At 34.0% G+C, this 72,089-nt stretch overlaps 2 protein-coding genes and 1 long non-coding RNA gene across 5 annotated transcripts; 1 reads left to right on the top strand and 2 right to left on the bottom strand.

Moving 5' to 3' along the window:
* Nucleotides 1–21,148: 21,148 nt before the first annotated feature.
* LOC120076642 lies at nucleotides 21,149–24,367 on the bottom strand. Of its 2 annotated transcripts, XR_005481592.1 has the most exons (6): nucleotides 24,306–24,367; nucleotides 23,355–23,425; nucleotides 22,441–23,271; nucleotides 21,711–22,090; nucleotides 21,484–21,647; nucleotides 21,149–21,274 (listed from the first exon to the last, which is right to left on the bottom strand). It is a non-coding gene; the product is annotated as an uncharacterized LOC120076642 (long non-coding RNA). The 2 variants fall into 2 exon arrangements; XR_005481593.1 differs by lacking the exon at nucleotides 21,711–22,090.
* A 13,289-nt stretch (nucleotides 24,368–37,656) lies between these two features.
* LOC120075848 (endoplasmic reticulum-Golgi intermediate compartment protein 3-like) lies at nucleotides 37,657–47,090 on the top strand. Of its 2 annotated transcripts, XR_005481438.1 has the most exons (14): nucleotides 37,657–38,207; nucleotides 38,716–38,789; nucleotides 38,897–38,980; nucleotides 39,105–39,185; nucleotides 42,741–42,821; nucleotides 43,356–43,448; nucleotides 44,303–44,482; nucleotides 44,595–44,662; nucleotides 44,770–44,821; nucleotides 44,960–45,013; nucleotides 45,121–45,213; nucleotides 45,296–45,362; nucleotides 45,677–45,861; nucleotides 46,870–47,090. XR_005481438.1 is itself a non-coding variant. In XM_039029553.1 (13 exons), exons 1-13 carry the CDS (start codon nucleotides 38,066–38,068, stop codon nucleotides 45,766–45,768), a joined length of 1,161 nt encoding a protein of 386 aa, XP_038885481.1. In that variant the 5' UTR covers nucleotides 37,657–38,065; the 3' UTR covers nucleotides 45,769–46,309. The 2 variants fall into 2 exon arrangements, 1 of the variants encoding a protein (XP_038885481.1); XM_039029553.1 differs by lacking the exon at nucleotides 46,870–47,090 and having other exon boundaries at nucleotides 45,677–46,309.
* Nucleotides 47,091–49,744: 2,654 nt separating this feature from the next.
* On the bottom strand, nucleotides 49,745–51,647 carry LOC120075636 (ethylene-responsive transcription factor RAP2-4-like). The gene is made up of 2 exons (XM_039029214.1): nucleotides 51,384–51,647; nucleotides 49,745–51,259 (listed from the first exon to the last, which is right to left on the bottom strand). The coding sequence occupies exon 2, from the start codon at nucleotides 51,120–51,122 to the stop codon at nucleotides 50,055–50,057; it is 1,068 nt and encodes a 355-aa protein (XP_038885142.1). The 5' UTR covers nucleotides 51,123–51,259; nucleotides 51,384–51,647; the 3' UTR covers nucleotides 49,745–50,054.
* Nucleotides 51,648–72,089: the final 20,442 nt, after the last annotated feature.

Raw genomic sequence — 72,089 nt, 5'->3', positions numbered from 1 at the left:
AAAAAGAAATTTGTATCAAATAATACAAAAAGGAAAAATAACTTATCCTATATTCCACGTTTAGAATATTTGCAATTTAGCAAATTTCGACGGGTCAAAGTTTTTTGAAAATTCTAAAATTTCCCTCTCTTTCCCTTTATCATATAACTTTCTTTCCGTTTATCATATTTCTTTTTTCAGAAAAGCTTCAGGCGCGTATTCGTTTCAGAGGGAGGAAGAAGAACGAAATCCAAATTTGAAGCTCTCCGATTCAATCTTTTGAATTTAATTCGTATGTTCGTTTTCAACCTCTCTTTCCCTTTATCATATTTCTTTTTTCAGAGGGAGGCGCGTATTCGTTTCAGGAAGTTAAGCTTATTCGTTTCAGAGGGAGGAAGAAGAAAGAAATCCAAATTTGAAGCTCTTTGATTCAATTCGTGTGTTCGTTTTCGTTTTCCTTCTTGCATATTCGACCATGAGTTATTGTACTTGAGTGTTCTTTTTTTCGATAAACTTAATTAAATAATCTTTTTTTTTTTTTTTTTTTGCATTCTTCTCTCTTTTCTTTAATTGTTTTGAGGTATGCCTTCTTAAACATATCTATTTTGATCATTTGATTTCTTCTGCAATTGAAACACTATGAACCTAGGGTAAGCTACTGTCATTAATTGGAAGATAGCAGTTAGCTATCAGTGATAGTCACTATCACTGATAGAATATATGTGACTGTTATCATGTTTTATGTGTTTATTGGTTCTTATTGATATCATAGACATGTCTAGTTATAGACTGGTATCAGTGATAGTGATAGATTTATATTTGCTTTTGATAGATATTAGAACCTATTGATATTGTTATTTAAGAGTTTTTGTTCGCAGGAATTTTAAAACATGGTTATTTCAATAGTTGTTTTTCATAGTGGAATATGGAATGAAAAACATTATTATGTGAACTACAAATCTACTAGAGTTTTAGTAGACGATATAATGGTTTTTAAAGATTTTGTGGGTTTAATAGTGAAGGAGATTTGTTTGGTTGTGTCTACTTTTTCTATAGAATTTTCAGCTTTATTAGATTTTGTTATGAATGAGGTTCAAATTCGTGAAGATAAGGATATAGCTTGGTTTTTGGCTTTGGTTAAGGAACACAATACACAACATCCTTTAGTTACTCATGTCAGTATTGTAAATGAGATGTAAGTCTCTAATATCAACGACGTTATATACAGAGTCTAGTCATCTCGTGGTCCAGGTCTTATACAAACTCTTTGTATAGAACACCCTCGCTCGCACGTCTCTACATGAATGGTCAAGATCTACCATCTATAGTAGTTTACAACACTTGCAAACCTCTACAAAGCGGACAGTATCCGTAGTGACACCAGAATCAGGTATCCCACCTTAATCCTTATACTATAGACCTATTTAGGTTATCACTTAAGGCATGATCCACTTGTATATCACATATACATGTTTAAGTTCACATAAGATAACCAATGAGCTTTGTTTATTGGATATAAGTAAATGTCAGAATTAAATAACACTTATTTTATTCATTAAACAATGTGTATCTTTACAAAACAACGAGACTTTAGGAGAATTAGGACACCAATCCCAACAATCTCCCACTTGTCCTAATGACTCAGGAGACCCTAATATAATCTCCCACTTGCCCTACACAAGATGTCGCATGTCCCGCGACCCAGACTCTCCAGGTGACCCTCGAACACTTTAGCCATGAGGGCCTTTCTAAAGGGATCAACAACGTTGTGCTCCCATGTGATCTTCATGACTATCACATCATCGCGAAGCACAATCTCCGGTAATAATTTTTAAGATGACTTTGCGGTAACCAATAAATCAAAGAATTGTTGGGTTGTTGTTTGCAGTGTAAAAAGTATGCGGCGAATTTGAGAAAAGATCGATTATGCGGCAGATACACTGAGTATGCAGAGGAACAGGTTGAGAAGGTCTTTAGCTAGCGTTTCCCGAGAATGCGTTCAAACTATGCGATCATGCTACACTCATGCAACAACAAATCATTTTCCAATGCAAATGCGGTAACTCCTAATTCTAAGACACATGCGATGAATGGGATAATGTCCATAGAGCTTATTCCTAAGTCTCTACTTCTTGCCTATACGATGATGCAAGATACACACAAAGACAAGGTGACCGCATACAATCATAACCTATCTCTAGGATGCATGCGATGCTTTAATAGCAAACAGTGCTTATTCCTAATCTTCTATCTCTTGATTATGCGTTTCTAATCCGACTCTCCCGAACCTAGATTCGAACCTGACTTTTTCAAGCCTAGATTCTATCCTTAGACTACCCTCCCGAGTATCTCTAATGGAGGAATGACGCATACATAATATAAGATAATCGCATAGACTGAAAATCCGCAGTTATGCTAGCCAAGTGTTTCTCAACCCATTCGACAGATTTAGCTACTCATGCGTAATAAACAGAGAGTGAACAGATGTAAAGAAGTAAATTCCATTTCTATAGATAAGTTCAAAGTACAAAATGACAATGGAAGATAAAGATAGAGAGCCTGGTAGCAATTCCTTGCTTCCCAAGGCTTTTATACTGTTATTCTGCTCAAAAGATGTTTCTGCTTCCGCAGGAGTTGGCCCTCTCTTTGATCTTGACGCTTCCGACACTCTTCCAAGTTCACCGGAATGATCTCTCGGTACAATCTCACTTCCCTCACTTCCGCCTTCTAAATAAAAGAAAAACTAAGAAAAAGGCTAATTATAACTAAGGGGAAAATTCTCTAACTATCGAACTCTTTCACTGAAGGTGGCCTCTGGTATTTATAGAGCTTCGGGGTGAAAGACTTCTTCTCTCTTATGATTACACTGATGGGATGGCATTAATTCTTTGTCTGATGCACCAAATATTTGTCACCGAAAAGTTGAGTGTACTTGCTATAGTAGATTGTTAACGACTTGTCAATTTAATTCGGAATCAACTGTCATCAGATTTTTGTCCCATCGTGATTTACTATGCTTTTCATCCAGATGCACCCACCAAGTTACGCCGACTCTATGCGGCAACCTTCTTGAGTAGATATTTGCGAGCGCAAATGACCACATAGTCTTGCAGTAATGTAATGTTTTGATGTGCTCGACCATTGATTTCTTTGGATCGCATTTTCCACCTTGCGTCAACGCATATTCTAACCAAAAATACATAAGTTAACTGTTTTAATGTGATGGACGCATGCGACCGCAATATTGTGAACTTAACGCTTTTAGACGTAATCTTGTATATTTTTATCAACGCAAACCTGCATTGTTTATTAACTTAGCACTGTAATAACGTGCATTTCTGCACGTTATCAATGTGCTTACCACGACAATGACTCCGAGGCTCCTTCAAATTTGTCACAGCCCTGTTGTTATCACAATACTGTGTGATCAGCAAATCCATGTTTGGAACAACTTCCAAATCTGATAAGAACTTCCTCGCCAAACAGACTCCTTAACTGCTTCACAAGCTGCTACATATTCAGCTTCCATAATAGAGTCCGTGATGCATCCTTCCTTGATGCTTCGCCAGACTACAACCCCTCCATTCAGAGTAAACACTGACCCCGATGTCGATTTGCGAGAATCTCAATCGGTCTGAAAGCCAGAGTCCGTGTATCCTGTAAGGATCATATCCTTATCTCCATACACGAGCATGTAGTCCCTCGTTCTTCGAAGATACTTGAGGATCGTCTTGACCGCCATCCAGTGATCAAATTCTGGATTAGACTGATATCGACTGACAATCCCTACTACATGGCAAATGTCGGGTCGAGTACACAACATTGCATACATCAAGCTTTCTACAGTAGAAGCATAGGGAATCCATCTCATCTCCTCAACTTCTTGGGGTGTCTTAAGACATTGATCCTTAGACAGAATGATTCCATGCCTGAAGGGTAACAAACCCCTCTTGGAATCCTGCATCATATACCTGATCAACATTTGATCAATGTACGATGCCTGAGACAGGGCCAACCATTTGTTCTTGCGATCCCAAAAGATCTAGATCCCGAGAACATACTGTGTCTCACCCAAATCTTTCATTTGGAACTGGCAGCTAGCCAACTTTTAATGTTAGTCAGATACCCTACATCATTCCCAATGAGTAGGATATCATCTACATACAGTATCAGGAAAGCTATTGAGCTGTTGATGATCTTCTTATAAACATAAGGCTCATCAACGTTCTGGTCAAAGCCAAATGACTTGACAGAAGTGTCAAATCTGATGTTCAAGATCTAGATGCTTGTTTCAATCCATAAATGGACCGATTAAGCTTTGCAAACTCTTTGCTCTTGATCTGGAACTACGAACCCCTTTGATTGAGTCATATAGATGGTCTCCTCAAGATTCCCATTCAGAAAGGCAGTTTTGACGTCCATTTGCCATATTTCATAATCATAAAATGTGGCTATGGACAGGAGAATCCTGATAGACTTTAGCATGACAACAGGTGAGAAAGTTTCCTCATAGTCAATTCCCTCAACCTGGGTATAACCCTTTGCCACAAGTCTAGCCTTAAAGGCTTGCACCTTTCCATCTACACCTCTCTATCGCTTATAGATCCACTTACACCCAATAGGTCTTACCCCATCAGGTAGATCAACAAGCTCCCAGATGTTATTGAAGTACATAGAATCCATTCCCTGATTCATGGCTTTAACCCATTCATCGTTATCAACATCCTCCATTGCTTTTTTAAAAGACAACGGATCCTCGACCCCATCATTTGTAATGATGTTTTGGGCTTCAGTAAAACCCATGTAGCGATTCAGTGGGTTCATAACCCTCCTACTACATCGAGGCAGTCTCAACTCTTGAGCTAGTTGCCTAGACGTTCCGACCTCAACAACTCTTGTTGATCTGTCGGCCTGTTCAACAACTCTTATTGAACCTTCAACAGTCTCAGTCTCACTTGAGATCTCACGTAAAACGAGCTTACTTCGTGTCTTATGATCCCTCATGTGATCTGCTTTCAAGAAGATAGCATTTGTGGAAACAAACACTTTGTTCTCACTCGGATCATAGAAGTATCCTCCTCTCATTTCCTTGGGGTAGCAAACAAAAAGGCAAACCTTTGAACGTGGTTCCAACTTCTTTGGGTTAGTCGCTAGCACATATGCTGTACAGTCCCAAATCCTAAAGTGGCGTAAACTACCTTTACGGCCTCTCCATAACTCAAAAGGTGTTTCAAAAACACTTTTCGAGGGAACATTGTTCAGGATATAACATGCAGTCTGCACTACATAACCCCAAAACGAGTCTGGAAGATGAGCATAACTCATCACGAACCATGTCGGACAAGGTTCTATTTCTCCTTTCTAATACACCATTCTGCTGAGGTGTACTAGGGACCGAGAGTTGGGACGCAATCTCATGCTCTATCAAATAGTTCTGGAATTGGAGTTCCATAAACTCTCCACCACGATCAAATCGTAGTGTTTTTATCTTCTTACCTAACAAGTTTTCAACTTCAGCCTTATACTCCTTGAACTTGTCAAGGGCTTCAGACTTGTTGCATTAGGAAGAGATACCCAACCTTGAATAATCATCTATGAAAGAGATGCTCTAATATTCATCAAACCACAGAGGTCTGAATGTACAAGCTCTAAGATTTTCTTGGCTCTGTAACCTTTTCCAGTAAAAGGTCATTTGGTCATCTTGCCTTCAAGGCATGATTCACATATTGGCAAAGAGTTTTCTTCTAAACTCTTTAAAAGTCCAACATTGAATAATCCTATTAAGGTTGATGTGACCTAACCTTAAATGCCAAAATGGTCGTTTTCCTTTGGAGAAACCTTTGGTCTTTTAGTTGTTGTTGTCGTACTGAACATTTAAGTGTTAAACAAGGCTTTTATGACTAACGGCCTTAGTACATATAAGTTATTTTCCATTAAACCATAATCAATCTCTATTCCATTCTTGAAAATAAACATTTTATTCTCAGAAAAGGAGACGGTGTAGCCTTGTTCAATTAGCAAGAAATCGAGATTAAGTTTCTCTTAATATGAGGAACTACAAAAACATTATCCAGTAACAGATAATGTTTCTTGTCAACAAATAACTTCAGCCTGCCTAAAGCAATAGCTGAAACAACCTCACCAGTACCGACTCGAAGAGTCATCTCTCTCTGTGGCAACATTTGCCAGGAACTAAATCCTTTGTAAGAGGAACTGACATGATTGGTAGCACCTGAATCGAGGATCTAGGCAGAATCATCATTCTCTACCAGACATGTCTCCAAGACCTATAAAGCAAATACCCGTTGTAAAACAAAACAATATCCAATAAGGTTTTACCAAAACTAATATGAACCCCGCATGACATCTAGTTTTACAATGACGCTTCAAAGGTTTAGGACAAAAGCCGTCGAAGGGAGGTCAATTATCCCTTATCTGAATTGAGAAGTTCTCAACCAGTCATTAATACCAAAACAACTCTTGCTCCTATAACGACTAGTCATCATTGATCTGGCCAAGAGATCATTAACTTACTTAACAATCTCCCGTAAGTGTGACCCGCCATTTTAAGCCCTAGAGGTCCACCCCAAAAGGCCAATCCGAAGGGGAAAAATACGATTGGGCAAAACCTAAAGCGACCCTATCCATTTCTGGAGTTCATCTTGATATTGACCAACTACACAAAACCCAGCCGAAGGGGGACGCTCCAAAGGCGACACGAGGGAGTACAGAATGATCTCACGGTATAAACCAATGATAAAGATCATAGGATGTGTTGACACACACCCTTCACCCACTTACTATAAACACTCTCTCCGTTCACCTTAATATTGACTCATGCAAACACCATCTGAAGAGGGATGCTCCCAGGGCACCACGAGGCCAAGCATGAATCTCACGATGTGAACATACAGAGAGCAACGTGAGTGGAATCATAGACAGATCAGATACGCCTCTTCTTCCCACTGAGAATTTTATAACCTAGGGTTTAACTTACTTAGAAAAAACACAGCTAAGGATTTTTTAAGTGACTTTTAGGTTTTTCCAAGAGTAACTTTTATCTTGGATAGTGAAACAACTTTTGATCATCATCTATTAAACTCTTTAACAGAGTCTTTGATCAAAACGTCGCATGCTTGTTGAAAATCTATCTAATTCACATTTCCAGGTAGGTTCCCAGGTAGGGGTGTTACGTTTCCGTCAACTTAAGAATCCCAGCCTAGCCAGAACTCGCCTTAGACAAAAGGTCCCTTATGGATAGGTTTACAACAAATTTAATCTTTTATTCCAACCAATTTAATCCTATTAAACCGATTTTAAAAGATTAATCTAGGTTACTAAACTCTTTAGAACGACTTGAAGTTAGGTCTATCTCAATAGAATTTTAAAACCCTTTTAAAAAGTTTAGTTAACCCTAAGTCCGCATGCAACTCTGAATTATTGATTTTAGGTCTAATTTCCTTTATAACACTTATAAACGAAAATAACCACAATGCTAAGCTAACACATGCAAGACATTCATAACGCTTATAAATAGCCTAAGTGTCATGCTCAATGCATTCTCCATTCATTGCTACTTCTTTTATATCACACTTATACAAAACGGCAATGAAACAAGCAAAACATGCTTCTATTCACCCTTAGACTATAACGCTTATAATAAAAGGATGGTGCATGATAATGCTCACTACATGCAAAATATAACTCTTATATTTCATGATGCATGTGCATGCTTTCAAATAATTTCTTCATGCAATATTATAACATTTATAATACATGATAAATGAATAATTGCACAACCTAAGATGGGGTTTAACTATATGACAAACACATTGGCAAAGTACCATACATCACATGTATAAACAACCAATGTTGATCAACGGGTAAAATTGCCCTAAAATAAAGCCAACTATTACAAAGACAAGGAGTCTCCAGTTCAAACAGGCGAACCGGGTCTTGAATCGCTCGGGTAAAGCATCGCTTCTCCAACCATCGTGTACTAAGCACCTCACGATCGTCTACACGATAAAACAAACACTTCGTTCTATCGCTTACTAGCGCTCTCAAAGCTAAACGATCGTTTAGCATTTACTATACGATCGTATAGAAAAAATCTAAATGATCGTTTAGTTAATACTACACGATCATGTACCTTTACTAAGAAATGAAGCCTGAAGTACACGATCGCTTACCGCGCTCTGCATAATGCCCGCCTTCTGCGATCGTTTAAACGACTACGATGCCGCAAAGCACCATTGCCTAAGCAATCGCTTAACTAGTGTCTCTATATCGTATACGCGCGATCGCATAGATAGTAACTAAGTGATGAAGCTTGCTAACTACACGATCTTCTAGCGCGTGCCTTCAACTAAACGACGAGCATCGCATGCTCCCTCTATGATCGTCTCCAGCGCCTACGGGATCGGGCAACCAACACTACGCAATATGGTAAACGATTTATCCCATCGCTTAGAATTAGCTAAACGATCATTTGGAAAATACTATACGATCGTCTAGAAAAATCTAAACGATCATTTAGTTAAATCCCAACGATCGTTTACCTGAAGCTACATGATTTAACCAACGCTTGGTCTTCTTCTTCGTTGAGAACCGCATCGCCAAGCACTGAAGCTTCAGCACGAATGACTCGACGAACTCAAACTCTTTGAATTACATACTCGATTTCGATGTTAATTACGCCCAAAAACATACAAGGGCCCTTACAAATTAACACTTTGTAATACCGAAAGCTTTAACAAAAGATAATTTAAACCCGAAACATTCATCAATTCAACCACAAATGCAGAAAACGATTAATCACAAATGCAGAAACCCATCGAGGCTGTAAAATGAATTCAATTCAGAGTTGTAATTTGGAATATCAGAGAACCTGGCTCTGATACCAATTGAAGGGAATCAGACTCGAGATTTCCATGAGCAGCAGAATTAAGATCATTCCAAATTACAATCATGAATGAATAATACTACAGTCGTACAGAAACATGCGGTTATATAATTAATATAGAAATTACAGCATGAAAACTCAAATGAACAAAGAGAAAACTCTACGAATATTTGAAGATGTGTCTCCATGCTCCTTTGCGCATGACCGTTTGAACAACAACAACCTCTGTCTCTTATACACATCTAGATGTGTATAAGAGACAGTCTCCATGCTCTTTGCTCACGAATGCTCGAACACAGCAACCTCGAACACTCGATCCACATGATCACAACACAGCATGAACACTTTGCGCTTGTCCTCAACGATCGCCTCGGCCACGAACTCCTCAGCAACACGAACGGCCTCCACAGAACCTTGACGGTGTCGAGTTGAGTATGACACCACCAAAAAGGCTACCTTGATATTCTCGATGTGAAAATCGAGAGGATGGGCTCTATTCGGACTTGGTATGAGGCAGACGAAAGAGGGAACACCGATCGTGTACACGACTAAGCAAGTGGGAGATAGCAGAGACCTATCGTATAGGTCGATGCCCAATCGTTTAGCTAAAGCTATGCGATCATCTAGCAAAAGCTATGCGATCGTTTAGCTCATCGACCAATGATTTAAACAATGTTTGTCCTCAAGCATAAGCTAAAGATTTCCTTTAGTAAGTCGATCGCAATGTTCTTTCTCTTGATTTCTCAAGGATACTTCATTCAACTCCTATACACCAAAATTTCCTTAAGTCTTATTCAAGTCTCCTCAAAAAATATTTCTAAGACCTAGGGACCGTAAGTTTATCTTTCAAAAGAACTTTACTAAATTTCGGAACATTGTATGATTTATTTTAAAAAGAAAGCTTTTCCACCGGGGTGTCAATTTATTTTTATCCTTGTATATTTCTTGATATTATTATTTTTTTCTGACCTTGCGCTCATCCCAGTGCCTTGCCTTCGTTTTGGCTTACCCTCACGTGTGTCATGCGGATATCCAACCACGAGCAATGCGCTCTTTCTCAGACTAAACTCATACCTATTTGGCAGCGGAGTTGCGGTCATTTATTTATGCGTTGATCCTGGCGACTTACCTTTGTTTTGGCTTGCCTCCACGTGTGTCATGCGAACATCCAACTACGGGTAAGTGCCCTTCACAACTTAACTCTTATCAACATGGGTTTCCCCATTGTGTTGACGGTGGAGTTGTTATTCTCAAAATTTTCCTCCTTTTTTTTTCAAAATAGCAAGGTCGAAAATAAATACCTTTAAAATGTGGCAATGTCCCCATTGCTAAAAGATTGAAAGAAGTCAGGCGATGTTCTGAGAAAGCTTTGTAAAGAGAGTTTGAAAGAAAGCTAGCAGACCCCTAACTTCTAAAAATATTTCATGAGGTGACTATCTTAAGATTAAGTTGTAGTATATACGAAAGAAATAGAAGCACATTTTTCATCATTGAAATCATAAAAAGGAAAAGAGATAGTATGCGATAACTTACTAAATTTATCAATATTAAATGATTGTGGTAATAAAAAAGGATGCGATGATAAAACTTTAAAACTAAAATGCGATGCGGTAGTGCAAAATTTGAAATAAAGTGAAGGAAGAATACAACCCCCAAATTTGCGTTGTCACCCGCATTATGTATTAATGTATCCTTCTTTGCGGCGATCTATCTTCTTTGGATTGCAGTGACGGAATGAGATAAGTTGCTTCTTCATGTAATACCTCTGCAATCCAGCGCCTCAATCGTTGCAAGAAAAACAGAGAGAGGGTCAAATAAGATTAAACAAAACAAATGCCATTTTTTTTTTAGAATAAGAAAGGTGTTGGTAACAAAAAGGTAATTGCGATAATAAATAATGAGATGATAAAAGTTCATGAAGTATTGATGTAGGAAAAGGATATTCAAAAGGATTGCGTCCCTGATGAGGCTGAGTCATATCGTAACTCAGGGACCTGTCTCTTATACACATCTAGATGTGTATAAGAGACAGCGATAATAGATAATAACGAGTAAGATAAAAGTTCATGAAGTAATGATGTAGGAAAAGGATATTCAAAAGGATTGCGTCCCTGATGACGTTGAGTTATGTAGTAACTCAGGGACTGCTTATTCTCGAGCTGGTCTTTTCATGTCCACGATGGCTTCTCCCTCTTTTCTTTGTCCTCTGGGATTTTGACTGTCTTAATCTGAAGCTTTTCCCCATGAATGTTCATTACGATTTCCCCCTTAAGCACATCAATTTGAGCGTGACCGGTCGAAAGGAAAGGTCGTCCCAATATGATGGGCACATCTTCGTTCGCTTTGTAATCCAAAATAAGGAAGTCTGCCGGCAAAAGGAATTTATCAATTGAGATTGTCGCATTTTTCAACTCTCCTTCAGGATGTATTCGGGATCTATCCACAAGCAGGAGAGTCTCTATCGTGGGCGTGAGTGTGCCAATACTCAATCGTTGGAAGATTGATAATGGCATTATGTTTATGCTTGTCCCAAGATCGCATATCGCTTGGCCACTATAGACCCCTCCAATGGAGGATGGTATCGTAAAGATTCCTGGGTCGCCATTTTTGGTGGGATCATAACATTTTGGGTTGCAGCCATTGTTGCGATCTTCTTTCGTAGTCATGTTGTTGCTTAGCAAGAAGACTGCTAAGCATTGTTCCTTCCTGATACCCCCAACATTGCAAGGGAGCTCAGTTGAGCTCGGCAACGCTCTTTGCAGTCTATTTTTTAACTCGCTACAATTTGTCCTAATTGAATTTCTAGATTTCAAATGGATGTTGCTTGATTCTGAAGCACTGATTAATTTTTCTCAATGTACTGCTTCAACAAGCTCTTTAAGGATGAATATTGCGGTGTTTGCGAGCTGTTAGCTTGACCATGTGTTGGACCGTTGTTTTGCGGGAAAAATCCGAGTGGCCCTCCTTTTTACACCACTGGTTGGAAGCTTTGTTGTTGATTTTTCCACCCAAAATTTGGGTGGTTTTTCCACCCGAGGTTATATGTATCAGAATAGGGATTATTCTTTATGAAGCATACTAACTGTGGGTTTGCTGGGCATTCTTTCATCGAATGAGCATCTTCACAAATGACACAACTTGCGATTGTTTGTGCAATTGCGTTGACCTGCCCTTTCTTCGTTCCTATGTTATTAATTGCGATGCCTTGTATCAAACTCATCATCGCAGTCATTTGAGTTTGCGTCATTATCTTTAATTCTTAATCTTTAATCTTTTTCTCGTCAATCCTCGTGATTTTTTAAAATGCGATCAAGTATAATTTTTGCCTTCTTATATATTTTATCAAGCAGACCACATGCGGCTGCCGCATTGGCAACGGTCTACGAAGAGGGATTCAGTCCTTGGTAAAAGATCTCCATCTACAGGCAATCTGGTAAGCCATTATGTGGACAGACTCTTACCAGCCGCTTGAACCTTGTCCAGGCATCACTGAGTGATTCGTCATCTTCTTGTTCAAAATTTGTTATTAACTTCCTTCTCCTAGCATTCTCGATTGGTGGGAAATACTTCTTCATAAACTTTTCCACCACATGTTTCTACGAAGTTATCTCCCCCCATTCAAGAGAATATGCCCATTTTCTTGCCTGATCACACAAGGAGAATGGGAACAGAGTGAGTCAAACTTCCTCGGTTGAGATATTCGGGAACACAAAAGTGTTGTAGATTTCTATGAAGCTCTGGAGGTGGGCATCTGGGTCTTCGTCACGCCTCCTTCCAAACTGCCCAGCAGCCTGGATCATCTGAAACATTATGAGCTTCATTTCAAACCTCGATCCATCTAACGCTGGCCTCATGATTTCTGGAGAGAAATCATAGAGGTTGGGCGACGTATAGTCCCGAATGGGTCTATTGCGGTCATTCGCCAGAAGGATGGGATTGCCCATTATATTGCTCGCATTTGTGACCCTTGCTTCTAGTTGTTCCACCATTCTTGGTGTTCTCTCTTGTTGTTGGCAGTTGTCTCTTAGTCTGCGTCGAAATGTTCCCTCAATCTCCGGGTCGTAATTCATCAGAGATTAAGAGTCTGCAAAGAAATCAGAAAAATTACCATTAGCAAACTATTTTGCCGAAGTCCCCGGCAACGGCGCCAAAAACTTGATGCGTTATTTTATGATGTAGAATTGTGGATGAAATACGATGATGAAAATACATTGAGCACTCAAGTTTTCTCAGCGGAATCTAAGTGTAAACCCCACTGAGCTTTCTGGTAAGTTCAGGGTCGAACTCAGAGACTTGGGAAAATAGGTTGCGGTAGTAATTTTTAGGAAAGCCTTGCGGTAACCGGTAACTCAAATAGTTTTTAGTTTTGTTTGTTGTGGTAATGAAAATAAACAAATGCAGCGAAATTTGAAAAGGGTTGATAAACGGAAGATACGATGAGTATGCGGTGAATGGGTTGAGAAAAGTTTCGGCTAACACTTCCTAGGATGCGTTCATACTATACGATCATGCAACATGCATACAACAGTAAACCACCTCTCGGTGCGAATGCCACGGCTTCTAAGGCTAGAACGCATGTGATATATACAATAAGCCTATAGGACCTACACATAAGCCTCTATTCTTATTTATGCATTGACAAAATGACACATACACAAATAAGGCGACCACATGATATCATTCCTATCTCTAGGATGCATGCGATGTAGGTTGGCAAACAGAACATATCTCTAAGTCCCTATCTCTTGTTTATGTATTTCTAATCTTGCTCTCTCGAGTCTAATTCTAATATAGCTCTTTCAAGTCTTAGGTTCTTTCTTTAGACTCTCTCTCGAGTAGCTCTAAAAGGATGTTGGGCACAACATAACACAAGATAATCGCAAACAATGAACATCCTAGGTCATGTTAGCTTAGTTCTTCTCAACCTATTCGACAAGTTTAGCTATTCATGCGTGCTAAGAGAGTAAATAAATGTAGAATAAGAACTTTCATTGTATAAATATAAAGATGAAGTACAAAATAACAATGCAAGAATAGAATAAAGAGCTTGGTAGCAATCTCTTGTTGCCAAGCTTTTACACTGTCTTTCTACTCGTGTTCAAAAGATAATCTCGCTCTAGCGAGAGTCATCCTGCTCTCTGATTTTACGCCTCTGGGTTCTCTTTCGAGTTGCCCTAAGCGATCTTCCAGTGCCTCTACTCTTCCCTTACTCTACCTGAAAAATAAAAGAAAACTATGAACACGGATAAAGCTCCTAAATCAGTGAACAGGTGAATTCGTTAACTGGTGGAACCTTCGAACTGGTGAACCCCTTTTCTAAAGGACGCATCTGGTATTTATGGAGCTTCAAGGTGAAGGCGGCTTCTCTCTTATGATTGCACAGATGGGATGGCTTTAATTCCCTGACTGATGTGCCGAATATTTATCACAGAAAAGTTAAATGTACTTGTTATCGTTAGCGGCTTTCAGTTTAATTCAGATTCGACCGTCATCAGTTTTCTGTCCTATCGTGATTAATTATGACTTTCACCCAGATGCGCCCACTAACTTACGCCGAATCTATGCGGCAGTTCTTCTTGAGCAGATGTTTGCGAATACAAATCACCGCAAAGCCTTGCGGTAATGCTGCGCTTGACCAATGATTTCCTATGATCGCTCTTTCCGCCTTGCGTCAATGCATATTTTGCATAAAGATACAAAAATCAACTGTTTCTATGCGATGAACGCACACGACCGCAATGTTGTAAACTTAATGCTTTTGGACGTAATTTAACATATTTTATCAGCGCAAGCAACCATTGTTTAAGAACTTTGCACTACAATGACGTGCATTTCTGCCCGTTATCAGTCACCTACAAACACTACACGATCATTTACTTCAGGCAAGCTATCACTTAGTAAATACTACATGATCGTTTAGCTCGCCCAAGCTGTCGTTTAGTAAATCTATATTTACTTGACAACTCCCTGAGATTTCTTTTTTTTTTTCCGAGAGAAATCTCAAAAAACTTTTATGAAAAACTTTTTAACAGTTATTAAAATTAGGAAAACCATTTTCCTTTTATCTCACGGTTACCATGAAAATCCAATAACCACCCACTCAATTGGTTATTAAAGAAAAAGAATTAATTATCCAATAATTAATATTATTATAAATATAAATGATAATCAACTTATCATACTATTAATAACTATAGTTTTAATATTTTATCTCATGAAAATATATAAACCATGGTTCTTTTTCTATTCCATGGCACTTAATTCATTTACATCAATCCTCCACTAGATGTATCTCATACATCATACCGATTATATCATATATAATCAAAATACCTCTTGTTAATTTGAACATTTCAAATCAACATCAAGAACTGATCCTCAACTGAATCCATTGAGCTACCAAGGGGACCTCATGGACCTGTAGCTCGAAGCTCCAACGATACGTGAATAACTAACTAAACTCTTTAGTCATGGGATCCACTATCCATTAACTGCCAGGCACTCCACTAAAGACCGATAGCTGAACTCTCCTTACCACAGATATATTATGTGTCCATTGATAACTTGTAGAAATACAAGTTATTTATACTGTTTTATTTTGATATTACGGATAAAAGAAAGAAAAGTTGCGTCGATAGTATGAAAATTGGCTAAGAAATGCAAAAATTATAAAATGTCGTAAATACACCCACTAACACCATTGCGATGGTAGAATAGAATGTTTCAGTTTCTATTTGCAAGAAATCAATCACCGCATGCATTTATAGCTCGAAGACAAGATAAACAACGCATTTACGTCGCATTGCACCCATCAATCAAGAACGAAAATATGATTAACGCAGTGATGGCGCATGCGACAATCGATCAAGAGCTTTAGCGATCAATGCAATTTCAACCGCATGTGATAATCAAAACAAAACGGCATGCGACGATAGATCGAAGATGTGAAGAGCAACGCATTTACGGAAGATTCTGACAAGTGTACAGCTTTCAGGTGTGCATTTATGACAGATTGATTGCGTAACAGAAGAAATTTTCCATTCCGTCATTTCAGGAACTACCATAACTATACAGTGGGGACCACAAATTCAAAGAGCCAAGGCCTCGCCTATAAATAGCTTCTTCAAATTTGCTGAAAGAGATACAGATACTGGTACATCCATGTATACATAGAGACGTGCATATACTGGTTCTGAGAGAGAAGCTGGTCTAAAGCGACTATCCAGAGTAAATCCGGGTGAACTATGAGACAAGGTCGAGAGGTGAGTCTCCGAGCAGAGAATTCTTCCAATTCCTGTAGCTGCAAAGGTTAATTCTATCGAGAAAGCAAGCCTGAGAGGGAAGCTTTCCTCTCCACCACTTCCACACGCTGGCAAGCACAATCTCCGATCAGGATCTGTGTCAAGATGTTGACACTCTTTCCATATTTGTTTCTAATCTCTATTTCATCTTCTCTAATCTCTCATTCATAACATGTATCAAATACTTAAATTTAGAATTAAATGTTATGATCGTCACCATTGTCATCTCTCTGTCTCTTTCCATACATCCATAATCCATTTTCTCCATGAAGTGTTCTTAGTCCCCTGAGTAAATAGCAAAAATTAAGTGAATGAGTTAATTTGTGTTATTACCAATCAGCAATGCGACAACCCTTCACAGATCGCTCGTAAGTACATCTGGGCCAATAACCGTTATGCCCCTGTAGTTACATCTATCTCCCATTGATCCCTCTAATGAACATAAGTGATAATCCTACAATGTCTGAGTCTTCTCTTCCAAAGAGAAGTTGTGGCCGCTATGTTCAAACCACGAAATCAGCCCTTAAGGGAGCAATCTCTCTACTTATCCCTGCTTCAGGAAAGGAGTGAATTCCATCGTGTGGATTGAGTTCCCAGCTCCCATATCAGACAAGTCCCCAAAGAGGTAGGAATGTTGAGTTTGCAATCTGGCCACTCTCATCTATACTAATCAAAGAACCACCCTCAAAGGTAGGAGTTCCCAAAATATTCAGGATTCAGGTCGTGTCACCTATGGTCATTTAGATGAGATATAAGTCTCTAGTATCAACAACATTATATACAGAGTCTAGTCATCTCGTGGTTCAGGTTTTATACAAACTCTTTGTGTAGGACACCCCGCTCGCACGTCTCTACATGAATGGTCAGTATCTACCATCTGTAGTAGTTTACAGTACTTGCAAACCTCTAAAAGAAGGTCGTATCCATAGTGTCACCAGGATCAGGTATCCCACCTTGATCCTTATACTACAAACCTATTTAGGTTACCACTTAAGGCATGATCCACTTGTATATCACATATACATGCTTAAGTTCACATAAGATAACCAAGGAGCTTTGTTTATTGGATATGAGTAAATGCCAGAATTAAATAACACTTATTTTATTCATTAAACAATGTGTATCTTTACAAAACAACGAGACTCTGGGAGAATTAGGACACCAATCCCAATAAGTAGTTCATGTTTGAAAGTGTCTTTTAATGTTGTTTCTATTGGAGCTGAGAATTATTTATCTGTTGTTCCTTCTTCTAAATCTATGATTGATGATGACGATTTTCCAAGTGATTATGGATTACATATTGCTCGTGATTTGAAAGAAAAGGATGTGTTTGCTAGTAAAGAGATTTTATCAAATTGTTTTTACTTAATAGCAGTTAAGAAGAATTCTGAATTTAAGACTGTAACGTCAAATTTAAGAGAAATTATGTTTTGTTGTGTTCAAGATGGTTGTCAATGGTATGTGAGGGCATCTCGTTACAAGCGTAGTGTTTTGTGGATGCTTAGGAAGTTTATTGATATTCATGATTGTTCTATAAAAAGTATTCAAACTTTTCATAGGCAAGCTTCCCCGTCCTTAATAGCTGAATGTTTGAGAAATGATTTTAGATTTAGTTTTTCTCATACCTCAACTCCTAGAGATATTGTAAATAAAGTCCCTAAGGAATTTGGAGTAACTATTAGCTATTATAAAACATGGAGGGCAACAGATCAAATAATGAAGTCTTTGAAAGGCAAAGCACGTGGATCATATGCTTTGATTCCAAAGTTTTTGATGAAGTTAGAAGAAAAGAATCCAAATTTATTGTCTTGTTTCCGACTTATTATATGATCTATCAATGATAGCTTCTATCACTGATTGGAGTCTATCAATGATAGCTTCCATCACTGATAACATGAAAATAATGGAAGCTATTGGTGATAGACTCCAACCAATGATAGAAGCTATCATTGATAGGCATCAATCAATTATATACCTTTTGTAATTTGGCTTAATTGTTTACTTTCTTATTTTAGGTACATTCACTGCCTATGATGCTGACATAAATTTCCATTTTAAGTATTGTTATATGGCTATTAGAGCATCAATTGAGGGTTGGAAGCATTGTAGGCCTAATATATCGGTTGATGGCATGTTCTTGAAATGTAAATATGTTGGGACTCTTTTGACAGTTTCAACAATTGGCAGTAACAATAAGATTTTTCCTCTTACTTTTAGTATTGTTGACTCTGAAAATGATGCATCCTGGAGATGGTTTTTTTAGAATCTAAAGAAAAGTTTTGGTGAACGAGAAGGATTCGTCATTGTTTCTTATCGGCATTTTAGCATTCCAAAAGGTATTATGAATGTTTTTTCAAATGTTGAGTATTGTGTTTGTCTATGACACCTTTTGAAAATATGAAATTGACTTATAAGGGTTCTTTAATTGATGACGTATACTATAGTTGTGCAAAAGCTTATATAATTGATAAGTTCGAGTTTTATATGAAATGGATGGAATCAATATATCCTATTATTCGGTAATACCTCAGTAAAGTTGGTTTTGAGAATTGGGCACATGCACATTCTAGGAGAAGAAGGTATAATATGATGACTACTAACATTTCAGAGTGCTTGAATAATATTTTGCAAGAGCCTAGGGAGTTTCCTATTACATCATTACTTGATTATATTAGAGAAATACTTCAAAATTGATTTTATAAAAAAGGTCAATCAGCATTATCCATGAAGACCGTTTTGACTAGTTGGGCAGAGTCTAAGTTGCAAGAGCAACATAGTCAGTCAAGAAGCTTCAAGGTATAAATACCTTAACTATTAGAAGATATCATTAATAACATATTATCAGTGATAACTTCTGTCATTGATAACATGTTATCAGTGATAGGATAACACGTTATCACTGATATTTTTTGTTTTCACTGATAGCTTGAAAATATTTAATCAGATAGGGATAGTATCACTTATATTTTCATTTATATTTTAGTTTTCATTGACATTTCATTAGTTCACCTTGTCGATTACATTTCATTAACTATTTTATTTTTCAGGTTGATCCTATTAACAATAAAGAATTTAAAGTAATTGATGGAGACATCACTTTTTGGTAAATTTGGTCTCTAAATCGTGCAGTAGTCGTGTTTAGGATTTGGTAGAGATTCCATGTGCTCATGCTTGTGCTGTTATTCGTGGGCTAAATTTAGATATATATGTTTTTGTGTCGGACTATTATTTTTCCACTACACTGTTATAAACCTATAAAGGATCATCTTATCCTATTGGAAGTCATTCTGATTGGAGATCTATTGATGTTGGTGTGAATGTATTACCTTCAATAGTTAAACGTCCGGCTAGATGACCACGTAAACAAAGAATATTATCAATTGGTGAAAAGAAAAAGAGCTCGAAGCGCAGTTGATATCATCATCGTGGCCATAATTGTAGGACATGCAAATTACTACCAGGGGTTTAATGAAGAAGCTTGTTTTGTAATTGATGTTTGTCATCAATTTATCAATGATATTGAGACAACTGATGTTTTTCACCAATTTATCCATTAGATTGTAGTTGTTTCTTGTCGTCATCAATTTATCCATTAGATAGTGAGACAACTTGTTATTGATGTTTACCATAAATATATCAGAGATCTTATTGCTAATGTTTTGTCAGTGAAACACACTTTGTTGTTGATATATCTATTCTTTAGTCAATATGATGCTTTTGTTTATGAAGCTTTCATTTTGCTTTAGCCATAGGAAAGAAAGAAATAATAAAGCTATCTGTAATAGCTTCTATCATTGATATCAAGCTATCAGTGATAGTTTCTATCACTGATAATTTGTTATTAGTGATACCATCTATTACTGATCTCCATTTTTTTAAGCTATCAATCATAACTATTCTAATCTCAAATTTTCTAAGCTTTTAGGAATGTAGGTCATGACTATTATCATAGAGCTAAGTTCATTTTTGGTGAAGAAAATTAATTAAAATATAGTAACCAAGATGAATCAAATTTAGAGATTTTTAAAAAAATAAGGCACCTAATTCTATGCTCTCCTTCCTTTACACCCAATTTTTTGGTAGCTTGTGTTCTCCTTTTTTTTGCTTTCCACTTCACCAGATTTCTTACCTCAAAGATTCGTTCTTGTTCTCTTACGTCAAAGATTCATTCTTGTTCGCCTCTTTGGAATCCTATCATTCGTGATTGGAACAACTCGCAAAGACTGAGTAGGAAGTGTAATTAATACAATGAATTCAAAAGCACCAAACTTCTTTTGTTGAGTGTTCCTCTATTGTATTTGCTTGCAACGTTATAACTATTTTATTTAGTATTTACATTATTTCAACAAAAGTAACTTAGATAAGTATTTTTGCAGAAAATCCATCAATGATAGATTCTATCACTGATAGCATGTCTATTACTGATACCATACTATCAGTGATAGAAGTTGTGTAGCTGTATTTAAAGTTTTGAACAACCTAACAACCTGTTGAAGAATACTGAAATAAATTGAAAGTTGCAACTATATCAATCACATTTCTAAAAGATTCATATTGATTATGAAATCATTTTCAATCTAATTTCCAATCTAACTATCATTGATCATGTAAAATTAAAATCTAATTTCCAAAAGCATAACAATCACTGTCAAACAGAAGTCTATCTATTGTAAAAAAAAAAATTAAAAAAAAAAAACAACAACAATAACCATCATTGTCAAACAAAAGTCTATCTATTGTCAATAAACAAGTCTATCTATTGTCAAAGAAACAAGAATCAGAGTTATGATATTTTGAGATCAAAACTTGGAGCATCATCCTTCCACCCTGGAGAATGCCTTGTAGTTTTGCTTTGAGATACCTTGGGAGATACGTTTGGAGAGACCTTCTTTTTGTCTTGTTTTTTTTTTTTTTTTTTTTTAAAATCAAAGAGTCTGTCGTAGTTTTCCTTATTTTTTTTTTGTTTTTTTTTTTGGGTTTTTTTTCGTTCTCCAAAATTTTCTTGGTTGGTTTTGCTTGTCTTTTTGGTCTCTTATCAATAACAAGCTCCTCATATTTTCAACCGCAGCCTTTGGTCTATATATATAACCTGAAATCATGGAATCAAATATAATATGACATCTGTCAATATGCTATCAGTATCAGTAAAGTAAATAAAGCTTCCCAATATTTTTACTATCACTGATAATAATTATCAATGATATTATGTTATCATTGATAGTTTGTTATCAGTGATTTCAGATATCACTGATAGGAGGCTAATCCTATACTCAATAACATCAATCAATTAATACTTACATTCTTTTTGGTCATATCTTCTTTATCTACATTCTCTTCCTTTTCTTCTTGATCTTCCTCTTGATCTTCGAGATCTTTCTATTCATCTTGCAATTGTTTTTGCTAGTCATTCTCTTGAACACCTTTTTTCGAGCCTCATTGTCCTTAGCAGTTTCAGCTTCAGCCTGCATGCATATATCATTTATGTTATTGTACTTCTTTATAGAAAAAAAAATCACAAATTTTACCTCTAAAACTTCCAAACTTGCATCTAAAAGCTCTAAACTAGATGATGGTGCTTTGTTCTTTTCAAGCGATTCTTGATATTGCTTTTCGTCATCTTCTTCTTTTTGTGGAAGTTTATCACTGATAGCTTCTTTTATGTGTTCCTATGTCAAGAATCTCCTTGTGCTTTTCATGGATGTCCTTCTTGATGTCTTCTTTTCCTTTTTTTAATTCTTCAATTTCTTCTTGTAATGATGCAATTTTTCATGGATGTCCTTCTTGATGTCTTCTTGTCATTTTTTTAATTATTCAATTCCTTCTTGTAATGATACAATTTTTCTCCCAGTTGACATTTGTTTTCCTTCTTTTTCTTTTTCCTTTTCAATATCCATCTCCCTTGTTTCTAGCTTTGCAAAATAGCCATAATAGTTTGATTATAATTCTTGTTTAGTTGGAACCAATGAAGCAACGGTAAACTAAAAGTTTAATAAAGATGTTAGTGATACAACATATTTATAGAAATAATCATTGATTTCAAGCTATCACTAATTGCTTCTATCTATGATAACATGCTATCAATGATAGAAGATATCACAATAGTTCAAAATGAATGATAGAAGCTATCACTGATAACTTAAAATCAGTGGTATCTTCTATGTCATAGAAGCTGATGTTTCAGTGATAGTTTCTATCATTTGATAACATGCTAATAATATATATAAATAAAGGAAGTAAGAGTGATAAAAGACTTACACCAATGCCTTTGAAAATATTGCTATTGATGTGTTGCCAATCATTAGGTTCTTGAGATTCCCATTGAGTAAGTCTAGGTCCATCACTTTTTATTCTTCGTGCAAACCCAATAGTGGGGTTGGATAATCTTGGTATAATTTCAAAAGTCCAATATACCAAAGCCTTGAAAATCCTTGGAGGAAAATGGAAGATGGCTTATTAATGACAGATTTTTTTAAAAACTCTATAGTTAGTTCAAAGGAAACCCATGGATAAGATTTAAACTTTTCTTCATCATCCAACATTTTTAAATACTTCCAACTTACTTTGTTATGTCCTTGTGTAGGAATTAGAAAGCTTTCTACAAAATACAAGTGTGCAAGTTTGACCTTTTATATCAATGGGTATATTGGCATCATAACTTAATAAATTAAAAGTAGGTTGGAGCTTTCTCCTCATAATTTCGTATTTTTCTTGAAAAAGAAGTTTCTAATTGTGTTATCCATCGATTCTTTTTCACTATACATACCATCTACAGGGTAATCATCACAATTTAAACCTATTACTAAATAAAAATCCTTGAGGCCGAATTTTGAAATATGTCCTTCTAAATTAAAGACCAAGATATTTTGTTTCGTAGTCATGCATTGCCTTCTAATTAGATGTGATATGAGATGGATGGGTACCCTTTTCATTTTCATATCTAAGAAGTGCCCAAAAGGACCTTCCTTAAATTGTTGGAGTGATGGCTCATCTAATTTTCCTGTGTTAGATAAGACTTCTAAAGTTATGAAGGAGCTGCCTTTCAATGGGTTTGTCCATTCACTTTCTGGAACAATTAATACATTTTTCCTGTATATATAACAACAACATAAATATAAGAAAAAACAACCACAAATGTATATAAATTTATATAATATCATTAGATTGTGAACCTTGAGCTTTTTATGCTTTTTTCCAGATGTTGATCCTTCTAATGATTTTCTCTTTCCTTTCTCCATTGATCCTAAAAACAAACATATGGAAACATTATATTCATATCATTGATAGTAGCCCATTAGATATATCACTTAAAGATGCTATTAGTTACATCCTCCTAATGTTATATTTTTAGTGATACTATCAGTGATAGATACTATTAGTGATAGCAATAAATTAGTATCACTAATAGTAACTATAAAAAATGTTAGCACCCCTAAAGAATCAGCAAATAATCACAATACATATAAAACAGGAAACAGAGATTGTCAACAAACTATCAATAAACTATCAACAACATATCAGCAAATCCATCAACAAACTATCAACGTATTTTTATTACAATCGGCAGCAATAAAATTAGACATATTATCAACAAACACTACTACCGTCATTAATTAAATCATTACTGTCACTACTTAAATGACTACTGTCAATAATGAAATATCAACAACATGTCAGCAAAGTATCAACAAGTTGTCAACAAACAAATATTTTTTTAAACTGAAATCAAACATACTCATACTGATTTTAGTAAAAGTAATCGGCAACAATATAATCGAGCATAGTACAATAAAAATGAATGGAATATCAACAACATATCAGCAAATATGAGCAAAGATTGTCATAGTGACCATTATAAAACCGTGAATATACCTACAAAGTTGGAGAATGCATGTAGCCCTAATTTGAAGGAAATCATTGAGCTATCGACAATTATCAATAAAATATCAACAATTATCAACAAAATATCGGCAAACATAATTTTAGAAAGAATCTAAATTATTATTGTCAATAGAAGAAGAACAAAGCCCTATGTTTTCAAAGCTTTGCTATCAGTGATGAAGAGATGAAGAAATGAGGAAGAAGAGACAAAGAAATGAAGAAACAAAGAAGAAGAAATGTACCTTCTGAAGTTTGGAGCGAAATCGAAGGGGAAGAAGAACGACACTGTAGGAGCGAAATCAAGGAAGGTGGGTTATTGATTATGTAATGAATCAATTTGTCTTTCCTAATGGTGGGCCAGACCGTGAAAGAAAGCTTTTCAAAATGGGTCATGTCCATTTTTGTCTTTTGATAATTCTGGGTCTAAATCTGTATTAAAAAAATTCTATATTTGCAATTAGTTTTATCTTGTTATATAAACTTTAGTATTCATTATATAATCACTATCTATGCAAGCTCTCCTTAAAGAAATAAAATAAAATAATACTCACATGTAACATAAAATATTTGCAAATTCAATATAAATATCCAATTTTAATTAATTTGATTTTAAAATTTAAAATAAATAAATAAATAAAAAAAAAAAAACAGAGAATTTTCTCTATGGGAAATCGATCTCCAATTATAATTGTGATATAGATCGGTAAACTCATGGTATTGAAATTATNCAATTATAATTGTGATATAGATCGGTAAACTCATGGTATTGAAATTATAATTGTGGGCTCCAAGCGGCCCACTTGTAGGCGTTTAGAGGCCTTCTACATTGGACACAACAAATGGACCCAATCTTTCTCCATTGCATTAGCCCCAAAATGGAGCCCTTCCTAATTAAATGCGCCCATTTCGGCCTTTTTCTTTTTCTTTTTCTTTTTTCTTTTTTCTTTTTTATTTGAAACTAATTGTCTTTTTTTCCCCTTTCTTCTCTAAAATTTGAAATACAGATTTTACAAAGTTTTATATGAATGTTATTTAAATTAAACATTCAAAATTTTGATGTTATATTTATTATGCACTTCTTTACTCAATAATAATAAATATTTTACTTATGTTTTTGGATTAAATTTGAAGCAATACATTTGATTTTTTTCTTTAATTCCAAAATTATGCACAATATTGAAAATGTTACTGAAAAATGTGAAACAAGAAACAATAGACTATCAATGAAAATATATAGAGAGAACAAAATATTTTATCAAGTGAGGAGAAAAGAATAACATAAATTATAATAGAACAAAATAGAAGCCTTCCAAAGTCAAGATGTAACTATATATATATATATAATTTTATATGACTATGAAGATAGAAGTTATTGTAACGACCCAACCTTTTGAGTACTCTGATAAGGGTCGTTACTCATAATTACACATTTACGTTCAAAATATTTTGACATTGAAGAAAATAAATTTCATTAAAATAATAAACATAGTTTTCCAAAATAAATAACAAATAAGTAAAATCTTTGTTTGGGATCCCTAAAATATGAAGAAAAAAAATAACTTAAACAAATAAAATTTTGACCAACATTGAGTTTCAAATCAAAACTTTTAAATAGCTTGAAAACATAAGCTGAGCGGAAGCGATTTACATGTCCCATATGGCACGACCACAGGTCCCTCTCGTCACCCGCCGGTTCGTTCCTATCATTACCTGAAAAACATAAATTAAGAAAAGTTGAGTATAAAATACCCAGTAAGTAATCTCATTACCGGGATCAGGCTATGCATCCACGAGCAAAGAAAAAAATAGTCTGTGGTTCATACAGCTACATCGATTATTTATGATGAAAGGAAAACCAAAAGACGTACTATCTTGCCTTGATACACATGTCTAACGGCCCGTAAGCACACCGTCAAATATAAAAATAACATGAACGTGAACCCGTCTACTCACGCATGTCTAGCGGCCCGTAGGCACACCGTCAAACATGGAAATAACATGAACGTAAACCTGTCGGCTCACGCATGTCTAACGGCCCGTAGGCTTGCCGTCAAACATGAAAATAACATGAACGTAAACCTGTCGGCTCACGTATGTCTAGCAACCCATAGGCACACCGTCAAACATGGAAATAACATGAACATAAACCTGTCGGCTCACGCATGTCTAGCGGCCCATAAGCTCGCCGTCAAAATGAAAATAACATGAACGTAAACTTGTCGGCTCACGCATGTCTAGCGGCTCATAGACACACTGTCAAACATGGAAAAATAACATGAACGTGAACCTTTCGACGCACACATGTCTAGCGGCCCGTAGGCACACCGTCAAACATGAAACTAGACCCGTAAGTCATCTGAAATAAAACATGTGTCAAGGCGAGACAGTAAACCGCTCTATTGGTCTATTCATGCACCACATACATAATATCAGTACTGATAAGAAATTCGAACATGCTCATAATACTTATAACTGTCATGCAACAAGTAAAACATAATGACAAAATCATGCTTCAAGAGTCCATTAGTTAACTTTAATAATTCTAGACTAGGTCGCCTGGCACAAAGGCACCGATAATAGTACCACTTACCTCAACTTGGTAAAAAACGCAAAACAAAATCTCCTTAGAACTTCTTTAGCACACTTGAATCAACTTTGTTGGATTTTATGTCCTAAAACTCGTAGTTTGTAAATTAATAAACATATTCTATTTTGTTTCTCGATAAAGTTGTTATTGAAATTGTAATCTCGAATCCAAATAAACTAAGGTCCTGAGGCTATTTAATGTAGTTTGAACTTTAATATAGTGACATAAATGTGGATAAGTTCAATACATAGCAAAAATGGTCTATAGTATATGAATAAGGTTAGGCGCCTTGTTCTGGGGACACTATGAATTTGGTCCACTTTGTAGTTTAGTACAAACGATGTGATCTTAAATCGTTCATTATAGAGATATGTGAGTGGGGCATCTATGCAATGAGTTTGCATAAGACTGAACCATGAAAATGGTCACTTTTTATGTTATAAATATCGTTTATGTTATAAAACTGACTATTTCGTTAATTGATGACCTAGGTAACTTAATCTTAATTCTGAGCTAACTATGAACTCCTGTTCACTCGGAATTATCCTTAGATCGCATAGGTGAGAGCAGCTCATTATCGCTAGCCCAATAAGCCTCCCATTTCAGGGGTAAGATCAGGTGGATAGCTGTGACATTAGGGTGCAAGACGGAATTTCACTTCTACCAGTTATAGGGATAGTAGATAGGTTTGTTCCCTTTAGTACTGAATCCAGGTCTTGAAACAGGGGCGCCACCCACTTCCTTGGACCGAGAGGGGTTCGGTTTAATAGGTTGGACCTTAAACCAATTGTTTCATTAGAGGAATCAGTGAACTTAAGGAACAAGATGTAGTCTTGGGGTAAAACGGTTTTTATGACCCAGCCGAGATTACGAACAACCTGTGAAGGATTAGCTTACTGATTACAATTATATCAAATGGACAGAAATATATCTACAGTGAGGGGAGTGCAACTACGGGACTTTAGTGGAATGACCCGTTAGTTAACAAATGTTGATTAATTAGGTCAAAGAGTTTTACCGGTTAATCTCAGATTGTTTGAACCCATGATCTGTAGGTCCATTAGGTTTCTTTACTAGCTCATATGGAATAAACTTAGAACAGTATGATAGAATAATTTGAATTGTTCGAATTAGGTGAAGATAGAGAAACCGACAAGTATATGTGATATAGTGGTTGGATTTTTCAGTTTAGAGATACAGCTTTAATATTTAAATATGATTTAAATATCAAGAATATGAATGCGTTCATATTCGGAAGCTCGAAAATAATGGAAATGGTCAAAGATGTAAAAAGTCAAAGAGTTGACTTTTGACTTTGAAAAGTCAAACTTTGACTGACCTTATATTCAAACGTGATTTAAATTTCGAGAAAATGAATGTGGATTCATACTCGGGAGGTCAAAATTAGTCAACACGAAAAAAATCATAAAAAGTCAAAATGTTGACTTTTTGGTCAAAGTTTGACTTTGACTAAATGACTATTTTGCCCTTTGACTAAAGTTAGTGGAAAAATCCAAACTTTTGTTGGATAATTCCACTAACAAAATAGTGGGCTAGGTGTTGGTTTATAGTTGAGACATTAACCCCACTAAGATAGTGGATTCTATGTATTGGGTTTTTATGGATTTGTTTAATGCAATTATTGCATGACTTTTTTCTATAAATTGGGTTTTCAATTTTGGATTAAATACTTTTACCATTTTTTTGCCAAAATAGTTTTCAAAATTTGGGCTGAAAAAAATCTTTTTTTTTAGTGAAGTTAAAAAAAAAAAAGGAAAACCAAACCTTTTTCCATCTCTTTCTCTCTCTCGGTTTTTTCATCCACTGGGTCCCACAATCTGGTTCTGAGTCCAGAGGATAGTAGGTCAATTCTAGTAGTGGTCCGGAAGAATTCGGGTCGAGATTCAGCGAGGAAAAGCATTTTTCGGGAGCTACAAAAGTTGTATTCCATCCCTTTTTAATTTGCTGTTTTTTTTCCCTTCAATTGCATGCTAATTTCCTTTTAATTATAAGCAATTAGAGTGTAATTAGGTCATTTTTCTGCTGCATATATCTTGTATTCCATCATGTGGTATCAGAGCATGCTTTAGTTACGCTCAATTACTTTTGGTGGGTATTTTTTTCCTTTCTATTCAAGGGTTGAATGAAATATGGACTAAAGTGGGTTTATTATGATTTTGGCATTGTTTTTCTTTAAACTTCTTGTGAAAATTTGTAATTACTCACATGTTTATGAGCATTAATGTGTGTAAAAGGGTCTGTAAATTTGTAAAAAGTCATTAGAGTTGAAATTAGGTTGTAATTTCTTGATTCCGAGAGAGAGGACAGCAGCAAAATTGAAGAAAAATGATTCACAGACCCGAGACAAGCTCCCAGACCCAATCGCAGCCCAAGATCCGATCCAGTTCGGAGAAGGCCCAGGCGCGCTAGCTGTTGACAAAGTTTTCGTCCGACCCGTTTCGCGCTCCGACCCGGTTTCTCTACCCACTCTGGTCTGACCCGCTTCGAAGCAGCTCGCGCGTCCGTCCGCCCGAACGTTTCCGTTCGACCCGACCCGCTTGTGTTTCCGTTGACTGCACCAGCACGCGTTGCCCAGCTGGTCCAGATGGTCTGGACCCTGTCTCTTATACACATCTAGATGTGTATAAGAGACAGCCATTAGGTTGCACCGTGAGATTCCTATAATGTGCCTGCATGTCTGCCCTGGAGCGACCTCACCAATTGGAGGGTTGTATTATAGGATTTGGAACTCCGCGAACTCTAGAAATTGATAGGGTCTCTCAGGTCCGTTTTCATTCTTGTCTTTCCAACTTCGGGAGCATAATGATTCCGATCTTTGAGGTCTAAAAATGGAGGGTCACACTTACGAGAATTACTAAGTGTTAGTAAATTCTTGACCAAAGTAGCGATAACTGAGTTACTATAGGAATAAGAGTTATTTTAGGTGATAGTATCTAGTCAAGATAGTCTTGGTTCAATGGAGGAATAGTCGATCACCCCTCGGTGAAGGTTATTCTAAACCATTGAAATATCGTTGCAAAATATAATGATGAAGGGTACATTATTAGATTTTTTTTGGCTAAACTTGATTGGATTTAAAAGATTAATGTTTTTTTACTAAAAAGGATATGTTATTCTTTTCAGCATGACTAGCTCCTTAGATAAACTATTAACTTCTGAAAAACTTAATGACGACAACTACTCGACATGGAAAACAAATCTAAATTCAACACTAGTAATAGTGACCTAAGATTTGTCTTAACTGAGGAATGTCCTCATGCCCCTGCCTCGAAAGAAGCACAAGGTAAATATGATTTACTAGTTGCTGAAACATATTTAGTGGAGTATGATACCTTGACCTGGATATTGGATTCAGGAGCCATTAATCATATTTGCTTCTCTTTTCAGTAAACTAGTTCCTGGAAAAAGCTTGAAGAAGGCGAGATCACCCTCAAGGTTGGAACATGGGAGGTTGTCTCGGTCGAAGCAGTGGGAGACTTGAAGTTTTTTTTCAACGATAGATATATCATACTTAAAGATGTTTTGTATACTCCTAAAATGAGATGCAATTTAATATCTATCACATGTACATTGGAATAAATGTATAAAATATCTTTTGAAGTTAATGAAGCGTTCATTTTCAGAAAAGGTATTCGAATTTGTTCTACTATACTTGAAAACAACTTATATAAGTTAAGACCAACCAAAGCAAAATTTGTCTTAAATACTAAGATGTTTAAAAAAATCGAAACTCAGAATAAAAGACAAAAAGTTTCTTCTAATGCCTATCTATGGCAATTAAGACTTGGCCACATAAATCTCAAAAGGATTGAGAGATTGGTTAAGAATGGACTCCTAAATCAGTTAGAAGACAATTCTTTACCTCCATATGAGTCTTGTCTTGAGGGAAAAATGACTAAGAGATCTTTTACTGGAAAAGGTCTCAGAGCCACAATACCCTTAGAGCTCGTACATTTGGACTTCTGTGGACCGATGAATGTCAAAACTCGAGGTGGGTATGAATATTTCATCAGTTTTATGGATGATTGTTCAAGGTATGGTCATATTTATCTAATGCATCACAAGTCTAATTCTTTTGAAAAGTTCAAAGAATATAAGGCTGAAGTTGAGAACCAGTTAAGTAAAACAATTAAGACACTATGATCAGATCAAGGTGGGGAGTACATGGACTTAAGATTCCAGGACTTATGATAGAACATGGAATCAAGTCACAACTCTCTGCACCTAATATGCCACAGCAGAACGGTGTATCTGAAAGAAGAAGTCGAACCTTGTTGGATATGGTTCGCTCAATGATGAGCTTTGCTAAGTTACCTGATTCATTTTGGGGACATGCATTAGAGACTTCTATCTATATTTTGAATAACGTTTCCTCTAAAAGTGTTTCAGAAACACCTTATGAGCTATGGAAAGGGTGTAAAGGCAGTTTACATCACTTTAGGATTTGGGGATGCCCGACACACGTGTTGGTTCAAAATCCTAAAAAAAATTGGAACGTCGTTCAAAACTATGCCTATTTGTAGGTTATCCAAAAGAAACAAAAGGTGGCCTATTTTACGATCCTCAAGAGAATAAGGTATTTGTATCAACAAATGCCACATTCTTATAGGAAAACCACATAAAAAGTCATCAACCTCGCTGTAGACTAGTATTGAATGAAATTTCCAAAAACGCTACAGATAGAGCTAGTTCATCTACTAAAGTAGTAGATAAAACTAGTACATCTGGTCAGTCACATCCTTCTCAAGAGTTGAGAATGCCTCAACGTGGTGGGAGGGTTGTTCATCAGCCTGACCGTTACTTGGGTTTAACAGAAACACAAGTCGTCATACCTGATGACGGCATAGAAGATCCATGGACCTATAAACAAGCGATGAAAGATGTGGACTGTGATCAGTGGGTCAAAGCCATGAACCTCGAAATGGAGTCTATGTACTTCAATTCTGTTTGGAAACTTGTAGATCAACCAAATGATGTAAAACCAATTAGTTGTAAGTGGATCTACAAGAGAAAACGAGACTAAGCCGGTAAAGTACAGACTTTTAAGACTCGACTTGTGGCAAAGGGTTATACCCAGAGAGAGGGAGTGGACTATGAAGAAACTTTCTCTCTCGTTGCCATGCTTAAGTCGATTAGAATACTCTTATCCATTGCCACCTTTTATGACTATGAAATTTGGTAGATGGATGTCAAGACAACCTTTCTAAATGGCGATCTTGAAGAGAGTATCTATATAGCTCAACCAGAGGGGTTTATTATACAGGGTCAAGCACAAAAGGTTTGTAAGCTTCAAAAATCCATTTATGGGTTGAAACAAGCTTCTAGATCTTGGAATATAAGATTTGATACTGCAATAAAATCTTATGACTTTGTACAGAATGTTGACGAGCCTTGTGTTTACAAGAAGATCGTCAATTCTACTATAACGTTCTTAGTTTTATATGTTGACGATAATATACTCATCGGGAATGAAGTACGTTACCTAACTGACATCAAGAAATGGCCAACAACGCAGTTTCAAATGAAAGATTTAGGAAATGCGCAGTATGTTCTCGGGATTCAGATTATTCGGAACCACAAAAACAGAACACTAGTCATGTCTCAAGCAACTTATATAGACAAAATGTTGTCTAGGTATAAGATGTAGAATTCCAAAAGAGGTCTGTTACCTTACAGATATGGAATTCATTTGTCAAAGGATCAATGTTCTAAGACACCTCAAGAGGTTGAGAATATGAGACGCATTCCCTATACTTCCACAGTATGAAGCCTGATGTATGCAATGCTATGTACTAGACCTGACATATGCTACGCAGTAGGGATAGTCTGTAGGTATCAGTCCAATCCTGGATATGATCATTGGACTGCTGTTAAAAATATCCTCAAGTATCTTAGGAGAACGAGGAACTACATGCTCGTGTATGATACTAAGGATTTAATCCTTACTGGATACACTGACTCTGATTTTCAAACCGATAAAGATGCAAGAAAATCTACATCGGGATCAGTGTTCATTCTGAATGGAAGAGCAGTAGTGTAGAGAAGTGTGAAGCAAAACTGTATTGCGGACTCCACAATGAAAGCTGAATACGTAGCTGCATATGAAGCAGCAAAGGAAGCAGTATGATTGGGGAAATTCTTGACAGATTTGAAAGTCGTTCCAAATATGCATCTGCCTATCACCCTCTATTGTGTAATAGTGGTGCAGTTGCAAATTCAAGAGAACCAAGAAGCCACAAGCGCGGCAAGAATATTGAGCGCAAATACCATCTGATCCGGGAGATTGTACATCATGGAGATGTTGTAGTGACCTAGATATCTTCTGAGCAAAACATTGCTGATCCTTTTACAAAGGCCCTCATGGTTAAAGTGTTTGAAGGTCACCTATAGAGTCTAGGTCTACGAAGTTTGTAAACTAAGACAAGTGGGAGAACTTTTGGGTATATGCCCTAGTATATTGTATTCATATGTTTATTGTACTCATATGTTTCTCACTTAAATTCAACCTTGTGATACTTCACTAGGAGTTTTAGTCCAAGTGGGAGTTTGTTGGATTTTATGTCCTAAAACTCGTAGTTTGTAAATTAATAAATATATTTCCTGTTTTGTTTTTCGATAAAGTTGTTATTGAAAATTGTAATCTTGAATCCAATAAACTAAGGTCTTGAGGCTATTAATGTAAGTTTTTGAACTTTATGTAGTAAACATAAATGTGATTAAAGTTCAAATTATATAGCCAAAATGGTCTATAGTATATGAATAAGGTTGGGCGCCTTATCTGGGGACACTTGTGGATTCGACCTGCACTTTGAGTTAGTAACAGAACATGTGTTCCTGAATCGTTCATTATAAAGATATGTAGTGGTGGCATCTATGCAGAGATTTGCATGAAGACTGAACCATGAAAATAAGAACACTTTTTATGTTCTAAGAATACCGTTTTAAGTATAAAACTGACTATTTCGTTAATCGATTGACCTAAGGTAACTTAATCTTATCCTGACTAACTATGAACTCCTGTTACTCGGAATTCTCTTAAGATCTGATAGGTATGTGCAGCTCATTATCGTGCGCCCAATAAGCCTCCCATTTCAGGGGTAAGATAGTGATAGCTTGGGAACATAAGGGTGCAGACGGAAATTCATTTCTACCCGTTTATAGGGATAGTAGATAGGTTGTTCCCTTTAGTACTAATCCAGGTCTTGAAAAAGGGCGCCAAGCCCTCTCCTTGGCCCGAGAGGGTTCGGTTTATATGTTGGATCTAAACATTGTTTTCATTAGAGGATCGGTGGAAACTTAAGGACCAAGATGTAGTCTTGGGGGTAACGGTTTTATGACCACAAGTCGAGATTATGAACAAACCTGTGAAGGATAGCTTACTGATTACAGTTATAATCAAATGGACAGAAATATTACAGTGAGGGAGTACAACTACGGAACTTTAGTGGAATGACCGATAATTAACAAATGTTGATAATTTGGTCAAAGAGTTTTACCGTTAATCTTCGATTGGTAGAGCCATGATCTGTAGGTTCATTAGGTTCCCCTACTAGCTCATATGGAAATAAACTTAGAACGTGTATATAGAAAATGTCGATTGTTCGAATTAAGTGAAGAGGAGAACAAAGTATATGTGATATATAGTGGTCGAGTTTTTCAGTTTAGAGATTACAACTTTAATATTTAAATATATTAAATATCAAGAAATATGTACGTTCATAATTCGGAAGCTCATAAATAGATGGAAAATGGTCAAAGATGTAAAAGTCAAAGAGTTGACTTTTTGATTTTGAAAGTCAAAAACTTTGAACCGACCTTATATTTCAAATTGATTGAATTTCGAGAAAATGGAATGCGAATTCATGCTCGTGAGTCAAAATTAGTCACACGAAAAAAAATCAATAAAAAGTCAAAATGTTGACTTTTTTTTAAAAAAATCAAAGTTTGACTTTGACCAAATTACTATTTTGCCTTTTGACTAAAGTTAATGGGAAAATCCAAACTTTTGTTGGATAATTCTACTAACAAAATAGTGGGCTAGGTGTTGGCTTATAGTGGAGACATTAAGCCCACTAAGATAGTGGATTCTAGATGTTGGGTTTTTATGTATTTGTTTAATGCAATTGTTGCATGGCTTTTTTCTATAAGTTGGACTTTCAATTTTGAATTAAAGACTTTTGCCATTTTTTTTTTTTGACCAAAATAGTTTTCAAAATTTGGGCTAAAAAAAAACTATTTTCTTTGAGTGAAGTTCAAAAAAAAAAAAGGAAAACCCAAACCAAAAAGAAAATCTATTTCTTTTTCCATCTCTTTCTCTCTCTTGGTTTCTTCATCCACCGGGTCCCACAATCCGGTTCTGAGTCAAAGGATAGTAGATCAACTCTAGTGGTGGTCCGGAAGAATTCGGATCGAGATTCAGTGAGGAAAAGCATTTTTCAGGAGCTACAAAGGTTATATTTCATCCCTTTTTAATTTACTTTTTCCCCCTTCAATTGCATGCTAATTTTCTTTTAATTATAAGCAATTAGAGTGTAATTAGGTCCTTTTTCCACTGCGTATGTCTCGTGTTCCATCAAACCTAAAGTTGTGGCTTGGTCCAAGACAAATTCCAAAACTTGATTCAATTAGCCAATCTGATCCAGAACTAAATCCAAAATCAATAACTTAATTTTTTACTATTACTCTCAATCCAAAAGAATAACCATCCAACAACTTACAAAACTTACCGATCTTCACCAATTTTCTGCAAAACAAAATGGTCTCTAGCTTGATGGTCAATGCCTTAAAACTTCCAATTCTTGAATATAACCCAAAATCAAATGGATGAATTTCACCTCCCAAACTATAAGGAAAATAAATCTTACCCAAGGTTTTTCTTAAGATTCCGGCAAAGATCGGGCAATGGCTGTAGATGGTGCGTCAACTCGTGGATACTATAGATAGGCAGCGGGTGTTGCTATCGGACGCATAAATTGTTTAGGCTAGCAGCTGGTAGCGCATGAGGAGGGTTTGCGAGAGTGGGAGAGAGGAGAATTTCTAGTTTTACAGATTTTATTCAGTAGCAATTACGAACAAACCATAGCTTCAAACAACGATCCAACCGTTCAAAATGAATTCCATGTCTCGAACAGACTGACCAAATTTGAGCACGATCTAACAGTTAAAACTCCGGCAATCGATACTTTTTGTGAAAGCTGTCGCTGAAAAACCGAATTGCTTTTTTTTTTTTTTTTTTTTTTTTTAACCTCTTTTCACTCTCATTTAATTTCGAAAAAATCTCAACTCTTTTATTTTTTTAAAAAAAATTAAAAGATAAATAAAATATTTTATCACAATATCTCCAAAATTTCCAAAGATTCTATTAAATTTATAAATCAATTAACTTTTTCAAATTATCTTAATTTAGGCTTCAAAAACCAAAATTAAAGGGCATAAAATCCATCAATTTGATACAAATTAAATCCTTCCAAATATTTAAATCAACTAAATCACATGAAATTAATTATCTCTTTAATTTTTTTGTAAGTTGGCCCTAAAATCCAAAATCAAAGGGAAACAAAATTTAATATTTTCAAAATAATCCGTTCGAATATCTAATCAATTAAATTCAATTTAATAAATAAAAAATTTTCAATTATTTTAATTTAACCCTAATTTTCCAAATGAAAGAGAAATTTAAACTCAATAATTTTAGATAATTAACTTAATTTTTTCTAAAATTCAGGATGTTACACTTTTTTTCTTTGAAAAAAAGTTACCAGATCTAACCTAATATACCATTGAATAGTAATTATGAAAAAGGCATTGTATTGTAACAATTAAAAAAAAATTAGAGCATAATTTTCCACATAGAACCCTATCTTCATTATTTTACAGGGAGTCCCAACCCTAGTCCCTGCAACATTAAATTCACACAAAGAATCAAATAAATGGTGGGACAAGGATAGATGAGATTAGAAGTATCACTATTCCCAACACATAATTGAAATTGGAAGAATTATAAATATATTTTTAAAGTTTATGGTATAGACACAAATATTATTAAAAAAAAATTGAAATATATTTTCAATTGTTTTATTTCATTCTGAAAAAAAAATTAAGTATTTAACAACCATTCAAAATAGCTTATTAAAAGTGTTTAAATAAATAAGTTTTTTTAAGAAAAAAAAAAACACTTTGATTTAAATCTTATTTTGCCCCTGAACTTTGAACAATGTTCTATTTTGGTCTCTAAACTTTTAAAAATGTCGTTTTAGTCCCTGAACTTTGAATATTGTTTTATTTTGTCTCTAAACTTTTAAGATTGTTCATTTTAGTTCTTAAATTTCTATTGCTTATTTAGTCTCTGATGTATTAAGACTTTGTTAACTTTTTAACAAAAATGGCAAAGTGATTTGTATTTTTGGATGCTAGGCTATTAGATAAGTCAGTTATGCTAAAAAAAATATAGAGTTCAATTTTGAATAAGGTAGCAAAACGGGAGAAACTAAAAGACATTTTTAGTTCAAATTTTGGTCCTTCAATATTTTGGCATATTCATTGTTGATATTTTACTTCACCTTCATCTTGCTCAATAGGCCTAGAGTATAGTCATCCAATAATACAAGCTACCTCAAATTTCCGTTGAAGATTTAACATAATTTTAATAGTATGGACTAAAATCAACACTTTTTAAAAGTTTAAGGACCAAAACGAATGTTTTTTGAAGTTTAAAGACTAAAATTGAACAAAATTCAAAATTTAGAAACTAAAATAGTATTTAAACCAAACACTTTTTTTCTCCAACCAATTCAAACCGACCCTCAAACCTAAGCATAAATCAAATATAGTAATAATAAAAGAAAACTGATACAAAAAAAATTGTAATTTAGCCATAATATATATATATATATATATATACGTGAGGGTATTTTCTGTTTGAAAATTAGAAGAAAAAAAAAGTAAATAATTTTTGTCTTAAGATATAAATATTATTTATTTATTTTTGAAAAAGGTCCCAAACCCAAAGATTCATGGTCTGCAGAATTTCCAATCGGAGACGAAGACCCAACCCCTATATCCAGGGAAACACCCACACCTTCCTCCCTTTCTCTTCTTAGATCTCTTTTCCCTTCACAAACACCGAAATTATTAAGGGGGTCTCCTCCAAGTCTCCGCCGTGTTCAGTTCTCTAGTTCTCAATTCCCAATTTCCCCCTCATTTTCCGGCGACAATCCAAGTTTCGGTCTCCGCCTTGGGGTCTCGCGTTGGTTTTTGTCAAAACCATCCTCCATTGATCTCCTCGTCTTCTTGTTTGGGTTCCTCAATTACTCTTCCCATTAAGGGTCGATAGGCGTATTGGCGCTTCGGATAGATCGCGAACCGGAATCTGGGATCGGAAATTAGAGGCTGGACATGGATAATATAATCAGTAAACTTCGGAATTTGGATGCTTACCCTAAAATTAATGAGGATTTCTACAGCCGGACGCTCTCCGGTGGCGTTATCACGCTTGCGTCTTCCATTGTCATGCTCTTGCTATTCATTTCCGAGCTACGTACGTTTCCTTGCCTGCGTTTTTGTTCTGTACATATATTATTGATTCTAGGTCTTGCCATAATGTGTGTTACAATTCAATTCTATGTTTTTCTCTATAGAATCTCTTTTATGTTTTATGTATGAAAGCTTTGATTGGCGTTTAGCACTTCCCAGTTGTTCTTTAATGTGGTACATTTTGGGCAAGCCCCTGTTTAAATTCCATAAGGTTTTCCTTTGTCAGATTGCATTCGATTTATATATTATCAACAGAGCTTAGTTCATAATTCTTGTGTTCATTGTCAGAGTTCAAGTCATATGTTTACCAATATATCATGCACTCATTAATTTACATTTGAAATCACTTCCTCCTGCTGCTCAGAAGGGCACTTATATATCATGGAAAGTATTAAGGTCTTTTGGAGCTCTGTGTTTTGGTATCATTGCAATCGGTTTTCTGTTTGAGTATATGCTTTATAGATTTGGTTTCTTTAACTGCTAATATGCTTGAAAACTCACATTGGTTGCAGGGTTGTATCTCCATGCTGTAACAGAAACAAAGCTCGTAGTTGATACATCAAGAGGAGAAACCCTACGTATCAATGTAACTCCACATTGTTTCTGGATATTTATAATGTTATGCATCAAAATCTGTTTATTTTTTATTTTTTATTTTTTTTGGAAACTATACATTTGCCTTTTTACTTGCAGTTCGATGTTACGTTTCCTGCCCTTCCTTGTTCTTTATTAAGTCTTGATGCAATGGACATCAGTGGAGAGCAACACCTAGATGTGGTGCGTATGGTTACATAGCTTTTTCTCATTGTCGAAAATATGTAAATTATTTGAAATTGAGCTGTGTAGTGCATGTCATGTGCGAGTGGTGCAAGATTTACATATTGATTTCCCCTGTATGCAGAAACATGACATAATCAAAAAAAGGCTGGACTCTCATGGCAACGCTATCGAAGCTAGACCAGATGGGATTGGTGCTCCTAAGGTTTGTAATGTGATGATAATTTAAATTCCTTCTGTACTTCCTCTCTCTCTCTTTGGCCATTTGTTGGACCATATGGAGCTAGTCTAATCTCTGCTGATGATAGTTCAATTGGAGAAACTCTCTCATCTAATCACCAGTGATTCTCTTTGGATTATATGCTTTTTTAGATTGGCATAAATTTTTGAAAAGTGATTAGTTGATAGTTATTGATCAGGGGTTGGTTTTATTGAATGTTAAACCAATCTGAAACCAACAAGAGTGGTTTATTTGCTGCTCCATTAGACTAGAACTGTGTTGTTTTTTTAGGATGGATTTGTATATGCAATGTATCTTTGTGAGAACGTAATTGGGGAAAACACTTGCAGCTAGATGTGAAATATTGCTTCAGCAGTACAAAAATCTCTCCATGGGGAGACTGAAAGCTAAATGTTTAATTACTATTACATAATTGACGGCTGAAGTTTTTGTTTCATATCGTTGAACTTTGCACCATCATATTAATATTGCATTCAAAAAGAAGTTCCAAAGGTGTCCATTCACCTCTGTAAAGCATATTTTAGTATTAACCACTTATTCTAAACCTACTTTGGTTGCTTTTGTGCCAGTTCTCGTCTATGGGGCAGCTTTTCTGAAAATGATCTAGTTAGTTGGATAGACTACAGAAAAACCTTTTGTATATATTTTTTAATTCGTCTCATGGCTATACCCAAATTTAAAATATAAATATAAAATAAATAAAAACATTTAATCGGGGCTTCTAATACCATTTACAAAGCAAAAGAAAAACATTCAAAACTTTAAATTTTTCTATCTANTTAATTATTATTATTATTTTATTTATTTATTTATTTTTATTTTTTGAAGTAAATGATTGTCCCCATAGTGTTTTTCTGGTTTTTTTACAAATTTGCAATGTAATCAGTTGCTTTGATTTTGTTCGCATGGTACCATGTCTGTTCATTTTAGATCGTGTATGTAACAGAGGATGCTCATCTGTGAACATTTTAAGTTTGCTGTAGTGGGTTTAGTTTCCCAAGTTGAAGATTAATGATTTAAAATTAAATTTTGCTGGAGTGATGAAGTGAAAATGCTATTGTGCTTAATCCACAATCCAAGCAAACCAATAGGACGAGAAGGATGTAGGATAGACTGGATGCAACATGATAAATGATGATTTAATGCATGCATGTAATTTGATGGATTTTAGTATTTTTAGGTGATGGGAGTATAAGAATCATTGGTGCTACTAGTGGTAGAGAACACGTCTAGAAGTTTTGTAACATATAACCATTTTTGAGAAAACGAAGGCCCGCCGGAAACTTGTATATAAATATCTTTACTTGTGCCAGTTTTTGTTCCAATTTTAATTTTCTAGCTTCGTTTTGATGCTAATTTCTATGTTGATGGACATCTTGAACTATTTTATCTTAAATCCAATCAGTAAAACCGTCCACCTATGCATTTGCCTTTTGTCAATCCTGGAGAGGTATGAAAACAGCCACTTTTTCCATCAATATATGTCCACTCGAAAGAGAGAAAAAATTACTGCTGTGGAGATTCTTAAAAAAATTACTGTTGTGGAGATTCTTTCTTGTAGGGGCCTCAGTCTCGCAATAGATTCAAACGTTGAAGCTGAATTCATTGAATTCTACAAAGATTTGTACTCTAAAATATTGACCAATGGGCTTCTCCCTCCCATTCGAAATTGGGACCATAACACACCATAACAAGCCAAAGAACTCGAGAGGCCATATATTGAATCAGAGATTTGGAGGGCTATTTCCGACCTTTGCAATAACAAATCTCCTGGATCAGATATGCATACAACAAAATTCTTTAAAAAGCATTGGAACATTCTTAAGCCCGATATTACGAGGGTGTTCCAAGACTTTTTTTGAGAAAGCTATCATTAACACCAACCTTAACAAGACTTATATCAGCCCCATCCCCAAAAGAATTAGATTCAAGAATAGTGGAGACTATAGGCCTATCAGTCTCACCACATATCTCTACAAAGCCATTGCCAGTGTTATCTAAATGTCTCAAGAAGGTCCTCCCTTCCACTATTTCCGAAAGCCAGATGCGTTTTGTGGCCAACCGTTAGATTATTGATGCATCTTTGATTTCCAATCAATTGATTGATTACTACTCACGAAAAAAAGAGAGGGGGTGGCCATTAAACTTGTCATTGAAAAGGCTTTTGACATGGTTGATTGGCTTCCTTGAGCTTGACAATATATTAACAGTTAAAGGATGTGGGCTCAAATGGAGGAAATGAATCAAAGGTTGTATTTCCACAGCATTGCTGATGTTTGGATTAAACTGCCCATCTTCGAAGGTGGCCTTGGGTTGACTGACATTAAAATTAAAAATCAAAGCCTCCTTGCCAACTGCATATGGAGATACTGTGGGGAGAATTCGGCCCTCTGGAGGCATATTAATGATGCTAAGTACGGCCCTTCTCTCCAACCGAACCAAGCTACTCTCAAACTGTTCCAAGGGCCATGAAAATTTTGTAAAAGGATTCGATTCTCAACAACATTGTGGGCAATATTAGCATTGGGGCAGCCACTTCTTTTTGGCACGATATTTGGGTTGGCACTTCCCCCCTTTAAGGATACTTTTCCTAGATTATAAGCTTACCCTTCACAAAAACTCCAGCATTGCTGATGTTTGGATTAATGAGACTACATCTTGGGATTTACATTTGAGAAGACATCTTAACGGAGATGAAAACATCAAATGGTCCCAACTATCTACAGTTATTTCCCCCCTCCCAATTCCCTGATGGAGGATGGATGGAAATGGCCCGTGGATTCAAAAGGATCATTACAGTTAGGTCTCTATCCTATGAACTTTCTTCTAGTGGAATCACCAATCTAAAAGATTTGTACTCTATCATCTGGAAAGGTCCCACACCAAAGAAGATCAAATTCTTCCTATGGAAATTCAGACATGGATGCATTTTTCTGATCAACACTGCCTATGTGAAACAACTCCGCCCCTAGCTAGTGTACCCTCTGTCGCAAGAACAGTGAAACTATTATGCACCTCGTCGTAACCTGTGAATATGCTCATGCTTTTTGGTCTAAATTATTGAGGGCTTTCAATTACCACATGTTCTTTCATGATGACCCATTTGTCCTCCTACAGGCGCTCCTCACTGGTCACACTTTCAAAAAGAAAAATGAGGTCATTTGGAATTGGTTTGTTAAAGCCTTCTTTTGGCTTATTTGGCTTGACCAAAATCAAACAATCTTTGACGACAAGCTATGGATTTCCGTTCTTTTTTTTAACATCTCACATACATAGCTTTCTTTTGGTGTAAATTTATCGCATTCTTTTGTGATTACAATCTTACTTTTTTTATATCACAGTAGAACTGCCTTACGTAATCATCATGGACATACTTACCCTTTTGTCATTTCATTTGATCAATGAAATTGTTAGTCTTATTGATCTCTCATTAAAAAAAAAATGCCGTTTGTCAATCTGGCATTACTGCCGTTATTTATTTATTTATTTTTGGCTATTGTTCTTTTTATGTTGGCACAGATTGAAAAGCCCTTACAGAGACATGGTGGCAGGCTTGAGCATAACGAGACATATTGTGGTTCCTGCTATGGAGCTGAATCAGTAAGAACTTCTTTTTCATTTTTTTCTTTGTTTAGTTTTATTTATTTATTTATTTTTATGAATACTCCCGTTTTCAAAAAAAATTGAAGGAATATAAGGGCAAACAAAAATAAAGCCCATAAAATTGTGAATCGTTTTGTCATACAAGTAATTGTTGAATGTAGTTTCCTGGTTGCATTACTTACCTCTAAATAGTTGATGTCAGAAATTCTCATAGAAGCTTATGAGTCTATTTGGTGGTAGGCAGGTTGACTGTGCAATCCAAAAAGTGATATCATATGGCCATGTCCAGTTATTTTGATAAATTTAATTAGCGTAATTGGACTGAATGAATTAAACCGTTGGCAATTGGTTATATCATTTTGAGTTGACTTTTTTTTTTCTTTTCTTTCTTGTAAGTTTCTTTGTTCTCTTCCTTTTGAGAGGTGGCGTGGCTCATTGGAGATGAACATATTTGGTGCAACATCCTCCCTCCTGCTCTCTCACATTCACTTAACCTTTTTTTTTGGGGAAAAAAATTCTTTGTATTTGCAGGCAGACGATGATTGTTGCAATTCATGTGAGGAAGTTCGTGAGGCTTATCGAAAGAAAGGTTGGGCTTTGTCAAACCCAGATTTGATTGACCAGGTTTGTCAGGAAAAGGCTCCTGTTTTACATATTCCTTTTATGCATACAATTTTGAAGTTGGCTTCCAAATTCCTTTATCTGGTGTTAATTGTACACATGTATTCACTATTCATTAGAATCTGAGACTTTTCTTTTTCTTGTTTCTTTTTTTTAAATTTCAGAACTTGAACTTTATTAAAATATAAATATCTTCTGCATAACTTATTCACTAATTGACATGGGTGTTATCTTCCATCTAATGTATGAAGTTGGAACTTTTGAGTTTCCTATCCACAATGATGTTTTGATATAACTTCTTGAGATGCATGAGAACTTTTGCATCTGATCTTGAAAGCATAAGAATCCCATAGTTACCCATAATTTAAAGATTCTTTGGCGACGCCCATACCTTGAGACCTGTTTCTGGGATACAATTTTGATTTGAGATTTCATTGAACTATAGCATACCCCCACGTTTGTTTATGTACAATCTAGTTGTCTTGGGCAATCTTAGGGAATTTTTCTGCCAATGCATCTGCTCTTTGAGGATAATTGGTTTTGTTAGATTTTCTATTTATTAGATCTTTTATATGAAACTTTATTGTTTTCATTATTGAACTAGATATTATGAACATTATTTTTCCTTCCACTATTATGTGGTCTTCGTTGTATGCAAAGAGCATCAATTCAAGAATATAGTTTTTCTAGGGTTACCTTGCGGAGGTTTAAATTTTCTCTTACTGTCATCTGGAATAATACTACAACTAAGATGTGCCTAATACCATAGGGATTTCAGTTTTCTGTCAATGGGATAATTTTAAGGCGGATCTTATCTTATTCATTGTCATATTTTTGTAAATATTTATGACGTTCAGTGCAAAAGAGAAGGGTTTCTTCAAAGGATCAAAGATGAGGATGGTGAAGGATGCAATATATATGGATTTTTGGAGGTTAATAAGGTTGCCGGAAATTTCCATTTTGCACCTGGGAAAAGTTTTCAACAGTCAAATGTTCATGTTCACGATATCTTGGCTTTCCAAAAGGACAGCTTCAATGTAAGAAATGGTGTAAACGTGATTTTTCATTTTTATGAAAGACAACCTATGTTTAAGATTCAGTTTGGGTTTTTAGATTATTAATCTAATTTAATTGCGTTTTCGGACTCAGATAAGTCACAAGATTAACAGATTAGCTTTCGGAGAATATTTCCCTGGCGTAGTGAATCCTTTGGATAAGTAGGCTTTCACTTCTTTTCCTGGAGCTTCTAGTTAACATAGAGATCTCATTGTATTGTTACCTTATTTGCATTTATCTTTGATATTTTTATTCTTTAATTGTGAAGCGTGCAATGGAAACAAGAAACACCAAGTGCAACATACCAATATTTTATCAAGGTTATTTCCTGATAGGTTTCGTTCAAACCATACGTTAATGTTTTATTGTACTGAGGAATCATATATCACATCATTCCTCGTAGAATAGCTGGAGTGAGCCAAGCAGAGTATGAATAATTATGTCTTGTTTTTTGGCAGGTTGTACCTACTGTCTACAAGGACGTTAGTGGGAATACCATCCAGTCAAACCAGGTTGATATTCCTAAACTCAGAAATCTAATATTCTTATAATTGTTACTACGTATATTTTTTATATATTTGGGCAATGTGATAAAGATGCGAGCAATGGATTATTGCAGTTCTCTGTCACAGAACATGTAAGGACTGCAGAAGTTGGACAACTTCAGTCAATTCCTGCAGTTTTCTTCTTCTATGACCTTTCTCCTATCAAGGTTGGTTTTCCTTACATTGTTCGATTTGCGATGAAACAGTAAATTAACTTTCCGTTATCGCTGATTCGTTTGTATGTTACAGGTCACATTCACCGAGGAGCATGTGTCATTCCTCCACTTCTTGACAAATGTATGCGCTATAGTTGGAGGTATTTAACAAACTTCCATCCCTTTAAATTTCTCTACTTATTTAGTAGAAACCTCTAACTTCCACATGCACCGAGGAGCATGTATGTGCTTCATTTATTTCGTAGAAACCTCTTTACATCTTTATACTGAATCGATGGTATGTACTACATTGCCATTTATCTTGGTAAAGGATACAAATGAACATCAATGTGTTTCTTAGTAATTTTAGGTGTAGTTTTCGTTCTTCGTAGCTTAATCTTAAAGAATGAACTTTTTTGTGTTTATCGATTGGTATGACTAACGAGGAAAACGCTTTTATGATGGTTCTGTCCAGGTGTCTTCACCGTCTCAGGAATATTAGATTCATTCATATATCATGGTCAGAAGGTGATCAAGAAGAAGATGGAGCTTGGTAAGTTCAGCTGATAATGGACTTATTTTATTTGAGTTGTTGACGCTACAGAAGCCTTGCAGCAAATTCCAACTTTGATGATGATCAAAATCAAGAGAATCAAAATGGTTAGTCCGCTGTATTAGATTACGGTTGAAGTTTGTTGCCATGATTTTACTCAGTTGGGAAAGGAGCTGAGCTCCCATCTCTGTTTCATATTTAAAACCATTTGTTTACAGTTTCACGAGTCTTTTAACTGTGTCGAAAATGTGAATATCCACATGAGAGGTATAGACAGGATTCTCATTATCTGTGGGATCCCAATTTTTTGTTTTTATCAATCCGAGCCTATAACTCAGTGGATAAGACACCCATTACCATCCCAAAAGTCAAAGGTTATTTCTAAGAAAAGACTTTAACTTGTGTCAATATTGCATCACATAATTTGTTACAAATCCTTTATTCAGAAAAATATAGTTTATAAGGCATAGATGTAGTTTGGGGAAAATACACTATCAAAAACTGTCCTTTCCTTAGCTTGCACTCTACCGATTACGACTATTAACATTTTTCTTATATGTATTTGTTAAGTTTGGATTTATAAATGTGTATTATTGAGTCTTTGAAGCTAACGCCATTTTTGTATATTTGTATCAAGATAATATTACTGATTCAATATATATATATATTATATATATATATATATATATATATATGTGTGTGTGTGTGTATGTATGTATATGTGTGTGGTTGACAAAGACAGGAGATTTGAAAAGGAAACTCCCACATACATGATATTATAAAACAGGACTTTATGAAAAGCTGTCTTGTCTTCTCACCATTATATTTCTTTACATTTACGGAAAGGAAGTTCCACTAGAAAGTGGATTTTTAACCTAATATTCTTTCTTTCAAATTATTCTTTTTTTTAAAGAAATAATTGATTTGGCTTTGCATTTCGAACATTATGTCTATTAATCCCTACGGTTAACAACAAATGGTTGTAATATTACACTTTATTATCCCAAGCTTTAATTATTTATGTTTGGATATGTGGTCTCATTCATTCTAATTTTACAATCCAACTACACATCAATCCGAGCAATAGTTAACCTTTTTTATTCTTTACCTTGCAGTTATTGAAAAATGGAAAATAATCACAATGGTCATATTTACGACTCGTAAGCAGAAGTGGGATTCTATTGATGGATCATTTATAATAAATTATTGTCGCAAATATAATTAGATTACTTTTAATCACATTTCTGAATCTGTTACATTTATGATTATTGTTATGGTGGTAATGGTAATCATAATAGAAAATATGAGAGAGAGATGTAATCCTTTTATTGTAAAAGCATCAGTAATGGGAACGGTATCGGCTAGTAAGTCTCACGTAATTCTCAAATAAAATTGGATTGAGCATCTTTATAGTTCATTACAATTATGAACATGGATAAACAACAACAAACGTAATCTAATGAGGTATAGTTTCATATTATCATTGATTTATTATGTTTGACCTAAGATAAACATGACCTAAATGAATCATTGATTTAATGACAAAAATCATAATAGATATGTAAACTTAAGTATAATTCAATTGGTCAAAATATATGCTCTCGACCAATAGGTCAAATATTAAAATTCCTTTATCTCAAACATTATTTAACTTATTTTTCTTTGACAACATATAGGGTGGGAAAATCAAACCTCTAATTTCGAGGTTGATAGTACATACTCTATGTCAGTTAAGTTATGCTAACTTTGTTTTAAATAATATTATTATTATTATTATTATTATTATTATGTATAACATTTTTTTTTTTTTTGTAAAAGTAAATGTTGCTTTAAAGAGAGGTTCGATCATATCCAAAAAGAACAAAGAGGGGGGTTTGGGTTGATACCAACAACTTTGGTGCCAAATTCTAATATTCATTTTCTTCAACTTCAGAAAATTGGAATCAAAATACACAAATTCTTCTCTTATAATCATAACTATGATATTTCTTCTTTTTTAATGATTAGAGGTAGAAGTGGTGAGTCGGTGACAGCCCACGTGGTCATTGTCATGAACACCACTACTTTAAAAAAAAACAAAAAACAAAAAATTAATAAAATTAATAAAGTTAAAAATAAAAAACAGAAAAACGAGAGGGGGGTGGTTGTGGTGGAAGAAGAAGAAGAAGGAAAAGAATCCAAAGATAGTTCTATCTTGTTTAAAACAACAAATTTTGATAGGGAGTAATAGAAAGGAAAAGATTCTTTCCTCGTATAGGTTTTAAGTTTTGATATATTAATTAAAAAATAAAGTCATGGGTCAACCGAGATGAGATGACACGAGTTAGATATAAACTCAATTCATTATTTGGGAGGTCAACTTCATATATCACTGGTACTTTATACCATATCCACTAATAGTGCACTCAGTCTTCATCATCGCCGATACCTTGTTGTTCAACTCCGATGACCATCTTCGACGACCAACCTCGGTGACCACCTTTGACGGTCAACTCTGGCAACCCCTTTGACAGTCAACTCCAATGGCCACCTCTACAGCCACCTCTAGCAACCACCGCCTACACCCAATTGTAGAAACCTCCAACAGCAGCCACTCCACCAACTTTGATGACCATTATTTTAAATTATAACTATTACAAATTTGGAATTTGTTGACGCACGGCTTTTTTGTTTTGTCGACGCTCGTGACACAAACCATCACTAAAATCTTAATTTAAAACTTAAAAATAACTATTAGTTTAACTATACATATAAAATACCAATAGATATTTATATTCAAGTTGACGCACAAAATTTGTTAACAAAAAACACATTTTGTTGACACAAAAGTACGTAAGTTCCATCAAAATGTTAAATTCCCACTTTTTTTTTATTTTATTAATTCATAGTATTTTGTAGTTATTCTTTATAGTAATTTAACATTAATGAACCACTTTTATCAGGTAAGAAATCAAACAAACTTGTACGTAAAAACACTTTTGAGAAAAATTATTAGCACATGAGCGTTTTTATTTTAAAATGTTTTATTAAAAGTGTTAAAATAAAAATGACTTGGCTAGAAATGTCACATGTATAAATTTGCAAAATAATTGCTTAAATTAAAAAAATAATAAATAAAATTACATAATTCAAAAGCTATGAAGATTTCATGTGAGGCAAAGAATCAGTATCAAACACGTATCAGATACCGATACTTCTAGATACTTCACAAATATGTATCTAACACGCAATTTGACGTATTTATACTTTCTAGATACGTATCTGACACACGATTTGACTTATCTATTTCTATGCGTATTTTTTTTAAGAAAAAAATAAATAACTCATCTAATCTTTCCCAATCTAAAATTAGGCAACCTATTTAAAAACTCGCTACTCAAATCTAAAACTAAACTAAAAATAAATAAAAAACAGACCAAACCATAGACTAGAATCATCTAATTTCCATCACATTTGAGTTCCCATAAAGTCCACCAAAATATAAACCATTTGAATGTTTTCAACAATAAGTTTTTCGTTTATCTTTATACTTCTCTCTCTAATCTTCTTTGCAATATAACTATTGTACTTCAACATCTTAGATGTTTTTGTATTGTATTTCAGTGTTTGTATTCTATTTTGTGCTATTGTTATTAACTTGTATGCTAAATTTATCTATATCCTAGATTTTTTTTAAAGGAAAAAAATATATCTTCAACGTATCAGTATCTCGTTTTTTTAGAAATATATATATTATCAAATAAATATAATCATGATAAAAATAGATTATTGACGTAAAAAAAAACAAAAGAGAGAACTGCATACTCGAAATAGAGACGTATAAACTCAACGTAAGATATGAACCAAAGGATGACCGATAAAGATGGTCTGTCGTAGAGCTGAAGCTTTGATTTGTCCTCAACAGATGGCTTTTGGAATGGGCTCTCATCTCTCTGCTAATACCATTCTTTTCTTCAGTTTTTTAGTCCACAAGAAACATACTCCAAATGACACAACATAATAATAAATTATTATTAACTGAACAATATTACATTACAGAAATCTACTCCCTACCCCATTACTTGTACATCCCCTCCCGCCGCCCCAACAGCTCAAAAAAGTTGGCCGCCGGCCATGGCGGTGCCGGACATTTTCCCTTCCTAAACCAAATTTATTAATATAATATATAACCCTTTGAAGCCCTACACAAATCACGTACAACTGATTCTGCCAACTGCAAAAACTTAGTCGCAGAATCCAACCTAAAACCATACAACACTCCTAATCAAAACTAATACTAATACACTTTCAAATTCATACATCAACTCGTGAATATCGATGCCCAATCGATTTCCGATGGATATTTCTGCAACATACACCTTTCTGTAGCCTGTTCCCATGCCGAATCCGTCGTATCCGGGAACGTCAGATCCGATAAAGGCGAAGACCCTGCTGACTCATCACTCTCGCCAGAAACCGGCGACGAGGACTTCTCCGCCTTGCAACAGATCTCCGATCCACTTGATCTACCATCCACCGCCTTCACTTCGTCGTCGGAATCGATCACCGTCGGTGTCTGAGACTCCGATCCGAAGGTAGGAGAACCCGATGACTTCGACTTCCTTCGATCCGATTTCCCCTGTTTCTGCGACTCTGCCAAGGTTTGGCAGATGGCTTCGAGCTTGGCGTCGACGGCGGAGTGTAGCGGTTTGTACTCGCCGAAATCACCGCCGACGGAGGAGCCATGGTGCTTGAGGTGAGGGAAATTAAGTCTGGCGAAATCGCCTCGGAGTTTGTAAGCGGCTTTGTCGTAGGCTAAAGCGGCTTCTTCGGCGGTGTCGAAGGTGCCAAGCCATAGCCGAGTTCTGTTCCTCGGAAGACGGATCTCAGCCACCCATTTTCCCCAATGCCTTTGCCTCACGCCTCGATAAAGCTTCGTCGATTTCGGTGGAGATCCGACGTGTTTCATCGGAATCCCCTTCGGTCCAAGCAAATTTCCGGCGCTGTTGCTCTGATTTCTCGCTATTTGGTTGTTGATCTGTCCCCAAACTGGCTGGATTTGTGTCTGGAGACCGAATTGAGATTGGATCTGTTGGATCTGAAAGGGGGTCAGGTAATTGAGTCCAATAGAAGCTGATTGCTCTACGCCATGGAAATCTTGACCCGAAAACCCACTGGAAAATAAATGGGTCATCGGAGGAGAGTAATCAGAAGGATAAGAAGTGGACTCTGTTTGGATAGAAGAAGAGGAAGAGAAATCTGGAGAAGAAGAAGGAAAATAAGAAGAGGAAGCAACTTTCATAAAAGGTTCAAGTGCTTCCATTAATTCACCACCAAATGGATCTGACTGAATCTCTCTGCAACCATAAAAATCCATCAAAGCAGCCATAATTTCTCTACTAAATTCAAAACAGAAACAAGAAGAAGAAGAAAACAAGTAGTGTTTCTACAGAGAAAAGGGTTTGTACTGTAATAACCGACCCTTTCAACTCCAAGAGGGATCAAAAAACAACCCTCGAAGTCTATCTGAAAACAACGAAACAGAAAAATGAATTGAAACCCAAAAAAAATTTACAAACAGATCTAGAAAAAATTTATAACAAAATTAAGATTAATAAAAATAAAACTGGATCTCGATTCTGGAAAACACCTGTGCTTTCGAGAAACCCTTTTTCTTAAGTTTGCTTTTTCTGTTCAATTCTAAAACAAACCCAAAAATCAGAAAACTGAAAGACAGATGATTAACAGAAAGGGATTCAGAGAAGCGGGGATTACAGAGGGGGGAATTGAAGAAGAAGACGAAGATCGAAAACAAGAACAGTCACTGAAAAATCTCCCGAATTTTTTCTTTTTTTTTCTTTTTCCTTTGGAAAATTGTGAATTTCGCTCGGCCTCACTCTGTTTCACCTTCATCTGCAACCTTTGGGTTTTATAAGAGTCCGAACCCAAAATTACTTCTCTTAATCACTTCTTTAATCTCCATTAATCTCACTGTAATTATCTTCATTTTTTTAATTTTTAAATTTATTGTCTTTTCTCTTATCTACCCCCACTCTGTGTCTGACGTCACACTTCTGTACACGAGGCGCCGCAACCAATCTAAAAATGACACGAGTCACTTACTGACACGTGTCCTTCGACTTCACCGCCAGCTGTCGGTGATTTTAGAACCTTTGCTTTGTGCTCTTTCTGAATTTGTTGACCCCGAGCCTCCGGTGTTCATACTAACTTTTCCTTTCTTTTCTTTTTTTAATAACTTTGTGGGTCCCATCTTATTTTACCGTTGATTTTCTTTTTAATTACGAGTTTAGTCTTTTTTAAACTTTTTTATTTTTGTATTTATTTGCTAATGCAATATATTATTTTGTTTAGTACAACCGTTGTAGAGATGGAGATCTTCTCTTTGACTACAACCTACTTCCTCTTTAGTTTCACGATATGGTAGAGGTTTCATAGCACGCCATGAGTATTGAACTAAATGCCGATTGATCTTAACAAAGATAATGTATGTCAATTACTTAGCTAATTTTAAAGTTTAATAAATTAATTTTTATATATTTCATCTCTCACTTTTTACCACTTTTTATCAAGTTTTTTTTTTTTTTTTATCTTTCGATTTTGCTGAATACTAAATACATTTAAAAAGTCAAATTTAATTTTATGTCATAGAACTCTAGATTTTCACTTTTGTTATATCTAATAAATTAATAAATTTTGTAAAATGTGAAGATGGTGTTAGAATAAAATTGAAAAGATAAAGATCGATTGATATGAAATTAAAAGTTAAAAATATTATCATACATTTCTCAAAATTCAAAATAGATACAATGTTAAAAGTGGAACTTTTATTTTTAGGTGAGAATTATTATTTTTTTATTATTAATTTGAAAATAAACAGTTAAAAGTAAAAAGTTACGGATTAAATTTAACATGATTGACGTAATTGGAGGAAAAGACACATTCATAACCAAAGTAGATTGGACCAAGAAAATATATTATTTTATTCAATTATTTTATAAGCTCAATAATGACCCATTAATAAAAACAAATGATGACTAAGGGTGGTCTAATCCCATCTCTAATTCTTCATTAGTTTAGTTCACTACCACATAATTACAATTCAACTCCCTCCTACCCTCTTGAAAATAAGTTATTAATGCTTTTTAAAATGGAGTAATATAGATAGATAGAATTTTAAATATGTATATATTATATAATATCCTTCCTTATCTTTTATTATAAATTATTCTTCTTTTTCCCTCCCAAAAACTTTCGAATTCCATATAGAAGTTTCAAAACTATTGTCATAAAATAAATCCGATGGAATATTATACAAAACTTGAATCTAGAACAATTTGATAGTATCTAAAGCGAGATTTAGAATTGCTAGACCATTTCAAGTTCAATTTTTGTTCAACATTCTAACATATTTTTATTTTAGGGATAGTTTTGAAATATTTATGAAAATGTCAATAGTAATATTATAACTTTTGAAATAATATGAACATTGTTAAAATAAATGAGAAAAATTTGTAGTGTTTTTTTTTTTTTTTTACAATGTCAAGTCAGTCATGTTCAATAATAAAGAGTTTTTTAACTATATTAACTCTTAGTTCAATTGGTATATATATTAGCCATCAAAAAGTTTAGTTCAAATACTCCAATCTTAACGAAATTTAAAAAAGAAAAATGATATATATATTAACCATATTGTAATTTGTTAAAGACCACACTATACCTAAATTGAGCTTTATACCTTTCCATCTCAAAACTCCCCCACTTAAATAATTTGTCAATTTTTTTTCTACTTAAGCACTAGCTTTCTATTTCCTTATTCCTTGTATGGGAGTAAAATGCCTATTTCAACAATTACTTTGTTAAAAAGGAAAGTGGGTATTTTAGGGAATATCTTGAAATTTATTGCCTTCCCTACTTTAATTGGGTGTGTAGGCCTCATCCTATTCAATTATTCATGGTCCAATAAATATTTTTCTAACTCAATTATTGTACTAAAAATCCTTTGTTCCATAAATAAAAAGAAGAAAATTGGTTAGTTCGCTCTATTAATTACGTGTATGGTAGGTTTTAAATTACGTGTGGAGTAAATTCAAATGATTTATTGTACTAGACTTACGAATTTTCTAGTATATATCATTTTGACCTAAAGTTTTGAATGATTTATTGAAGACTTTAAATATTCCTCAATTTTCTATGTTATCTTTAATAATGCCTTAAAAAATTCACCAGGAATCTAATCTTAAAATACAACTAAACAAATTAATATTTTCCATCCCTTCCTTCCTCCAGAAGAATCCAACATAAAAATCAGTCCATGCGTTTAATCATTTTAAATATTTTGAAAATGCTAATCGAATGGTGATCAATACTTTAACGAGTCAATAACAATAAATTAATCAATTATTGATGTGATCTAATCACTTTAGCTGGTATCATTAAATTTAACCAAATCTCGTAACTACAACTTTTTTTTTCTTTTTTCTTCTGAAGTGCACTATTTTTAAAATGAATAATGTAATATGTTGGATCTCTCGTTGGTACAAATAGGCCAGACTTTCGTATATGATTAAGAATTTGGAAGTGCTTGCTATTGTTCACGGTTTATCTTAATCTTCGTATTTTTAAAAGTTTTGTCACCTCTCCTCTATTCATTGATTCGGGCTCGACTAACATTATCAGAGTTGTGATTGAAGAGTATTTACATCTATTTAAAATACAAACTCTTGTGAATGAAATCATCAAGTTTGCTCTCTTTGTGAGGGTAGTTTCGTTCATCAAATGACCTAGATCTGCAATGGTATTGCTTAAAGTTAGCTAGGATTTTTGTATGTAAAAGTGATTTTATGTATTCTCTCGTTGGTAGTCCCTTTTCTTCCTTTGTAGAGGTCGTGTTGGGACTAGAGCTTCATGAGCCCAATAATTTGATCTTGTATATTGTAGGTTCCGTTGTTCGAATGAAATTTTGAGTTTGATTTTTTTTTTTTTTTTTTTAAAAAAAAGTACTACTAAATGCATCCATATTCATGTTCCACTTCAATAACAAAAAGAGAAAAAATATTAAAAATAATTTTTTGGAAAAAAATGTTTGTCACATGTGGTAACCTACGAGTATTTAGATGAGTTGTACAAAGATGGATATCGCGAAATACAAACAAGTATTTTTCTTTTTCAAACTACTATATTGTTTGTGTGTTATTTAATTAAAAATATATGAATAAATATAATGGAAAAAAAAACTTATCTATAAGTTTTTGTGGTGATGGAGAAGTGAATGGACGGCTTCCTGATATCATAAATGATTGTACCAAAACTCTTCACATCGCTCTGACTTTTTTTGCCATCTAATTAATAAATACTTTCACAACTTTTTTTGTTTAATTTATTAAGGAAAAAAGTTCATAATGTATATTTTATTTATCAGTAGAGGTTCTTATTACTTTAATTTTTATGATGAGGATATGTTTGCTAATTGAATCTTCCACTAAAATGACTTTGGTGAAATACCATAATTGGTGTGAAATTATGTTTACATGTGGAGAAAATATATATACTTTAGTTCTACTATGGTTTAGAGTTCATGGAAAATTTTTAGTTTGTCAAGATGTTAAATGGTAAGATCATTTAGGAGTTGAATGTTATTTTACATTTTGATCATTCACCCCATGTTGGACTAGAAAAAGAAAAGTATGTGGTTATTATTTGACGGTTTTTTTTTATTGGAAACATGTGTTTGTATGTGTCCATCATACAAGACGAAGTATACTTGAGTTTGATTTCTATTGTGATGGTTCTAAAAAAGAATATGTGAATAGACTTAGATGACGACAACGGCTACAACTTATACACATATAAAGAAATGAAAACAAAATAAAGAGATTATAATAGTTTAAATTTATTTTGGTCTATAAACTTTCAAAAAGTTCATTTTGATACATAAACTTTCAAGTCTATTTAGTATCTGAACTTTAAAAAAAAAAATTAAAAAATTGTCCTCGTTGTGCTATTATTCTATCTCATTTCTACTTGTCAAATGTTTATCTCAAAAACTATATGACTTGAAAATCATGCTCATATTAATATATAGGTTAGTACACACACTCAAAGTTATATTATTAATATATTAAAAAATAATAAGAAATAGGGACCAAAATGATTCTTTTTTTGAAAAAAAAAAATTTGAGGGACTTTAAATAGACATTGTAAAAGTTTATGGACTAAAACTAAAAGTTTAAAAATTAAAATAGGACAATTTTTAAAGTTCAAAGATCAAAAAGTAGTTAATAACAACTATTCTTTTTTATCTTTGAAATTGTCATTATTAGACACTTCCAACTCCGAGTCGAGTTTACCTTTTTCTTTTTTGAGTTCAATAATTTTCTTGTTCAAGACAAATTTTTAGTATTGTCGTATTATCTACTATTTTCATTCATTTTTTGATACGCCATAAATTATATATTCATTGACTATTTCATTTATTTTGTGGACTCCACATAACCATTTTTGTTGACAATCAATGAATGAATGTAGTGTGAAAAAATTTATACACTGCTATAGTACTAAAAAATTTCTTGAACATATATTATACTTGATATCTTATCCATTGAATTAGGTAGGAATTGAAATTTACCCATTGTTTTGGTAGGTCAAGACCCACTAGGCATATCCTTTCTACTTCCATTGGTTGTAATTTTGTTCCATGATTTTCCCTTTAATTTGAATTCTTCATTGGTGGCTTATTTGGTTGGCTAACTAATAAGAGCCCATGTATTGGAAATGCTTAAATTTTGCCTTTAACTTTAAAATACTAATAAAAATGGGTGAAAAGTTAGATTATTTTATGAGCCTTCATCTTAGAATAGCAATCAAAATGGACAGAATTATTCTTTTTGGTTAATTTATTAATAATTTGTATCTCATTTCTCTTGCCATATAGTTCTTCAAGACGCCATTATATAATGGTTTATATAACCCAAATATCAAACTTTTTAAAATTACTCAGTATATTTTAAATATATAATGTTGTTTATTATAGACTACAAATTTGATCAATCCACACATTTTATAAATCAAAGTCGAGTTAGAAATCTTAAATAAAATTCATAAGGGACGGTTTGTTTTCCAGGCATCTTAGATTTTTATAGAGTAGGTATTTAAATTACCTTGTTTGTTTTATGGTATTGTGAGATGTCCTAACATCTGAAGATTCTTAAACATCCTAGGATATCCGGACAGAAGGCATTTGAAGAGTTTTAGATGCAAACATGGGTTTTTCATATTTTTGAGTTGAGGGCTGATTTTACTTTTTTGTCATTCCTTTTTATTTTATTATATATCTATGATATATTATATTATATATAATATATATATATATATATTACGTTTACATTATATGATAAAAATAAATATTATCAATTATGTATGTCATATATTTTTAGTTATATCACAATTCTTATTATGTTTTAGCAATATATTCAAATTTAACTTTAAATTAATATTTATTTTATAAAAAATCTTAAACTATGTATGTTATTTTTTTTGGAAAAAATAACATATAAAAATAATATAAATTGAATTTTAAAAGAAATTCAAATTGATAAAAATAAATATGTTATATAAGTTCAAATTACATCAAATTAATTATAAAGTAATAAATAGTCATAAGGGCATTATTTGAACTTTTTGTAAATTTAAGACATTTCCGAGTAGAAAAATCCTACAAAACAAACATAATTATCAAAATGTTTTTAGATATTTGCAAAAATATTCTTACAAAACAAAAATGGTAATATAAAATGTCGGACATCTATAATTATAATATATATAATTTCGGACATCTAAGATTCTGGTTAATTGGATATTGAATATACATTTTAATTGTCCATGAGTAAAAAATTGTGGACAATTACAAAAAAAAGATGAGAATTTGAACCAAAAACTTCTTAATCGTTAATAGTATGTATTAAGTGTTGGTTAATTATTAATGTTAAGTGTTGGTTAGTCATTTTAACCGAAAAGAAGTTTATTTATATTCATTATAAAAACTAAATTAATCAGATAATTGATCTTAAAAATTAAAAGACATACGTGACATTATTTATAATTAATATAATCCAAAAACCACCAAAACAAGGAAAGAGAGAAAAACCGTAGACAATATGGATTATGACGTCATTGTGATGCGATATGAGAAAATCGAACGGCTGTTGGAAGGGTGTCCATGAGACGATGATGCAGACGCAGGCAGAAAATAAAAAGTCCATTAACTAGGGGTAGTTGAGTTTGACCATGTAGTTGGGTTAACGTTACGGCGTGGAGTTGGAGTCGGATCTTGGAAGTTTGGAGATTGAAGTAAAGTGATAGACAAAATTCACGTGCGGCGGAGAACAACTGCTTCAATTTTGGCGCCTAGAGTTTAAGTATTCTATGGCCATCATTTTTCCCACGCGCTTACCTCCGCGATTGTAATTTACCAACAACGATTGGCGTGCTCATTGTGTTCCACATAGAAGGTGGGCGCGTGAACTACAAAAAACAGAGACATTGAGAGGCAAGAGAGTGGTTAAGTTAGTTGACCAAGTTGAGTTAAACGAAAATTGTGAAGAACGCAGCCAAAAACCTTCGCCCGCGCTCACAATCCCAGCTCCCCCCCCCCCCTCCTCTTTTTATTTATTTATTTTTTAAAAAATATAATATTATTTATAATTTAAGATATAAATGAAGATTTTCAAGTCAATTGACTTACAAAGAAGGTTAGGTTATTTAATGTCTATTGCTCTTCAAAATTAAAACGTCTTGTATGGGTTGCTAGCTTGTGACCCCTATATCATATCTTCTAGAAAAATACAATAATAATCATAAAACAAATTCACATAGATGATTCCTCCTCGGATGCTTCTCGTGTAGGTTGTCAATAAAGGAATGAATTTCATCTACAAAACGGTCCAATTTTCTGAAATCTAAAATATTATTACTAAATTTGAACATATATAGCTTCGTAAATAACATATCAATTAATATTTTAAAAGTTAATAATTTAATAACCTTCTCCCTACGATTGTTAACTCAATAAAAAAAATGTATAAGACATTCTTAAAATAAGATATAACTAAAATTATGAAGACAATAAATTTTTTCTCTAACCTAAGTTTATCTCGTAGATAAAAAAAATATTTTTTTAAGAGGTCAGAGTTTCAAATCTCTCTGCCCAATTAAAAAAAGTTGACATTTACTATGTCTTTATGCAATTTACTAATTATCTAATTAAAAATTGTGATGTTTTATAAAAAGAAAATTAATTTTTTAAAAAGTTAAATTATTATTTTTTGGCTAAATAATAAAGAAGTGTATGGGATAGGTGTCGGGTGCACCCATTTCATAATAGTCCGAATCAAGGTACATGAATGTGAAGAATTGGGAAAATAAAAGAATAAAAACAAAAACTTGAGAAAAAAAAAAACCAACCATTGGCATGCTCGACGAGATGAATCTTTGGGCTCCTCCTTTTCCATTTTTCAACAAAAGTACAGGGGAATATAAACTATTGAAAATTTTCAATAATAAAACTCGAACAATATAACAATCCACTAGGATCTCCTCTAAAACAATCAATCAAATAAATGTTCTCCAAAATACCACAAACAAATCACCAAATAATCACCAAACAATCAACCAACAACGGACAACAATAAACCATAAAATTCTAGAAGACTAAAAGCAAATAGCACACACGAATTATACGTGGAAAACCTCCTTGATGTGAAAAAGTAAAAACTATGGGACTTGTGAGAAGTTAATCATTGTCAACTTCTCTTATTATGACAAAATTGAGGGAAAAAGAACTCAAATCATTCATACAAAGGTTCACTAACCACAAATACTTGTATACAAAGACGAACACTTTAGAGATAAAAAGAATGAAAATCACTCAGTTTTACAGATTTTGTTCGACAACAATTACGGATAAATCAGAACTCTAAAAAACGATCCTACCATTCAAAAACGAGACTCTGTGTGTCCCGAAAGCTGACCAAATTTCAACACGATACAATGGTTCAAACTTTAGAAATCAACAACTTTGTGAAAGTTGTCGCTGAAAAATTGAACTGTTATCTTCCTCTCCGATTTTCCGCCTCCTTTTTACTCTCTTTTTCCTTATGTCATCCCTATATCACATAAAAGAAAACCTAAGGATTTCAAGATGGGTCAACCTAAAAAATTAGCCCCAATTGGACTCACAAAACACAAGTTTAAAATAAAGTTTTGCTTATGCAATAAGTGAGCTGGACACCCACAATAATCTCCCCTCCATCCTAAGACGGGGAAGACTCAATCACGTCCATGATCACTTGAACCTCATCTTGGAAAGCTTACTACAAAGCTTAACCTTGCTTCTGAGAACTAGCTTAGTTAAAATATCTACACCATTATTGTCAGTATGGATTTTCTTCAGATTCAATCTCCTCTCTTCAATTACATATCGTAGCCAATGATATCTAATGTCAATGTGTTTAGTATAAGCATGATACATTGGATTCTTGTTCAAGCCTATAACACTCTGACTAGCACAAAATATAACATAATCACCTTGCTTCAAATCAAACTCTTGAAGGAACCTTTTAAGCTATAACATCTCATTGCTTGCTTCCACTGTTGCAATATACCCTGCCTCAATTGTGGACAATGCTACACATTTTTGTAGCTTGGATTGACATGAGATGGCTCCCCCTAAAAAGGTAAACATGTAACCTGAGGTAGACTTTCTGTTCAAGATCACCTGCCATGTCTACATCAATATAACCTTCAAGCATAGGTTTGTCACCTCCATAACATAAACTCGATTTGGTGGTGCCCCGTAAGTATCTGAAGATCCATTTCACTACTTCGTAGTGAGTCTTGAGTCTTACCTGGATTGGATAGAAAATGACTCACGAAACTAATTGCATGTGTAATATCAGGTCTAGTACACACCATAGCATACATAAAAAAACCAACAGTAGAAGAGTAAGGAATGGATGACATAACTTCTTTCTCTTTTTCTGTTGTAGGGCAAGCTCTCTTACTTAGCTTAAAGTGAGTTGCTAGCGGTGTACTAACAGGCTTAGCATGCTTCATATTGAACCTTTCCAACACCCGTTCAATATACTTCTCCTGGGATAACCAAAATTTCCCAATTTTCCTATCACCAGCAATCTTCATACCTAAGATTCACTTTGCAGGACCCAAATCTTTCATGTCAAATGACTTGGACAAGTCGTTCTTCAAATTTTGAACCATATATATATCTTGTCCAACTATCAACATATCATATACATATAAAAGAAGAATGATGAAGCTACCTACAGGGAACTTTCTAAAATACATACAAGAATCAACTGTAGTCCGTTTATAATCATTGCTTATTATAAACGAATCAAATTTCTTGCACCACTGCCTTAGTACCTGTCTAAACCCATAAAGATTCTTCTTCAACTTGCAAACAAGTTTATCTTTCCATTTTTCTTCAAATCCTTCATGCTGCTCCATGTAGATCTCTTCATGCAAGTCACCATGTAAAAAAGTGGTTTTTACATCAAGTTGCTCTATCTCAAGATCAAGACTTGCTGCTAATCTCAACACTATTCTAATAGATGTCATTTAGACCACTGGAGAAAAAATCTCATCAAAGTCAACGCCATTTTTTGGTTACATCCCTTAACTACTAATCTAGCTTTGTACCTCACTATCTTCTCACCATCCTTCTTGTACTGCCCATATGTTTTCCAATACTTTATTGCTCTTTTGAGGCTTCAGTAGGTCATAAGCTCCAATTTTCCTGGGAATTTATCTCCTCCTGAAAGAACTCTTATTTAAGAGTACCTACGAGCGGAAATGGATCTTTCCAATTCATTGTGACAAAAATACCACATATACATTCAAATATACTAAAACGCATTCATAATGCTAAAGAGATCGAGAGATCATACCAGTTGAAGACTTTTTCTTCACAGCAAATCCAAAACCGAATCGTCTACCTCGAACAGTCTCCACACGAATAGAAGGAAACAGAGATGACACCACCACTCAGAGTCCTCAATATTCTTGGAGTGAGAATTCAAAATGTGGGCTTTGTTCGGATTTGGTAGAGGGGAGGAAAAAGAGAGATCGTATATAATGATCAAACAAGTGGGAGATGAGTTTGTCTATCGTATAGACAAGATGCTTGATCATTTAGGTGAAGTATATGATTGTGTATGGAAAAGGTAAGCGATCGTCTAAACGATCATGTAGGAAAATGTAAGCGATCATCTAAATGATTATATAGAAAAAGGTAAGCAATCGTCTAAACGATCGTGTAGAAAAACTCGTCTGTACGATCATTTAGTAAATATCGGGAGTTAAACGATTGCTTAGGAAAAGGTAAACGATCATTTAGTAAATAGCGCATGGAAGTGTAATCGTTAAACGATCGCTTAGCAATATTGTATAGGTACGTGATCGTATAGGCACTATCGTATAGACACTGAATTTCTAAGCGATGATACACTTTTTAACATAATGTTCGTGCCTCTCATGCTTAACACACCGTGAGCTATGTGTCTCAAAGTGATCTTTCAACTCACTCATCCGTTATTAAAACAGAAGAGCTGCCGTCCCATTTCCCTTTTAACCGTCCAATGAATGTGATCACATCATATTCATAACATATAAATTAATGTCATATATTAATTATAGTATTTTCCTCCACTAGATATAAATCATGGTTATGTCCAATTTTCTTCAAATTAATGTATCTCATTCATAAAATTAATTATATCATATATAATTAACTAGTTCAATTATATCATATATAATCGAACTTCTTCTTGTCAATTTGAACATTTAAAACTGACCCAAAAATTGACTCTTAACTTGTATCCAAGCTACCAAGGGGATCTTATGAACCTAAGGCTCGAAGCTCCAACAGTACAAGAATAGCTAACTAAACTCTTTAGTCATGATATCCATCATTCGTTAACTGCCAGACATTCTACTAAAGATCGACAATTGAAATCTTCTCGCCATAGATATATTTCTATGTCCATTGTATATAACCAATCATCAGTACAATGACCCTTCACATATGCTCGTAATTACAGCAGGTCAATTTACCATTTTGCCTCTGTAATTACATCTTCCTCCTTAAGTGCCACTGATCTCTCTAATGAACAATACAACATAGTCGTACTATGTGTGAACACCTCTCGGGCCATGAGAAGGTGCGTGGCGCCACATCATTCAAGCTTCGAGATCAGCCCTTAAGAGAGTAATCTATATACTTACCCCTGCTTCGGGGAAGGGGTGAACTCCATCTTGTGAAGCTGAGTTCCCAGCTTCCAAATAAGACGAATCCCCAAAGTAATAGGTTTGAGTCGGCACTTTGGCCACTCACACCCATGCAAATCAAAGGACTGCCCTCAATGGCAGGAGTTCCCAACTCACTCAGGATTGAGGTCATGTTACCTATGGTCATTCTAGTGAAGTGAAGTATTAGTCATGAACGGAGTTATATAATGAGACATTAACACTTCAAGGTCATGTCTTATACAAACTCTTTGTATAGGACGCCCTCGCTTGCTTGTCCACTACACGAATGATCAGAATCAGACCATCTGTGACAAGTTACAACACTTGTAACAATTCCACATGGCTGGCCGCGTCCGTAGTGTTACCGAATAAGGCTTCCCTTCTATATCCATATACTACAGACTATTTTGGTTGTCACTGAAGACATGATCCACTTGTATGTCACTATATACATGCTTAAGTTACATAAAGACAATCAGGTTATTAAGTTTATTGATTTGTGGTAAAATAAAAAACATCTAAATGTGCAAAGTCAAGAAGTGAGGTAAATATCATATATATTATCACAAGTGTTCTTGCAAAGTTGTTTACAAACTACAGGACACGAGACTTTAGGGCACAAACCCCAACATCCTTCATTGCATCAAGCCACTGGTCTTTTTCATCATGAGACAAAACCTTTCGATAGTTCTTTGACTCTCATCTTCACTAGCTAGAATGAACTATGAGCTTAGATACCCTGTTGAAGGTTTATACACTCTTGTGGAATTTTAAGCCCGAGTATCCTCCACTTGGGGAATAGATTGCTCTTCTTGCTCATGAACTTTTCCATGAATCACTTCCTTATATGCATCTTCCTCATGAATTTATTCATTAGATGAAGACTTATCAAGATCATCATTATCAACATGATCTAGTACATTACCAACAGGTTGTATCACACCAACATCATCATGTACATCATCAACATTCTCATTTGTCAGCTGAACAACAGAAGAAGTAGAAGTAGAATCATCAGTAGTATCAAAACACAACTTTGAAGTAGAAATGTACCTTGTACTAAGAAGATCTGCACCTTTTTCGTGCTCAAAGAATCCTACATCTCCTACCTTTTTTCTTTTCTGAATCGTAGAGCCTATACCCATACTCTTCAACTCCATATCCAACAAAAACATATGGATTGGTCTTCGAATCAAGCTTTGATCTCTGCTCCTTAGGCACATGCATGCATGCCTTGCTGCTAAAGACTCTAGGATGCAAATAAGTGGGATCATGACCCTTCCATGCATTCTCTAGAATGTCTAGACCAAGAGAAATTGAAGGAGATTGATTAATCAAATACATGGCACATTACACTGCTTCACCCCAAAATGTCTTAGGAAGATAAAACATTATAAGCATACTCCTCACCTTCTCCACAATGGTTTTGCCCATCCTCTCCGCAACTTCATTGTGTTTTGTTGTGTCAAGTTCTGTCTTCTCATGTCTAATGCCATATTGTGAACAATAATACTTAAACTCATTCAAAGTACACTCATCACCATTTTCAGATCGAAGACACTTCAATTTTCTTTCAATCTCCCTTTTTACCATGACATGAAACTTCCTAAAAATCTCGAACACTTGCCTTTTGTCTTCAACTTATACATCCAAGTTCTTGGAGAAACATCATCAATAAAAGTGTCAAAAATATTTATTGCCACCAAGTGACTCCACCTCAATAGGCCCACAAATATCAGAATGTATTAACTCCAATTTTCCTTGCCTTATGGTGGACTTCCCAGAAAAGGAAATTTTATGTTGCTTACCTGCTAAAAAATGATCACAAGGGTCAAGAGAAAATATTTTATCAACAGGGATAAGAGATTTACCTGCCAACAATTTAATCCCCTTATCACTCATATGCCTTAGCCTTTGATGCCACAAATTTGGAAAATTCTTTTCTGCTATTGCATTCAACTCAGAAGAACATATGCTTAAGTTTGTTTTATACAAAGAGCAACATAACTCACCTTGAGCAACTATTATTGAACCCTTAGATAATTTTTACTTAACATCATAAAAGGAATGTCGAAATCCTTATTGATCAAGGCCATTTGCAGACAACAAGTTAAGGCATAAATCAAGAATATGTTGCACATTTTTTTATGTAAGCGTGGACTAGTCTTCACACGAATATCACCTAACCCATCTATGCTAGCTGAGCTCTCGTTTCCCATCTTCACACTACTAAAATCATAAGATAGATAGTTCATGAAATATCAGAATGTATTAACTCCAATTTTCCTTGCCTTATGGTGGACTTCCCAGAAAAGGAAATTTTATGTTGCTTACATGCCAAAAAATGATCACAAGGGTCAAAAGAAAATGTTTTATCAACAGGGATAAGAGATTTACCTGCCAATAATTTAATCCCCTTATCACTCATATGCCCTAGCCTCCGATGCCACAAATTTGGAAAATTCTTTTCTTCTATTATATTCAACTCAGAATTACATATGCTCAAGTTTGTTTTATACAAAGAGCAACATAACTCATCTTGAGCAACTATTATTGAACCCTTAGACAATTTTCACTTAACATCATAAAAGGTATGTCAAAATCCTTATTGATCAAGGACATTTGTAGATAACAAGTTAATGCATAAACCAAGAATATGACGCACATTTTTTTATGTAAGCGTGGACTGGTCTTCACACGAATATTACCTAACCCATCTATGCTAGCTGAGCTCTCGTTTCTCATCTTCACACTACCAAAATCATAAGATAGATAGTTCATGAAATACTCTCTTTTGGCAACACAATGGTATAAAACACCTGAATATACCACATATTGAATGTTTGAACTCTCTACATGATAACACTCACTAGTTGCACAAATCAAGGTGAGAACATTATCACTCTTGAGAAATAATTGTTGCAGTATTTTTATCATCTTCCTCTTTTCGTGAGTCTCGTTTCTTATTTTGTTCTTTCTTTCAACGATAACAAAACTCTTTTATATGGTCAGACTTATTACAATAATGATATGTCCTAGTCTTTTTGTCTTTAGACTTGGACCTCCCTTTTGAGTTACCACGGTTTTTAGGTCCCTTACTTTTGTTTCTTCCACGATTCTCAACAATAAGAGCATATGAATTATCAACTCTCATCTCCTTTCTTCTTATCTCTTCATTGAACATGCTTTGTTTGATAACATCCAAAGATAAAACACCTTCCAAATAGAGTTATTAATAGTCACAACCAAGGTTTCCCAACTATCCGGCAAAGAACTCAACAAGAACAAAACCTCCGATTCATCATCAAAACCAATCTTCATAGTAGTCAACTTATTAATAATATCCTGAAAGTCACTTAAATGCTCAGAAACAGACTTCTCGCCCTTTAATTTCAAATTAACAAGATGCTTGATTAAAAAAACTTTGTTATATGCGGTTTTCCTTTCATAAAGACCTTCCAATTTCTTCCACAACTCATATGGATCAGACTCCTTGGACGCAAACTCACCCTAATAGTCGCTAAAGTTTTCTCTTTAACTTTCTCCAATCTTTTTCTTCCATTTTCTCTAGTTTTGCAGGGTTAAAAATTGTGCCATATGCTTTTGTGGTTATTTCCATTGGATCAAACAAATCTTTGCAATATAACAAATCCTCCATCATCGATCTCCAGATGGAATAATTAGTTGATGTCAATTTTATCATCGAACTACCTCCACCATTACTAGTAGACTCCATAACAATGATGAAATAAAAACACTCTTTGATTCCAAATGCTAGGACCCAAACAATATAACAACAACCCACTAAGATCTCCTTCAAAACAATCGACAAAATAAATGTTCTCCAAAACACCACAAATAAATCACCAAACACCAAGCAATCAACCAACAATAAATAACAATAAACCACAAAATTTTGGAAGACTAAAAGCAAAGAGCACACACGAATTATACGTGGAAAACCTTTTCGATGTGAAGAGTAAAAACCACGGGACTTGTGAGGAGTCCACCCTTGTCAACTTCTTTTATTATGATAAAATTGAGGGAAAAAGAACCCAAAATAGTCATACAAAGGTACACTACCCACCAATACTTTCATACATAAAAAATAAACACTTGAGAAATAAAAAGAATAAAAATCACCCAGTTTTATAGATTCTGTTCGGTAGCAACTGTGGACAAACCAAAGCTTTGAACAACGATCCAACAGTTCAAAAATGAGACCATATGTGTCCTGAACAGGGTGACCAAATTTCAGCATGATCCGATAGTTCAAACTCTAACAATCGACAACTTTGTGAAAGTTATTGCTGAAAAATCGGACTAAAAAATTAGCCCTAATTGGGCTCACAAAACACAAGTTTAAAATAAAGCTTTATTTATGCAACAAGTAGGTTGGACACTGACAACAAATAGTCTATCCACTTTTATTTATTTTTACGTACATTATATTTATTTAATAATTCTTAATTTTCAAAATTCAAAATTCTTTCTAATATCTCTCTAGCCTATCACATTCTAAAATAATAGAACTATAAATACAATTGTATAGTATAGTAGGTAAATGTCATTATCAAATACAAGTTCAATGAGACAAGTAAAACTTGAAACTTTTTGTCTCAAAAGGAGAGATAAATAATACTAATAATGAAGAGTGTTGAAATGCGATCAACGTCCTACATTGATTAGAGAAGAAAATGAACATGAGCATATAAGTGATAACAATTATCTTTATTGGTATGAGACCTTTTATATGGTTTCAAAAGTAAAACTATAAGAGTTTATATATAAAGTAGACAATATCATACTACTGTAGAGATATGTGGAGAGTCGTCGTCTGTAACAATGAGAAATTATGGAAAAAAAAAAAAAGCAAATGAAAATATAACCTATCACAAAAATACTCCTCGAGATCAAAGAAATAGGGCACACACATGGATGGAACCCAAACGATTAATAAACTCCAAACCAACCTTCGCAAAATAATAACAAATAATTAATTAATTAAAGAAAAAGGTTAGAGGGTGTTATAGGATGATGATGATCAAGAATTCATGTGTCTCTCTCATTCCTTACTTCCTATTGTGACCATGTACAACCTCGCAATTTTGAAAGATGAGGAAATAACATGAATTGAAGCAATCATCCTATTAAACCAACAAAGAGGATGACAAATAAAATGTTAGGTGAGAATGAGTCATAGGGCACCAAAATTGGCAATGTAATGCAAGAGGGTGTGAAAGTCAAGTGGAGGATTGTAAAATGTGTTGTGTAGGACAGTTTCATGTGGGGGCTTTCTTGCTTTGTCCCTAAACCCTTTCTCCTCACTATTCTTATTCACGGGCCGAGCAAACAAAAACCACCAACCAATTATCCTTTTCTATTTTATAATCATAAAAGGCTAATATAAATTAAAATACAACTTTTCACGAAATCAATTTTAAGATAATGGATCCTCACAAACTAAAACAGACATGTTATGAATAAAGAGTCGACAATTATATTTTAATATATTTTTCTTATTTTTATAAATTTTAATTTTATTTTTTTGAGAAATTTTTATAAATAATCTTTATATTTTATAACAAAAAGCTTCCTCTATACGAGTAAATATTAAAAATGCCTTTCTACCCTTTTATACACGTAGATAAAGGCCAAGTGGGGTGGGACCCAGTATCAGATTTCCTACGCGGTTTAGCCAATCTCATAACGCGGCCGTTTTTCTTTTCGTTGACGGACCACTTATTTTATACCACGTGCCCCCTTCACCCTCAGTGGTCCTCACCTTCTCAAAATGATTCCGCCAAATTTTAATTTCTACTTATGAACGGAAAATATCTTTTTAATCCTTAAGGTATGAATTTAATTTTTATTTATTTTGTAGATTTTAAAATGTCCTTTTAAGTCTTTAAGTGTTTTTTTTTTTTTAAATTTAGTCTCTAAATGTTAAAATGTTACAATTTTACTTTTTACATTTGAATTTTACTTCAATTGATCCCTATATTTCAATATTTATACTTTTAGTTTTGTTTATTCACTAAATACTCATTTTTAGTATTAATTTAGATTAATGAATTAAAATTTATTTAAAAATTATAATGAATTAAATTTCACTATTTTTTATCACTTCTAAAATTAAATTCAAAATTTTACTTCATAATTATTTTTAGCTAATTAATAAGAATTGATGTCAATGATTAAAATTTAATATTTAATGAAAATGAGATTAAAATGTAAAATCTTAAAACTTATAGATCAGATTGAAACAAAACTCAAATCTCGAAAACAAAATTATAACATTTTAAAACTTATGAACTAAATTGAAACAAAATTCAAAACTTAAAAGGCCAAATATGTAACATACCTAAGGACTAAAAAGTATTTCTATCAAAACTAAAATATAAAAATAATAATTAGTTTAGAAGTTATCTAAACTTACCCTCTCCATGTGCAAATCTCAGCGAATAAACAAAAAGAAAAAGAGAAAAGCATTAACAATGAGTATGGACTTTTATTTTTCTTTAAAAAAGAAAAAATATATATATATTGATTCTCTAGATGCCTAACTTGCCACCTCTAATCTCAATGATTAGTTAAATATCTAAGTTTTTCATTAAAAAAAAGGTAAATAAATAACATTTTAATGTAAATTTTATCGATCACACGACACTAGAATGAAGTGAGCTATATTTTGCTTTTAGACAAAATTACAATATATGTAAATTGTGCTCATTGTTAAGAGTTGGTGTATGCATCACAATTTAAAGAATTTCACTTAAAGAAAGCAAAAAAATTAGAATATTGTTTAATTATTTTCCTAAAATAATGTCTATATATGTCACACTCCACAAAACTGTTGTTTGTTGGGAAACAAGGAAACAAAACACAGAAAAGGAATAGTAATATACAAAAAAGAAGGAAAAGAAATTAAAAGAGTTTTTATTTTTGTTACTTTTTTTATGCTACTAAAATTGAAAACAAAATAAATACTTACAAAATGTGGATTAATTAGCTGACCTTAAGTCTTTATAACCTTCTCAACCAGGCATTGTATTGTCTTTTCAATATGACCAAAAGTCTAACCATCATAATCCTTCTAGGCTTTTCTACAACCATTAAAAGCCATCTTTGAATTTCTTTTCCCCCTCTTTTTAAGTCTTGTTTACTTGAATAAAATCTAACTAAACCAAGAAAACAAGTAATTTTGAAACAAAATACAACTTCTCTCGTCGGATTAATTTTCCTTTAATTTTCTATAAATTATTGTGTATAATACAGTCAAAAGAAGAAAATATAAAAATTAACATTTGTCATATTGTCTACTCAAGCAATCTTTCAGTCCTATATCGTACAATTATAATGTTAATATTCTAAAACAAATATAAACCTCAATGTCAATAGTTCAAATCCTCTAATATTAAACTAAAAAAAACAAAGAAAATAGTAATTTCACATTGATTGTCGATTTTTATTTGAAGTGTTATAATAAGATTTCTAATTATCTCAACTTTTTATATCTTCAAGTAAGTATTACTTTAGAGAAGTGATTTAGTGTAACAACTCATCTCTTGCACAAACTAGTTTCTATAAGGTATAGTCTGATTTTTAAAAAAAATTATCTTTAAACCTTCGTGAATATAATTTACGGAAAGTTTAGTCCTTGAGTTTTATTATTTTATACTTTAATATTTACACTTTTAAATTTGTAACCATTCATTAAATTTAAGTATAAGTTTATATTATGTAATGACTCTCTATATATTTAAATTTATAAACATATTCAATTTCTAATCGACTTATCAATGAACATAAGTAAGATATCATTAAATCTTAACAATATGTGCAATTATAGTGACCAAATTATTGAAAAAAATAAAAACACAAAACTTAATTCATTACCAGATAATATTTATAGGCCTAAATTGGTTACTTAATTGAAAGTTTAGAAACTAAAAGATTCTTAAAGGAACTCCTTATATAATGTTACTTTTATATGGGAATCTTATTTAATTTTCAATTGACGTTAATAATTTTATTGAAGTTGGTTAAATAATAATAAGAATTTTAGTGTAAGAGAAAACACAATTTAAATACATTTTCACAACTAATAAAGTTTATAGAGATTAAATTGTGGAAGAAAAATCAAGAAGAAACTAATTAGCCTATAGTAATTTTACTAAAATGAAACAAAATTCAAAGGGATGTTTATATATATATATATATATTTTTTTTAAAAAAAAAAAGAAAAAGAAAAGGTAAAAATGTGAAGAATGAGGCATTTGAAAGATTCAAAACATTGGTTGGTGGGTCATTTTCATAGGGGATTTGAATTATTATTCCCATTAGATATTCTAACAATTCCTCACGCTACTTCCTACCCATTTCCACTTCCCTTCCTCTTTCAATTTTCCAAACCTTCTTTCCCACTTTACCCTCCATTTTCTCTCTCCTTAAATTTGATTTCTAATTACACCTTCAATTTTTTAGTTTTGTGTTTAGTATGTTCGTAAATTTAAAAGAATGTGAAATAATTCAAGAGTATCTTAGACATAACATTTAAAATTAAAGATTTATTGATACAAAATTGAAAGCTAAGGTCTCATTTGATAGTGCCTCTCCTTTTTAGTCTTTGTTAGTTGGAAATATCTTGAATTTGTTACCTTGTGTGTGGAACAACCAAGTATGGAGGTCTCATCGTACCTAAGTTATTTATATATTTGCCATCTCTATATAATTTTATGTTTATGACCATAGAATTTAGATCAGTGTACTATGTAAACTCTTGGTATTTTGTAACCTTTGTCTCTATAAAATTATTCTCCCTTTGCCACATGGACCTAACTAACATACTATTAGTGAACCACGTAAATCTGTGTGTAAATTCTTTTATTATTTTATGGTTTTTGTATTCTTTATTTGCCAATTTCACAACCTATGTTTTTAAAAGGGAAATTTAAATTAAAAGGATATTGTCCTTTTAGAAATCATTTAGGAAAATATTGTTGTTGTTGTTTTT

Source organism: Benincasa hispida, chromosome 4 (assembly GCF_009727055.1).
Source record: "Benincasa hispida cultivar B227 chromosome 4, ASM972705v1, whole genome shotgun sequence".
NCBI classification, from domain to species: Eukaryota; Viridiplantae; Streptophyta; class Magnoliopsida; order Cucurbitales; family Cucurbitaceae; genus Benincasa; species Benincasa hispida.
This window is presented reverse-complemented; position numbering and strand designations above follow the sequence as displayed.

Bases quoted from the DNA above. Each gene is read 5' to 3' on its own strand.
- LOC120075848 (XM_039029553.1), top strand. From the start codon at position 38,066: ATGGATAATATAATCAGTAAACTTCGGAATTTGGATGCTTACCCTAAA. The intron at 44,483-44,594 runs GTAAGAAATGGT...TTTCGGACTCAG, and splicing joins TCCAAAAGGACAGCTTCAAT to ATAAGTCACAAGATTAACAG. The intron at 44,663-44,769 runs GTAGGCTTTCAC...TTAATTGTGAAG, and splicing joins GTAGTGAATCCTTTGGATAA to CGTGCAATGGAAACAAGAAA.
- LOC120075636 (XM_039029214.1), bottom strand. From the start codon at position 51,122: ATGGCTGCTTTGATGGATTTTTATGGTTGCAGAGAGATTCAGTCAGAT.